The sequence below is a fragment of the Triticum aestivum genome, chromosome 2B (assembly GCF_018294505.1).
Source record: "Triticum aestivum cultivar Chinese Spring chromosome 2B, IWGSC CS RefSeq v2.1, whole genome shotgun sequence".
Taxonomy (NCBI): Eukaryota; Viridiplantae; Streptophyta; class Magnoliopsida; order Poales; family Poaceae; genus Triticum; species Triticum aestivum.
In genome coordinates, this window is record NC_057798.1 from 788,098,485 (window position 1) to 788,170,573 (window position 72,089).

The window sequence follows — 72,089 nt, forward strand, 5'->3', positions numbered from 1 at the left end:
CTTGGGGTCTTGCCCAATGTCTATCCAACACTCGCAAAGAAGCTTGTCCTGGGCCGCCTTGTATGCCTTGGTCTGCTTGCTCTTGCGCTTCGGCGTCGCCCCGGCGGCTTGGTTGGCGAGCTCGTCCTCGAACAAAGGCTCCCCTTCGATGTCGCACTCGTCCTCTTCCTCTAGCCCGTAGTCCTCCGGAAACTCATAGTCGAGAGGAAAGCCGTCCAGGTCCAGGCCGACCTGATCACGCATGAAGGCCGCCTGATCTTCATTGTAGCTAGCGGACGGCGTGAACGCCCCTCGGTCATCCTGGCTTTGTGTCTCGTCGGGATCGAAGCCAGCGGCCTGCGCACCAGCCCCGAAGATCATGTTCTGCATGTAGTCACCGTCGCCGGCGGCCGGCATTCCGTCGAACAGGTTGCGTGCGCCCGCCAGCACGTCGGCTGGCGTCTGCAGCGCGCGTTTCCTTGCGCTCCTCCGGTTGACGAGCCACCGGCCACCAGTGTGGCATTGAGGTCGATGGGCGCAGGCGCGGGCGTGGAAGGCGCGACCACGCTCACCTCGGGCGAGCACTCTCTGGAGAGGTGGGAGGCCTGCGGGTAGACGTGGAATCCGGACACTGGGGTGCAAGCCGACGCGCGGGGCGAGTCGGGCAGCACCGTCCAAGGGAAGGCGGATGAGCCAGTGCTAGCCGCGGCCACGGTGGCGTTGACGAGGCCGTGCTGGCCAGGGTTTAACCCTAGCATATAGAGCGCCTCCCTCGTTGCCGCCGCGACGCGGGCGTTGGTGACCTCCTGCTGCGCGGCGGCGGCGACGGCCTCGCGTCCGCCGCATTCCTCTAGTCTTTCCTCTTGGCCGACTCCTTTGCCCGATGTTCGGGCATCAGCACCTTCTTCGGCTTGGGCGCGGCGGTCTTGCGGGGGGCGCGAGGCTTGCCTTTGCCGAAGGGGGTGGCCGGCATGCCGGACGAGGCGAGGAGGCGAGGCCGGCGGAGGCGTCGAGGTCATCGTCCATGGCAGGGTGGGACGGGAGCGCGCACGGACGGGAGGGTTTTGGGGGGAATGAAGGGAAATGGTGGCGGCTGCCACCGACTAGCGGGCCCGAGGAAGGAGAAGGCGCGCGCGCGTCGACCTCGTGTCCGCACCGATGCAAATCCGCTCAAAAATGGGACGGGAATGGGTCGTCAAGCGGACGCCAAACGGACACGCGTCCGTTTAGGTCGGCGCGTTGGGCCGACTTTTGTGTCCGCGTTGATCCAAACGGACGCCAGCGGACGAAATGGGGCGCCCCATTGGAGTTGCTCTAATGCTCTGTTAGCCAAGGACTCGTCTTTTCTTTCTTTTCTATCTTCTCAGTCTTGATAAAGCATCTGCAAATCGCGAAGAGTAGCACAAAACTCTGCATCTCCGATCCAGCCATCCACCCTCCCCACAGAGTCGATAATCAAGAGAGCGGGAGAATGGAAGGCGTTGATCGGAACTTAAAAACACCTTGAATCATAGAGAAATACACACAAAAGCAAACAAATTTAATGAGTTGTTAACATGGCTATAAGATAATATCATTATGTTAACAGCTTAGCATAGTATTGTAGTAGTAATGGACAATTGCGTATAGGGTCAAGCTGATTACATGTGTTGTAGTAGAAGTTGGACCTAAGATCCATTCTACTAATTGTGTCATTGTGTTTTCTTTGCTGGTTGGGTTACAAAGCAGTTATAAGTTTATAGTAAAAACAGAAATTTCATATTCACAGAAATGGAAAGTTCCGTTTCCATGCATGTTACACCGGCCGTTTTCGCAATAAAAATTTCATTTCCACTTCCGTTTTGCAAAATTCCATTTCCATTTTGATATTTCCTCTTCATTTCTATTTTTCCTCCGGAAAAACGAAAAGTTTCCCCTTCATTTTCATCCCTAATCCCTCGCGCCCGCCGCGTGCCCCCGGTCCTTCCTCTTGGCCGACTCCTTTCCCGATGTTCGGGCGTCAGCACCTTCTTCGGCTTCGGCGTGGTGGTCTTGCGGGGGGCGCGAGGCTTGCCTTTGCCGAAGGGGGCGGCCGGTATGCCGGGACGAGGCGAGGGAGGCGAGGCCGGCGGCGTCGAGGTCGTCGTCCATGGCGTGGGTGGGCCGGGAGCGGGCGCGGGCGGGAGGATTTTTGGGGGGATTGAAGGGAAATGGTGAAGGCTGCCACCGACCAGCGGGCCCGGGGAGGAGAAGGCGCGCGCGTCCGCCTCGGGTCCATGCCAACGCAAATCCGGCTCAAAAATGGGCTGGGAATGGGTCCGCAAGCCGCCAAGCGGACGCGCGTCTATTTGAGTCGGCGCATTGGGCCGACTTTTGTGTCCGCGCTGATCCAAACGGACGCCAGCGAACGAAATGGGTCTCCCCATTGAAGTTGCTCTAATGCTCTGTCAGCCAAGGACTCGTCTTTTCTTTCTTTTCTACCTTCTCAGTCATGATAAAGCATCTGGAGATCGCGAAGAGCAGCACAAAACTCTGCATCTCCTATCCAGCCATCCACCCTCCCCACAGAGTCGATAATCAAGAGAGCGGGAGAATGGAAGGAACGACCGCCCAGCTTGTGTCCATCGTCGGGCAGCTGGTGGGTAAGGAGTACCGGCAGCTCCGCGGCGTGAGTGCCCAGGTGGCTGAGCTCAGCGACGAGCTGGAAACCATGAAAGCCATCCTCCGCATGCTCTCCGAAGCAGAAGAGGGCGCCGTGGACCACTTCATCCGGGTGTGGATGAAGCAGGTGCGCGAGCTCGCCTATGACGCCGAGGACTGCGTGCACCTCTACATCTTCCGCATCCGGTGCCGGTCCAGAGACCGCTTCCTCGTATGGTCGAAACACATGCTGGGTACGCTTTCTTCTCGCCGCCAGCTTGCTTTGGAGATCAAGGCACTCCGCGCCCGTGCTGTCGTGATCAGCGAGCGCCAGGAACGTTACGGGCTCAGCCGTGAGGTGCTGAGCCGCTCTACTTCTCCTTCCGCTTCCACGCCTGTGCTCGGCCATGCGCTCAGGCAGGTGCCAAACGACCCTGACCATCTGCTGGAATTTTTGTCTATTTGGGCCTAGCCCAATAGCAGTTTCAGAAATTCCTAATAAATCCTAGAGGCCCACGCAGCCCATTCGTGCAAGGCAAGAGGTGGAATTAAAGTTTAGTCCCACCTTGCTAGTTTAGAGGGAGTTGGACCTTTTTATAAGGGAGGCTCCTTCCCCACTTGTATGAGTATGAGAACAAGAGGGATATCCACACGCGCTCCTCCTCCGCCGCCCGCCTCGCCATGACGCGGGTTGCGGGAATGAGCCGATGTAAATTTTTGCCACGCATTACGGGTATACGAAAGGGCACGCGAAAGCTGAAACGTTTTGCTGTAGTGGAGATTGAATACGAACGGCGCACCTCTTCGCCTGCTGCCTGTTCGTTTCGTCTCCCTCGTTCTCTTCAGCTCCCAGCGCAGCCTCTCGCCTTCTTCTCTTGCGCCTATAAAAGGGAGGTCGCTCCTCCCAGAGAGACGCACCAGAATTTCTTCCTCCTCTCGCCACAAGTTCCTGAGCACTGCGCTGCTGCTACATTCTTCCTCATCCCGGCTTGCAGCGTGCACCGCAGGTCGGGACAGTAGGCCTCCGAGACCGCACCTTTTGAGTCATGTACGGAAGAAGGGTGATAAGGTTTTTGGGGAGCGCTCAGCGCGACTACTGGTTGCTTCATCACGAACGATCCGGTCGCCGACGACTACTTCCCCGACGATGACTTCTTCCCCGACGTCCACGACCTCCTCGACGACATGGCAGGCAAGGACACCAATCCCAAGTCCAGCGCTTCTGCTGCTGCTGTGCCGTACATGTTCATCTCCTTTCTGTTAGAAGTCCTGCTACAGTTCTTGGCTCTAGTTTCTGCCCTACGTATGTTAGGTTCTATTTCGTATAAGCAACTTCATCTAGTGTCTGTTCTAGATGTGTTTAGCTCAAGTTCATATATGCAGACGCTGTTTACTTTATCTCTGTCAAACTGCATGACTTGCTTTATATTTTTGCTATTTTAGTCATGCTTTATCTAGTATTTCTGTTAATAAAATCATTCGGTAAATTGCTCATATTTCCAACACCATCTAGTCGGCATCACAGAGAAGTCTACCAGACTGGCCGCCAAGGTGAAGGCGGTGACTGACAATGACATGACGCTCAAGGTTTTCTCCGTCGTGGGATTCGGCGGGCTCGGGAAGACTACGCTGGCGATGGAGGTGTGCCGGCAGTTGGAGGCCGACTTCCAAGGCCAAGCTCAAGTGTCTGTGTCCCAGGCGTTCCGCGACACGAAAGATTTGGAGGGATTACTGAAGCGCATACTTCTTCAAATCGAAGCCACGAAAGATAGGCATCGACGACGACGACGATGAACAAGATCCACCGGACGATGACATCGACAGCATGCGTGTAGACAAGCTTACCGACAAGCTCAAGGAGGTTCTCGAGGACATGAGGTAAGTATAAAACACTACGCACAAACTATCTCATATATAGGACGTACAGTATATCTCTATATATTTATTAGTTTCTATGTATTCTTTTTCATTTGAATCTATCAGTCTGAGTCTGTTAAGATTGGTCTCGAAAAGTTTTCAGATGGAACGAAATGTTAGCCACTCTCATTTGGTGGGGTCTAGATATAACGGCATATAGAATAAAGCACCCTAATCTGACTATAAATGATACTCCATTCATTTACTTGTACAAGGCCATAAATGTAAATTACAGGTATCGAGAGAAAAATTAAGAGCAATTTTAACATGATCCCTCTTACCTCCTCCTTTCACATGAGAGGTAAGAGTATAAAATAGATCTGAGCGAGGACGGGGCATCGACCCATTGGCTAGGCAGCTGGGGTTGCTGCCAGCCCACCCGAGTTCGAGTTACCTTCTTACCTCATATATAAAAGAGTCAATTACACCGGTGGTGCTAAAACTTGGCGTAAACGGTCACTTTAGTACTAGAACTTGCGGCATACATTGAAGTGGTGCAAAAACTTGACTTGACGTGTAAATACGGTGCTAATCGCGTTTGTATACACCGATGATGCTGACGGGGCATGACAACATATGATGTCAGTGACTGTATGGTGAAGATGGGCCTGTGGCCTTTTTTTTTCTTTCAAGAAACGCCTGTTTTTCCCCTTTTTTCAAGAAACAACTGTATTTTTATTTTATTTTGTTTTTTGTCCTAAAAGGCCCCTGTCACGTATAGACCTCTGTCAACCACGCACGCATGGCTAGCACCCAGCCTAGAGTTGAGTTGATTACACACAAGCATATGTGAGGTTTATATCTTCACACTAAATAACATAAATTAAGAATTTCAATCCAGTTACGGGTTTATAACCAGCGACCCGTGTAAAAGAAGGAAGGCGTGGCACTCCAACTTATGGAATCTCATGCCTATGTAGAATTGTTGTAGTTTTTTTGTCTATAGCAGAACCTGCCCGTGGGCTGCAATTTCTGTTAGTTTCTTTCATTTTTGATTTTCTTAAATATAAATTACAATATAAATAATATACAATAAAATATACTAAAATTATTCACGTATTAATTTAGAAAATCCATCAAATTAAATTATGAATTATTTGTATAATTTTAATAAGTGTGTGCATTTAAATTAATTTTAGAAGATATATTTAGAAAAATTGATCATATAAGTTCGAAAATAAAAAGGTTTTAATAATTATTTTATATAATAGTGTTCATGCTTTAACTTTTTATGGTGTTTTCAAACTGTTCATGCATTTTAATAAAGTCTATGTGTTTTATAAAAAAATGTATTTAAAACAAATATAACTATATGTATGGAAAAAATATGAGCCTAGTGTGCTAGCAGCCTATGGATTCTCAAATAAAAACATATTTACAACTATAATTGTAATCATAGTTTACATATTCTTTACAAATTTGGAAAAATGAAAATAAAAAATAATACGTTTAAAATCCGTCGCTCGAACTGTAGTCTGGTTTTGTCCAGCGGGCGATCTGTCGTAGACATAGATGCTAAAAATCCATTCTAGCTAAGCCGAGACAGTGGTTGTATTGGTAGTTCTTCGTGCTGGTATGGTATCTATCAGGTCGCTAGGTTGAAACCCCTCTGCCCTATCTTTTTTTTGAATAAAATTCTGGAGTTCATATCATTTAGCTAAAAGATATAAATGGTCACTATCCTAATAGGACATGAATTGTTATGTGAGTTTGTTGGCTAGCTAGGCACGTGGGTTATCCTGATGTCTCCAGTTAGAATGCTGGGCGACCTGTTTTTAAAATTCTGATAAATTTTGTGATGTTGGCTCACAGATGAAACCCACCCGAAGCCACACATACAATTAGTTTACACCTACAGGGGCCTTTCCGTAAAAAATTGAAAAATAAAAATCAAAGGGGTTTATCGCAAAAGGAGCATGCCACACACGACAACTCCACCATGGGGTCACTGACAGTGGGCCTGATACCATGTTGGCATGACCCGTCAGTGTCATCGGTGTATAGAAATATGATTAGCACTGTATTTGCACGTCCGAGCCAAGTTTTTGCACCAGTTCAATGTATGCCGCAAGTTCTAACACTAAAGTAACCGTTTACGCCAACTTCTAGCACCATCCGTGTAATTGACTCTATCGAAAAAGAGGGGGGGGGGGGGGGCGGGGGCGTAAGAGAGACCATGTTAAAATTTGCCAAAAATTAATGTCTGTTGAAAGTCAGCTTGTCTTCGCGTTTACCGGGTTAATTAGTGTCTGGAGGGCACATGCAAATTAGAGAAATTTGAGTGAGTCCTGAGGGAGAAAATAGTTAAGAGTGTGATTATCTTTCACTGCATGCATGTGAATATTTAAACCATGGGAGGGAGTGATGGGTTCCTAAATTTACTGAGAATTTGTTGTCTTACCTCCTGACATGACACTATGAATATATGAAGGATACCTAAGATAGTCCTCTTGACTTTTTTCTCCAAGCGTTTTCTCCCCTTCCCCTCGGCGGCTAGGACAAACCCTCCCCTCCAGACTTTACCGGCGAGCTTGTGGATTCGTCTCCCCTCTGTTTGCTGCTTCGGCGGCCGGTTGCAGGGAGCGGAAGTCCGATGCCTTCACTCCAGCTAGTAGTTTAGGTTAGAGATTTTAGTCCTTGCAGGTGATGACACTTCTTCTTTGAGTTTGTCTTCCGGGTTCTGATCCTCTGATCCTTGAGCTCATCCATGAATGTAGTCAACAGAGCTCCTGTGAAATCATGTTGCCTCCCTGGGACGGCAAAAGGTTACCGTTTCTCTTTTATGTGTGCGACCGGCTAGATTTGGTGTCAGTTGCTTCGGATCTTGAATCTATCCAAGGGTTCAACGGCGACGACTACGGCACCAGGAAATTGGTTCTTAGGGGCATGTGCACAAATACTTCCCGGCTGTCATCGATAAGGCCCAGCCGGCTTCGTTAGGGGAGCGGTGACAATAGCACGTCGGCGAGAGAGGACCATCCCGGACGGTAAACTGCTAAAGATGGGAGGTAGCAGTATACAATCATCCGCAGTTGATTTCGCAAGGGTAGTTCTAGTCATTTTCCCATTTTCCAAGATTACGCCAGCCAATCAGAAATCGGCCGTTCTGTTCGCCCTGGTTGAGCCGTCGGCCATTGCTCTACCCGCGCGCCGCCGCCAACTTGACGTGGCCGACCGGCTCCGCCGTCGTTGGACTCACCGCCGCATCCCTGTTTCCCAACGCGCTCCCGCCACAACCCTCCGCGAGTGCTTGACCTGGACCGTTGAACGCCCGTCGACCTAGCCGCCGCTTCCTCGCACTTCTGGCCGCGCCTCCCAGAAGGGCACACGCATCGCCCTCACTTGTCCATGTCCTAGTCGGTACAGTACATGCCACTTCCCAAAAGAAAAATATAGTACAGATTGCAACGTCTCCCACCTTCTCGGGCTTTGGTATGGTGATTAATCACTCAACCCCCTGGTCGATGGTGATGCTGTATTTTGGTTGATCGGTGGAGTCCGTCGATTGGTAGCTTCTGAAACACTACGTCTCATTTTCCTAGTCGGCGCCCAACGGGGTAGCGAGGTTGCTCGGTCCACGAGCTCGTTCAACTGTGCCGTACCACTGAGCGCTCGGTCCACCAGCATGGCGGGAGGGAGAGGAAGCCTCGTCAAGGAAGACGATGTGGGCCGTGAGTGCGTGCTGCGGTCGACGAACACGTTCGACAGTGTAAAGGCGACGAGGCGGCCGCCGGAATCCTAGCCAGCAGGTGCATGCATGCGGCGGAGCGGAAAAGGGGAAGAGAACGAACGGGTTCTCTTGGTCGGGAGGCCGGCTAATTTTTCTGTCTCCCGAAATTACCCTCACAGCAAGTATAGTGCTGCACACGGAACATCCAATGTCACCGGTACTGCTTGCGATGGTAGTGGCCCAGTTGAGCAGTAGAGATCGATCACCTCCCTTCCATTCCAAGAATAGACGGCTCATATTCATTGCAGGGTACCATAAAAGAGCTCAAAAATAAGTAGTCGTTTCTTTTCCTATAAGGCAAAACTCTTTGTTAACCGGTCCCCCCTCCGCCCTCACCGTGTCTCTTCACCAATTTTTCATCATCTAGTCGGTTTTTTCACCACACCATACAGACTGCACCTTCCAAGCATGCTGCTTTAATGCCATATTTTACGGCACCTTCCCATACATCGCTTAATCATATTAATTTATTTACCTTGCATGACCCGGTGAAGCAAATTTATTGAGATAAAAAGTATTTGGCCCCGTGGCAACGCACGGGCACGTACCTAGTACTAAGCAAAAATAACACCCCGCACTTGTGCGAGCAGACCCCATAGTGCACCCTAGACAGGGTGTGCCAGGCAAGTGCATAGGCACCATATGTGTGAAAGATACCTTTAGCAGGCCTTCTTACTTCTTGGACAATATTATATTGTTTTATTAAAATTATTTTTTTATTTATTAAAATTATTTCCTTTGAGGAAGTAACAGCTTTTGTGGTTTGTAACAAAAATGACGTTTGTAACGACAACTTTATTCATTGGAGGAGCAACTCTAGCATGGTCCCCATATCGATCGATCAACATAATGACATTTAGTATGATAATTTTGGTCAGAAAGGCACTATGTCGTCGCTAGGTGGTCTGCTATTTTTATTATTTCTTCTGTTCGTTAACTGCCATGGTTAAAAATGAATAGATTGGAAGTTTTTCCCCAAAAAAGGCTGCTCTAGCGAAGTCATCATCCGTCCCTCGGCCTGCCTAAGTTATGAAACACGCTCCATATCCAGCCCGCTAGCCTCCATACTTGAGGCTAGACTCCATATCTAAGGCTAGGGGCATTTATATGTAGCAGCCATCATACGCAATCGGCCATCGGCCCCTTCGCCGGTGCCACCACCCAGACCCTATCCAACCCCATTCCCATCTTCGCCACACACACCCTAATCGCCTGCCGCAACCCCGTCCCATGTGTCCCCTCATCCCTGTCACCGCCACCCATGTCGACCATGTCACAGTCGCGCCCTCCTTGTGGAACTTTCCCTGATGAGATCAAAGAGGGACATGCTGAGAGAGAGAGTTCTGGGAGAGGGGTGGGAGTACTCGGAGTGGGTCAAGGATGAGGCACACCTTAAGGCTAAATCAGTCGTCGGCCCTCCGCTCCTCTCTTGAGTACTTGGACTGCATGTCGATTGCCACCACCACAAAAATGGTCGCCACACTCACGTCATCCTTCAAGAATGTGGCCTTACCTCGCATCGAGGACACTGAAACATTCGCCGACCACATGGCCGCAGAAGTCATGACAGCCGATGTTTAATATGGAAGAGCTCGTAGTTTACCAAGAGGATCATGAGCTCGTAATTTACCAAAGAATCATTGTATTCCTTCTTGAAATCCATTTTATAAATTCATGTTGAAATTGATGTTTACTGTGGTACTAATAAACTTCAATTATTGAGGTGGTGAATGAAATTGAATTAAACTCTGAATCAAATGCATTCTGAATTTTGGATTTATGGGAAGAACCATTGTAATCAATGAAAAGTCGAACTCAGAATGGCCCACATAAACCTAAATGTTACCGATCTTTTCAATTGTTCCACACCATCGAGAATCCTTATTGAGAATTATCAAATATTTATGGTCTAAAACTACAAAGGAAACAACTTAATCCTAGCATCACTTCACGTCATAATTTAAGGATCATTGCTCACCATGGAAGAAATCATATGCAACAACATATATTGTGGAAATAGTTCTCGCAACACCCCTATCTTAACATTAGCATATTGACATCAGATTTTTAACATGAAAAGCCCCCAAATTGGGACAACAACTATGGACGAAGCCACCCAAATCTTCTTCCGCCATTATCAAATGGTGGGTATAAAATTTCTTCTGTAGGTACCACTAGATGCAATCATACATCAAGATCTCTACATCATGGTTAGCAAGAACAAGATTTTGGGTTACAGCTAGGGATTAGAACAATTTCACCAAAGGATAACGGAACCGCAACCTGAAGGAGACAAGGTGGTGGATCTGAACTTCATGACCATGGGGGTTAGATCCCTTTGCTTGATGGAAAAATCCTACCTTCAATCTTTCTCTCCTTCCCATTCTCTCTCGCTTTTCTCTTCTCTTATAGACTGGAGGCTAAAACTCAGAATCCTACCTCTGCTTGGTGGCTGTTGGAGGGGAGGCTAGACACCCCCCTTCCCATCCATATAAAATTCAAAATGACGCTAGGTAATAACCTTAATGGGTAGTTGGCTCTTGCATAGTTTTGAGTTGCCTAAAATCGTCAAATGGCCATAACCCCCACAACCCTCATCAGTAGGATATCCCAAGAATTCTACCCCTCTGACTCATGAGAGGGGCACAGCCATGCCCACTACCTTGCAATATATTGTTCATCATATCAAAATCATTCTTGTCGGTATGGATCTTCTCAAGTTATAGCAACTTCGAGTTCACAACATCTCGCGTCCAATAGTACCTCACATCAATGCACTTGGATCGAGAGTGATTACTTGAATTTTTTGCAAGGTGAATAGCACTTTGACCATCGCAAAATAGAACATACTTATCTTGCTTCACATCAAGCTCTTGCAAGAAGTTCTTCATCAATACAAACCATCAACTGCAACTATATACTTAGATTTTTCTAGTTGACATAGAAACATATTTCCGCAATCTTGATTGCCATGACAAGTCTCCTCTACATAAGTCATCGGGTATCCAAAGGTGGACTTCCTACAATCAATGTCACTAGCATAATCTGCATTTGTAAAGCCTTGCAATGTGGGATCACTACTTCCAAAGCATAAACATGACATAGAAGTTCCTTTGAGATACCCAAGAATTCACTTCATTGCTTTGCTATAAGTTTTACATGGCTTTGTCACGAACCGGCTAACAACTCCAACTAGCAATATCAAACCAAGTTCACATTATGGCCTACATTAAAGTGCCCACTGCAAATTGGTCTGGTATTTTATTCATTTATTATTTCCCCTTCTTGCTTGTAGGACATTTTGTAGCAGTTAATCTGTGATACATTGCAAGCAGAGAGTTCATAAGTTTTGCATCCTTCGTATTGAACCTTTCAAGTACTTTCTCATTGTATCTTCCATGTGAGAGCGGGAACAACTCCCTTGATCTTCATGCCAAATATTTGCTTAGCTAGTCCCGAATCATTCACGTCAAATGATTTACTCGCTGCTCGGCCTTCTTAAGGAGAGCAATCATCTTTGTGTCATTTCCAACAATCAACATGTCATGAACATATAGCAAGAGAGTAATAAAACCACCCTCGACGTACCCCTCCATAAATACACAATGATTAGGTTGTGCTTTATGGGAATCAAGCTCGGTCATAAAAGACCCCAACTTCTTGTACCACTGTCGAGGAGCTTACTTCAAGTCATGCAAACACTTCTTCAATTTGCAAGCTAAGTGCTCCTCGACCACAACCATGGAAACACACACACACACACACACATGATGTTTGTGTGTGTGTGTGTGTGTGTGTGTGTGTGTGCGTGCGTGTGTGTGTGTGTGTGTGTAACCATGTAAGAATGTTGACATCACATGAACTTGCTCAATTTCCATGTCCATGGTAGCAGCCATGCCAAGCACAATTCAGATTGAAGACATCTTGAACACTGGAGAAGATATTTCATCAAAGTCAATACCCTTTGTTGAGTGAAACATTTCACACCCAATCTAGATTTATACCTTGGATATGAGCTGATTTATTCAGTCTTCACTCTATAATCTGTCACATCAATTTTCCTTGGACTATGCGATGTATGAGTTGTCACATGATCTACCACTTCATTATTTGCACCCGGAATCTTACTCACATATGCACCTCTGTTAAGTATCCGGATTTCCATGGCTCGCCGAGTAGGAACCGCCATCAGTTCTAGCTTTGTTTGGAGGTTCAACCTATAACCAGTCACCATACTTGAGACCCTTGTCCTCGTGAACACGTGCACCCATCTTTGTAGTCTTGGCCGACCAGAACACACACTTTACTGAATCGAGCCAACTTCTTGCATCTAGCAAAGAACACTTGTCACCCTTTACCACGGACTATGCTAACCCACTTTGTTAGGTTGCCACCCATCACGAAGGACGCGAACGTAATCTCCACATGAATTTTCATTCAACCTCATCTCTAGAATTTTCCTTGCATTTCTTAGAAGTTTTTTTGGCAAGATCCTTTTTGAAAAACCATCAGGGAGCCGCTGGAATTATAGCTGAGCTGGCATATGCACTATGCTCACATCTTCCATAGTACTAAAGTCATCATATGGACTTAACAACACCGACCAACTCCTAAATAACCACGACCCCTGCATCAGCATCCTTTCCAATCGTCAAGGGCGGGCAACCTGGAAAATGAATAGGTTAGGCCCGACGGGGCGGAAGAAGTTTCCTCCGCCAGATTCCAAGCGCTTTCACTGATTTTTTTATCTATATGAACCCTAGCGAGGGCAAGCCTCCTCGCACTCTCCTTCAAGTCTAGATCATTTTCATCACAACATCGTCGAAGGCTTCATCGTTCAGCTGCTTGGAAAACTCAACCTTGGTGGCGCAACCGCCGCCTCCACACGTCGTGGAATGTGTGTTCGACGGCGTTGCTTACTTAGCAACTGCGTCAAGTTCTTCTTGCCACTCTCCCCCCTTTTTTCTAGCTTTGACCATTTTTGGTACAAAGGCCTTGCCGGAGAAAGGTTCATTTGGGTCATAGAAGAGCTCAATAGGGGATACAAGGTTAATACTCTTCCCCAAATCAAGGATGGCAAGGCCCTCGGGGAGCTGTTGCATGTCATTTTCTGCAGCAGGGTTCAAGTCGAATTAGAAGCCCTGCTCTAGGCAAACGATGGAGGGAAGCGTCGGGGAAGTCATAGTCATTGTCATCGATGCTATAAGCTCAGGCACCACGGTGATCGTGAAACATTGGTGATTAATACACCAACAATCCCATGATTAACCCCGAACCATGGAAGATAGCAGAGGGATGTGTGGTGCTCGAAGGAATCTCAATGATGATAAAAGTGATGTGGTGGGTTTACCCAAATTCAGGCCACTGGGTGGTTTCTAGACCTACGTCCTCCCTACTGGGGTTTATAGATCAATGAGTACATTACAATGGTGTAGATGTAATTTATGAAGAGCTAGCTTAAACGTAGGTTGCCTCTGAAGTTGATGATCCTACGGCGGAGGTCCATATGTCTCTCATATAGGTAGATGGATGCCAGTTGTGGTAGCTATCTTCGGGGGATACGGTATGATCACTGATTCCGGTATTAATATGGAGAACACATATCCTATAATAGCCAGATCCCGACATAGCATACCCTTCCTTATCCTCTGAGTGCCTACTTGGGTACAGAAGGTGCGTGACTCAAGAGTTCTCTTTCGGATGATTCGGTCTACGGACTCCCATAGGGTACCCTCCTTGGACTAGGTATCCTTACTCACCGACATCCCCCTTGTGTACAATAGAAATATGTTCTGTTTGGTGGACTTGGTGCACGACCAAAAGACACACATCGATTAGTAGTGACTTGAGATTATTTCTCCTAACAAACTATAGAAAAGTGAAAAATGTACAAAGAATTTGCGATTTAGTATAGCACTGTATTTGTTTGATTTATAAAAGATTTTAGGTAATGCTTTTGGAGTGTAGAAAGCAAATTTTTAATTTTATATTTCTAAATAGTTTTCCTTCCTATGTTTTAAAACGAGTTTTGGGTTTCAGCTTGGCAATCACATGAAAAAAATACATTCTCAATGGAAAGAAGAATCATTATTCACTTCCAAAGATCATCCGATGACTAAAGTTTTATCTTTGACCTATCCAGAAATATATGCAGCATTTGTTCTCCATCTCAATTCATCTAAAATATAGAAGAGACAACAAGGTATTGGTGCTGGATGAAGTATCATTGTAATATGGTGCAATTTTGTATTATGAAACTATGTAGTCTAATTAATATGTGCTAAATACAAGTGGTTGTACTCGCTGTACTAGTTGAGAAAAAGGAGCATCTTAATAATGTTATGCAGCTGTGTAATTACTACGGTAGAAAACAAAAATGTTTTAACACCCATTATCTTATTTCTTGAAAACAAAATCGATATCACATCTTTGTAGATGCCCTTAAGCTACCATGTTTCTGTCATTAAGCAAGATATAGTCATAATGAAGGTAGATATTGCTTTTCATGCGTCCTAATTAATAAGGAATTCTGTTTGCAAAACTAGGTACCTCATTGTGATCGATGATGTATGGACAATTCCAACATGGGATGCAATCAAATCCAAGTTGCCAGAGAACAACAAGGGAAGCAGAATCATTGTGACCACTCGGTTAGAGACCGTGGCCACATCATGTAGTGAAGCTAGAAGTGTTGATGAAGACTGCATTTATTTGATGGAGCCCCTCAATTTGGAAGACTCTAAGAAGTTGTTCCTCAGCAGAGTATTTGGTCCAATGGATGCCTCTTGCCCCGAGGGCCTGAAACCTGAAATGGACAAAATTTTGAAAAAATGCGGTGGGCTGCCAATGGCCATTATTAGCATTGCCGGCCTCTTGGCAAGCCATAAACAGTCCGAGGGCCAAGATATGTGGGAAAGAATTCGCAAATCGATTGGGTCTCACATGGAAAGCCACCATACCCTTGAAGGGATGAGAGACATAGTTACTCTCAGCTATAACCACCTACATCATTACCTCAAGGTCTGCATGATGTACCTCAGTATTTTCCCAGAGGATTATGCCATTGCTAAGGATCGTCTCCTGAAAAGATGGGTCGCTGAAGGATTAGTTGCTGAGGTCCGGGGTTTGACCTTGATGGAGGTTGCAGAAGCATACTACAAGGAGTTGGTGAGCAGAAGCATGATTGATCGGTCCGGTGAAGTAGTCACCTTCTACGATGGGAGGGTGGACATGTGTCGGGTACACGACATGATGCTCGAGGTCCTCGTGTCAAAATCCTTGGAGTGTAACTTTGTTAGCCTGGTAGGTGGTCCGCATGAAGGGATGTCGTATGATAGGATTCGCCGCCTATCCATCCACGGCGGAGAAGAGGCAGAGGATTCTCCATGGAACACAACTGCAGCGTGGGATAGTAGGATGAATAGCATCGAGGAGATGAAGATGGATCATGTCCGATCACTGAGCATGTTTCGGCACGAAGATCACACAAAGTTGCTTGATCGGCTGGGCGAGTTCACCCTGCTTAGGGTACTTGACCTGGAAGACTGCACGGGCATAGAAACAAAGCATTTGAAACAAGTTTGCCGGATGTACTTACTAAGGTTTTTGAGCTTGAAAGGTACAAGTATCAATAGGATGCCTCCAGAAGTCGGTGAGCTAGCGAATCTGGAGACACTTGATGTACGTCAGACGTACCTTGAAGATCTACCAGAGACTGTGTCAATGCTACAAAAACTGGAACACCTGCTAATCAACAACAAGGTTAACATTTTCACGAAGTGTTGGACTGCCCGCAGGGGCCTGCGTAGGATGAAGGCACTACGGACGGTGAATGAAATAGTGTTTGGTTGTGATTCTAATGCTGCCAAAGAGCTCGGTCAACTACAACAGTTGAGAGAGTTACGTATGGCCGTCCTCAGCGATCCTCCTAATGAGGATGCTAACCAAATGCTGGCAGAGTCCCTGAGCAAGTTATATTCCCTCAGGTGGCTCAACATCTCTGACATCAGTAACCGTGGTCATCAAGAGAAATCATTGAACTTTTTACATGATGTCAAGTCACCGCCGCGGTTCCTCCAGTATCTTAGGATCGGCTCCCACATTGACAAATTGCCTGATTGGGTTGGGTCACTGAATGATCTCGTTGAGCTTTCCATTGCTTGGACATACTTTGGTGATGACAAACTTTTCAACCCAATATGTAAGCTGCCCAAGCTGAAGTACTTGAACTTGGAGGCGTACGTCTACACAGAAAGAGCACTGGTTGTAAAAGCTTCCCACAGCTTTCCGGCGCTCAAGGACATGTACTTGAACTTCGATCTGGAAGGTATGGGAGTTCTCATATTTCAAAGAAGTTCAATGACAAAGCTCGAGAAACTCCACGTGAGATTTCTGCGAAGACAAACCAAGAGAGTCAAAGGCATGAAGCATTTGGCAAGTCTTAAAGAGGTGGTAATTGAAGGTAAGAAAGGTAACTGTGCATTGGTCCGTGCAGCGGAGCAACTAAAGAAAGTGAACAGGAGCCGCTCAGAAACAGATCAGATCAAGATTGCAGTGTTATACGAGTGATCACTCTGTTCTGCCATTCTGCTTGCTGGAAGCTGGTCTGGCTTGGTTCATTACCTCTTTCATATGTGTTGTTTGTGCAGTTTTTTCTTCTGAACTATTCGCAATTTGGCTTCGCCAACTGGTTATCCCTACCCACACCGTTATGGTGTTATTTGCTTCTTGTGCTGTAGACCTAGCTGGGCGTCCTCGGCAGTTTAAGACTTGTGGTTGTTAAGCAAGCATTATTACTGTGTAATAAAGCTGTAATTCGCGGCAATTTAGACTTGTTCTTCTCTTGGACGTTGCTTTCTGTTCATCTGTATAATTCACAGGCAAAGTTGGCTGCTTTTGTTCTTGTTATTGTTCATACAGGTATTGCATTAGCCTGTGTGGCTGCATGCATCTATCCGATGCAGAGGCCGGGGTTGACCTCCTTTTCAAAAAAAAAATTGCATTAGCCTGTGGACCAAGTATAGGATCCTTGCTAACTTAGCTATCCGGTGTGTTCTGGATACACAGCGACACATCTATTGATTGTACCAGGTGCGCTAGTTTAGCACTTGGATGGAATAAACAGACTGGTTAATTTATGTATATATCTTTTACACATTTATCAATGTTGTCTCAATTTCGAAATTGTTAAAATAACTGAATTCTCTTGGTTGTCAATGTTGCTTTGGTTACCAGACTAGCTCAACTTAACCAGACTCGTACTGTGAATAAGCTGAAACCAAGGAACCAAACAATCATGATTCCCGCCTTGTACATTTTAAGCTTGTCCGAGCACATGACAAGGAAAGCAGTTATGAGAAGAAGAAAAATGCAAGAATCTAATACTCCCTACGTTCCAAAATATAGTCTTTGTAGAGATTTCACTGTGGACCACATAACGGAGGGCCAAAGGAAAGCTCGATCCAAGAACAGGGAGATAAGTGGTGCGTACCAGGCCTACAACAACACCTTTTAGAGCAACTCTAGTAGACCCTACATCCATCCGACCGGCAAAACGTGTTTGCAGTTCGCGGGAAAACGCCTTTGCGGGCCGGCGCGCACGGCCGCGGATGCAGAACCCGCATAACGGACCCATAAAAAAGCATCGGCTTTGCGGGGTCTGATATGGTGCAGCTCCTCCCGGCCCGGAAAATCTAAATTTGCACCTTGATTTGATTCAACATAATGCATTTCTTTACTTTTTCAACAACATTGGATACATAAAACAACACCAAATCTTTGTAGAATAGCAAAACCAAAGAAAACAAGAACCACAAGTATGCATTTTAGAAGATTACCAACTTCCATATGCTCCCACTAGTTGAAGCAATATCTTCTCCGTGCACTCATTGTTGATCTGCGGATTCTTGATCTTACATTCTTCATTCTTCATCTTTGGTTCGGAAAAAGTAGATGTTGCTTCCACTCTAGTTGCACATGCAGCCGCATCATTATTTTCCATTCTACTAAGGAGTGCATCAACATCTATTAACTTTCTTTCTATCAATAAATCAATGTATTGGCCTTCCCAAAACCAAAATGAGCATCCATCTTCTTACACAAAAGAATGATCATGTTCGGAATGAGGATCCGCAATTGAACCAAAGAATGAGCTATCAAAATGAGCTACGCAAGTGCACGTACCCGTCGTTTTCGCATTTGAAGAACACCCATCCAGGGTGCTTCGGCATGGCCGAAGTAAGCCGCAACACTGTCTATGTGCAGTCGTCGCATTATATGCTGGGCACCGCAGCGGCGAGGGGGAAACCCGCGAATACGCGGGTTGGGGCCGAGATTTTGCCGCGCCCCCCAAATTTTTTTGCTGCCGGGACGGGATGCGGGGTCTGATCGGGCAGGTTTTTCCACCCCGACCCGCATTTTGGCGGTTATTTTTTGGGTCGGGGCGAGATGCGGGGTCTGCTAGATTTGCTCTTAGCACACTGTAGCTTCTGCAACCAGAAGGCTAAACGGGCCATTAGCCTGCCTGGAACACGAATGATACTTCGGGTGAAATAACTGTTCCAATATGAACGAATGGTCATTAGATGTCGTAGTTAATGTTCAAGGCCATTCACTGAACTGAATACACCCCAGGAGTACCTTAGATTAAAACCACACACATCAAGCAAATACTGCCAGCCTCACCTGATTTCAAGTTTAAAAATACGGAAAAAGGTCCCACTTGTTACTCCTCATATCGGTAAAAAACTTCTGTCCCGAATAGAGTGAAACAGGGGAAATGTTTGCCGTCCCTTGTACAGTCCTCCACTTTTTCTGAACCCCGTAAATAATCGCGGAACCTGATTCTTCCTACATACTACTTTCTTGTTCAGTTGGACAATCAAGATTACAACCATGCTTCGATGAGAAGTTTACCGGCCCTTTCCGGTTAGCCAGCATGTGCAAGACGACTGGCAATGGGCTTATGAGCATGTGTCTTTTGTTCTCCGACTGAGGCAGCTAATTCGAGGAATTTCAGGTACTGGTTGCCTCATTGGCACGCCTGAGAGTTGGGAGTCCCTTTTTCTGCGTTACCTACAGAGTAAGAAGAAATGCTAAGAGAATGGGGTTTGGAGGAAAATTAACCTGCTGGGTTGCTGGATAATTTCGTTATCTACAGAGTGCAGAATTCGGCGATGCAGAGCAGAGGAACCCCTTGGCGGCTGACACAACGGTCGAGCTGGGAGGATCGCTAGCTCGTACAGCAACCCCGTCTCCGTCGCTTCTGTCTGTGGGGCGACGGAGAGACGCCTGGGGAAGGGAGTTCTGGCCGGCGCCGGCGGCGGACCCTAGGGCTCGCTCCGTCGTCCCTCGTGGCATATCCTATTTAGCGCTGCAGGCGCCGGTTTCTTCGGTTTCTGCAAACCGGCACCTGCAGGCGAGGTAGCTGGGCTTGGCCCATTTATGTTTTTTCTCTACCGTTCATAAAATGATGCATCTGCCGGATATCGAACCCGCACCCAGCTCCTTCGAGGCATCAAGCATAACCGCACCCAGCTCCGTCGCTTCTGTCTGTGGGGCGACGAAGAGACGCCTGGGGAAGGGAGTTCTGGCCGGCGCCGGCGGCGGACCCTAGGGCTCGCTCGGTCGTCCCTCGCGGCATATCCTATTTAGCGCTGCAGGCGCCTGTTTCTTCGGTTTCTGCAAACCGGCGCCTGCAGGCGAGGTAGCTGGGCTCGGCCCATTTATGTTTTTTCTCTACCGTTCATAAAATGATGCATATGCTGGATATGGAACCCGCACCCAGCTCCTTCGAGGCATCAAGCATTACCGCACCCAGCTCCGTCGCTTCTGTCTGTGGGGCGACGGAGAGACGCCTGGGGAAGGGAGTTCTGGCCGGCGCCGGCGGCGGACCCTAGGGCTCGCTCGGTCGTCCCTCGCGGCATATCCTATTTAGCGCTGCAGGCGCCTGTTTCTTCGGTTTCTGCAAACCGGCGCCTGCAGGCGAGGTAGCTGGGCTCGGCCCATTTATGTTTTTTCTCTACCATTCATAAAATGGTTAAAAAAATGATGCATCTGCCGGAGATCGAACCCGCACCCAGCTCCTTCGAGGCATCAAGCATAACCACTAGGCCAACAAAGGACTTGTGCTTTCTAAGCGTATTTTTTCCTTTCACTCTTCAGTCAGGGACCCCCTGGTTTTGGGAAGCTTCTAGAAGCTTCCTAAAATCGGGTTTTCACTGTTTCGCTGCACATTTTCGAGGACGATTTTATTCGAGTTTTCTTTTCTTTCCTTTCATAAATTTTTTGTTTAAAAAATGATGAACTTTTTCTCAAATTCCATGAACTTTTTTCGAAAACAATAAACTTTTTTCAAAAATGATGAACTTTTATTCAAAAACGATGAACTTTTTTCAAATTTGGTGAACTTTTTTTCAAATTCAATGAACTTTTTCTCAAGTTCTATGAACATTTTTAAAAAATAATGAACTTTTTCCAAATTCGATGAACTTTTTTCAAAAATGATGAACTTTTTTCAAAGTGGCTAAACCTTTTTGAAATTTGATGATTTTTTTAAATTTGATGAACTCTTTTCAAATTTGAATGAACTTTTTCAAACTCCATGAACCTTTTGGAATTATCGAAATTTCCGTTTTTTATGATTTTTTAAAAATCAATGGTCGACCAGTCAACTAGTCAAGCGCTAGAGCGAGCGGGCGACTGTGCAGCGTGAGTCGAGCGGCTAGGAGCAGGCGAGCGCCCAGCTCTTTTAAATGGGCCGGCCCAAAATTAAGCTGCTGCGGGCGCCAGTTCTGGATCTGGTGAAAACAGCGCCGATTAGGAGCTCCCGTCCCTCTCGACCTCGCCCGTCCACTGCTTCCAATTCCTTCTGACGGAGAAGTCTCGGCCCAAACTAAACAACTGTTTCATCTCTATTTTTTCCCGTCAACTGAAAACCCAGCTTCAGCCCAAACTATCCTCGGGCTTCCATTTGGGCCCATCTTGCTCGTGTCCCCTCTCTCTGAAATCTTTTTACTATTGGAGACCCTCGGAAGAAAAAAAAGGCGATTCTCATTTACAAAGTAAGCGAAATACATGAATTTATAAAGGATCCTTTGTTGCGATACCTTTGGAAGGCACAACTATTTGGAATCATATTCCACTAACAAAAACCATGTATGATCTAAGATGCATGCACGGTCATTGGGTTTTATGCTCTTGTGACTTACACACCATATGCTTGCTAAAACTACACATCCTAGGTGGTCAATATCACTTTCTTCATAGGACCCATTGGCGGATAGTTGAAATCTCCGCACAGTGTATAGTTGCAGCCGTCGGGAACACAATATAACACTGAGTCACACTTGGCACCTTCTTTGCATTTCGCCCGTCCCCTCTGGTTATACCAGTAAGTGCATGAGCTGCTACAAACGTTGGGACTACATGATGTTATCAGTGGTGGGATAACACTAGTAGAAGAAGGGCCATTCGAACCGGTTCGTGATGGCCATTTGTCCCGTCCGAACCGGAACTAAAGGATCATAACTAAAGCCCTCTACCTTTAGTCTCGGTTCGATCGGGAACTGGGACAGATAGGACTCCACGTGCCGGAGCGGCTTGCCCAGGCAGGGGGACCTTTTGTCCCGGTTGGTGCCACCAACCGGGACCAAAAGGCTTCCACGCGTCAGCAGTTCAGGGGCTGGGTTTTTTTCCTGAAAGGGGAGGGGGGGTTGGAGGGTTTTAGGGGTTTTGTAGGGTTAATTTAGGGGTTTCATATATTGTGTTAGCTAGCTAATAGAGAGGAGTATTCTCCGTGTTTTGTAGGGTTAATTTAGGGGTTTCATATATATACAATATAAGATCGTGTATGTCCCCTAACATCTGAACTGAACTTCCACATGGTATTCTCCGTGCTTGTCGATGACATGGTCAAGAAAGAATCCCGTCAATTCTCTTGAATTGCTCGTATGCGATCTTGTGGTAGGAGTTCATCCCGCGTCTACCACATCTAATTTCAAGAAGGGGGTCAAATACATATATATGAATGAAGCTGAACACAAATGACGGTGATAAAATAAAATTATGAATATCATTGCTTACGCACTTCATATTGTTGTTTAGAGTAGCCCCGCTCACAGGTGGTGTGGTGGATGAACTCGCAAATGTAGTATCCACGCAAATCATTCCTGGGTTCCTACCACAACCACTTTACAAGAAATAGAGGTCAATCAAACTGATAAGCAAGCATGCTAAATGGTATTGATGAAACTAGCTAGAATCGATGGGAGATGCGCGGAACTAGCTAGTAGCTAGTACTTACTTTCGGGTGGTCAAATCGCAGTTGCGCCGGCAGTCCCGGAGCTTGTGCGGTGAACTTTTTCCAAACCCTGCCAGACAAAAAAAACAATTACATGATATCAGGAAATGAATAAAGTTGCCGATATTGTGCGATAATGATCGATTGAACTTACTTTTCGAGCATTTTAGTCATGGTCGCATACTCCTCCGGATTTTTTCGTTTGTAGTCTATGACGGTTACTAGTCCTTGCTCAAGCTTAATCTCTAGCAGAATAAAGGGGAACCTACGCATGCATGCATAACTCATCAATTACATTACTATAACCTCGAGTAATAAGGGAAATCGAATATGCACAAGACAATAACACTCACTTGTATTTGTAAGGAAAGAGTATTGTAGCTTTGTTTTGATTTCGAAGTAACGATGCGAGCAACTTGGCCTCGGTTTGTCTGGCATCATGTTTAACACTCCATTCATCCATGAGATTTGTGTTAATGAACCCAATATCACCTACTTGTCTTTTCTTCAATTCAGCAATCTTCAATCTGCATAATATAGTGAGGATAATTATATATACATGCAATGAAAGAGCTGAGCTATATATAGAGACTTAACTAATTACAGAAAAGTAGTACTTATAGACAGTAGCAAGTGATGACTGTTTTATCGAGGGCCTTTTGATTGTAAAACTGGAAGAACTCTCATATGGGACTAACAACAGATCAATTCCAACGAGGTCGTGCTCCTTTTTTACCGATAGCGACAAAGTATTTTTCCCAGACTTCCTGCAGATGTCCATGTACCAATCATGGAATCTTTGCATCATCATTGTTAGGGAAGTACCAGGTCTGACGAGAGGCTTCCCATGCTCGAATCTTAATGTGTCCACCTCCATTATTCCAAAAATTATTGCATCATCGTCAGTCATGTAATCTCCAGGATTGGTACCGGGCAGCACCCCGGAAGATTAGCGACGATATCACTAGACACATTGAGCGAGGGGCACGATTGATTCGCTTGTTCGCCGAGCTGGGGAATTTGTTTCCCTTTTCTTCGTTCTACTTCTGGCTGTATTGCCTAGCTTGAGAGATGATGGACCGTATCTGTATTGCATCCCGCCTCTGGTTGTACTACCAGACGCCGGAGCAGCCGGAGCGGCTGCGGCTGTCTTCTTTCGTTGGTTAAGAGGCGGAGCAGCCGAAGGCGGACTGCTACGACGCGCCGGAGCAGCCAGAGCGGCGGCGTCTGTGTTCCGCCGTCGCTTACGAGGCGACGAAGGAGGAGGCGGGCTGCTCGGACGGGCCGGGGCAGGTGGAGAAGGAGGCAGAGTACTGCCGCCCTCACGCGCCGGAGCAGGAGGTGGAGTGCCCTGATCACTCACCGGAGGAGGCGGAGTGCCCAGCTGACTAGCAGGAGCCGTGGAGTTCAGAAGCTTGATGTGCTCCTTACGCCATAGACACGGAGTATGCATAACAAGACCCAGCTGAGTCTCCCCATCACCTGTAGGGTGGTCAAACTGGAGCTCCTCAAATCCCTCCATTATTTCGTCCACTATCACAACAGCATAGCCTTGTGGAATCGAACGGCAGTGAAAAGTTGCTCCGGGTGAAGGAGGGAACACAGAGCCGACAACCGCCTTGACTTTGAGCTGATCCCATTGCGTCATATGGTGGCACTGGTGTGAATCCGTGATAAAATCCACGGGGTAGCTAGGACCCGTCAAGTCAGGCTACTCAGTGAGCTCAGTGGAAGCCACGCTGATTCTCTGCTGAGATGGCGGGGTAGCATCTGGGGTAGCATCTTGGGCAGGATCTCGCAGCTGCTGGTTCTCAGCATCTCGTTCCTCTAGCTTTCTTACCCTTGCCTTAAGCTCCTGTAGTTCGCTCTGCTCCACTTTCCTCCTCCTATCATGGGTTTTGTAACCGCCTGCGTCGAGAAATCCAACCTTCCACGCAACGGAGCCTGGCGTGCCTCGTGTTCGTCCAGGGTGCTCAAGATTCCCGAGGGCCCTTGTGAGCTCGTCGTTCTCTCTGTCGGGAACGAACTTCCCTTCCCGCACTTCATTGATTGCTTTCCGAAGCTTCGTGACGGGTGTTGCACGTTGCTCGTCCATCCAGCAGCACTTCCCTGTTTCAGGGTCCGATGTTCCACCAGCCCCGAAGAACCAAGTCCTACAACGGTCTGGCCAGTGCAATATCTCTGGTTCGACCCCTTTAGCAATCAGGTCCTGCTCAGCCTTGTCCGACAACGGCCGGGCTTTGAGGTAGCCACCTGACCCCATGCGATGGTAATGCTCCTTCTTTGCGGCATTTATCTTGTTAGTCACTGACATCTTCTTACTCGTCTCCGATGTCTTGTTGGCCGCAAATGCGGGCCAGTGATCTCTTATCTTCTCAAATCGGTCGGTGAATTCTAGAGTCTTGTCTTTGTCGACAAAAATTGTTTTCAACTCATTCTTCCACCTCCTGAATAGATCTGCCATCTTCTTGAGAGCATAGGACTTGATCAATGGCTCTATAACTGGATTCTTCGGATCCTCCTCTTCCGGTAGGGTGAAATTTACCTTCAGCGCTTTCCAAAGATCTTCTTTATGTCTATCTTCGACAAAAGAAACTTGAAGAAACTCTTCCTTCTTAGGCTCATTCCATAGCTCGATGCTGATCGGGATCATGTCACTAACAAGAACCCCGAACTGAGCAGAAAATGCTTCCTTGGTCCGGAGGGGTTTAATCGGTTGGCCATCGCGCGCGATTTCTATGATCGTGAACCTTTCATCCGGGCACAACTTTTTCTTCGGGCCTCGTTTCTTTACTGAAGTATTGCTTGAACTGGAGGGCTATATAAAAGAAGAAAGAAGAGTTAATATATGTACATACCAAAATAATTAATGCACAATTAGCTAGTCAGCACATGCTTAATTATATATATATATATACCTCGCCAGACTTTGCAATAGGTGATCCCAACTCTGTTCGGTCAACAGAGCCGTCATCACGGCCGCCGGAGCCACCATCACGATCATGACCCTCCTCCATTGTTTGATCAACGCAGCCTGCTTCCTCTCCTTGCAGACCTTCTTCGATGTCATTGAGAAACGACAAGACTACATCACCTCCGTCGCGGATTATGTCCCCCAATATCTCTTCTTGACCGAAGTCTCTTTGATGATCCATAGTTTCTGCAAATATTACAACATGGCAATTAATATACAAACGTGAGAGGTGGATATATCGAAGTTATCAGGGAGAGGGTATATCGACAACGACGACATATACATAGAAAAAATCTTATCACGGAGGGAGTATATATATTGACCCCCCCCTTCATGTCGAAGTTATCCGAGAGGGGGTATATCGACAACGATGACATATACATAGAAAAAATGTTATCGGGGAGGGGGTATATATATCGACCCCTCCTTTTGTCGAAGTTATCGGAGAGGGGGTATATCGACCGCCTCTCTCTCATGATTGTCTGGCATTTGTGTAGTGTCAAAGGATTCAAACAAAACCATGTCTCCATCATTAGGCGAAAGTAGCAGGCGCATGATGGTACGAAGCTCTCCAAAGTTGTTTTGGAACGGAGTCCCAGATAGGATAATTCGCTTTTTGGTACAAAATACAGCAAGAGCCTTCCGAATATCGCTATTTGGAAGGCATTTGCTGAAATTCTTACTAAAAGGCGGATCATCCCATCTGGGACTCCATTCCAAAACAGATTTGGAGAAATTCGTACCATCATGCCCCGGTTACTTCCGGCTAATGACGAAGCCATGGATTTCTTCAATACTTTGACACTAGGCCACCTCTCGACCCCTCAACGATCCTCGACTCCTCGACCCTAGAAAGTTGACGACCCTCGACCGCTCGGTGATCCACAACCCTCTACCCTAGTTCCCGACCCTCGACCCCCTCATGTCACGTTTGTCTAGTGTCAAAGGATTCAACAAAACCATGTCTTCATCATTAGGCGAAAGTAACAGGCGCATGATGGTATGAAGCTCTCCAAAGTTGTTTTGGAACGGAGTCCCAGATAGGATAATTCGCTTTTTGTTACAAACTACAGCAAGAGGCTTCCGAATATCGCTATTTGGAAGGCATTTGCTGAAATTTGTACCAAAAGGCGGATCATCCTATCCGGGACTCCATTCCAAAACAACTTTGGAGAAATTCGTACCATCATGCCCCGGTTACTTCCGGCTAATGAAGAAGCCATGGATTTCTTCAAAACTTTGACACTAGGCCACCTCTCGACCCCTCGGCGATCCTCGACCCCTCGACCCTAGCAAGTTGACGACCCTCGACCGCTCGACAATCCACAACCCTCTACCCTAGTTCCCGACCCTCGACCCCCTCATGTCACATTTGTCTAGTTTCAAAGGATTCAACAAAACCATGTCTTCATCATTAGGTGAAAGTAACAGGCGCATGATGGTACGAAGCTCTCCAAAGTTGTTTTGAAATGGAGTCCCAGATAGAATAATTCTCTTTTTGTTACAAAGTACAACAAGAGCCTTCCGAATATTGCTATTTGGAAGGCATTTGCTGAAATTCGTACCAAACGGCGGATCATCCTATCCGGGACTCCATTCCAAAACAACTTTGGAGAAATTTGTACCATATACCCCGGTTACTTCCGGCTAATGATGAAGCCATGGATTTCTTCAATACTTTGACACTAGGCCACCCTCTCGACCCCTTGGCGATCCTCGACCCCTTGACCCCTCGATGTCCCTCGACTCTCGACCCTCTACCCTCGACCCCTCGGCGACCCTCGACCCTCTACCCTAGTTTACGACCCTCCACCGCTCGGCAATCCATAACCCTCTACCCTAGTTCACGACCCTCGCCCCCTCGGCGATCCTCGACACCCTCGTTCTCGATAAAAAGAAGAAGAAAAAGAAGAAAACAAGAGTAGAAGAAGAGAAAAAGAGAAGAAGAAGAAGAAAAAATAGAGGGAAAAAAAGAGGAGAAGAAGAAAAAAAATTCTACTTCTCCTCTTTTCCTTCTTCTTCTCCTTTTTTTTCTTCTACTTCCTCTTCTTATTTATTTTTCTCCTCTTCTTCTCCTTCTTCTTCTCCTTCTTCTTCTCCTTCTTCTTCTCCTTCTTCCTCTTATTATTTTACTTTTTCCTCTCATTCTTTTTATTCTTAAATCGATATCTACTAACAACCTAAAATACACTAACCTAAAATCGATATCTACTAACAACCTAAATAAAAAAAATATGAAAAAAACATATATGAACAAAAAAATGCTATGAACATTATATCCATACATACATAGCCACATCCATACATACCTATATCCACATACATATGTACATTTTATGTATGAAAAAAATCATCGCATAAAAAATTGCAACGGGCGGCTCACAACGGGGGTGGCCGGCAAGGGCGATGGTGGGGGCGGCGACGGCAACGGCGGTGGTGGCGATGCCGGCGACGATGAGGCACAGGGCCGCGGCCGTATGACGCGCTCGGGGGCGGGGCAGGGGTGGGGGCAAGGGCGACGGCAGGGGCGCGGCCGGCCGGCGCGCTCGAGGGCGTGGCAGGAGCAGGGGCGACGGCGACGGCGACGATGAGGCACATGCGACGGCAGGGGCATCTTGGCGACGGCGTCAGAGGCAGGGCGACGGCGGTGACGGGCGCGTGCAACGGGGCAGGGGGCGGCGTCGGCGGCCGGAGATTGAGAGGAACTGAATCAAAATTTCACAAGTGTTGACTATATAGACAGAGTATTGGTCCCGGTTCGTGGCACCAACCGGGACCAATGCCCCCCTTTAGTCCCGGTTGGTGCCACCAACCGGGACCAAAGGCCTCTTTTCAGCAACCCAAAGGGAGGGAAGCAGAGGCCTTTGGTCCCGGTTGGAGGAAGCAACCGAGACCAAAGAGGGGCATTGGTCCCGGTTGGTTCCACCAACCGGTACGAATGCCCCCCTTTGGTACCGGTTGGTGCATCCAACCGGGACCAAAGGCCTCGTGCTGCCCGAACCCAAAACTTTAGTCCCACCTCGCTAGTTGAGAGTGGTGCGCAGTGGTTTATAAGCCCCACTGTCGCACCCCTCTCGAGCTCCTCTCGATTGCAGGCTTATGGGCCTAATTGTCACTACCATGCCTAATGGGCCTACTGGGCCTTCTACGGGGCTGTATCCTGGCCCATGTTAGGGTTTCTAGTCGTATTCGGGCCGTAGTGGCCCAGTAGGTGGCATTTTTTATTTTTCCCAATTTTTTTCCTGCTTTTTGCATTATTTATTTTCTTTTGTTTTTTGCTTTATTTTTTAGTTCCTTTTGCTTTTACGTAATAAAAAATATAAACTTTCTGTTAGTGCCATTTGTTTTCCAATTTCAATAGTTTAAATTTGAATTTTTTGATATTTGTGTGAATCACTAGTTTTTGAATAACTTTACTATAAACATAGATTTTTGAGTGATTCTTTTTCCTGCTATTTAATATTACTGTGTTTTATCATTATATTCAAAAACAGATTTTGTTATTTTTGTTTCTAACACAAAAATTGTTTATGATAATTCGTTTTGCTATTAAAGTTTCTAACAAAAAAATTCTTTATGAAAATTCTTTTTGCTTTTAATGTTTTGAACAGAAAATACTTTGATAATTTTGGTTCCGTAAATTTTATATAATTTTAGTTTCGATAATACTAGAGGTTTATAAAAGTTTTTGAGTTGATTCCTTTTGCTATTGGAGTTTTATAAAAGCTTTTTAGTTGATTCTTTTTGCAATTGAAGGATATTATAGTTTTGTTTTAGTTGATCATAACAGAATATTTCAATTGATTATTTTTAGTTCATTCTTTTTGCTTTTAGTTCATTCTTTTTGCTATTAGTTCATTATTTGAGATAAATGACCCTTAAATTGAAAAGCACTACAAATGAACTCTGAGAGGGTTATGAAAAAAACTAGATTCATTTCGTGTACAAAACAGACAATCTCTTTTGAAGTATCAAGGTTTCGGACGAAAACTCATCTGTTACAAAGAGATTTCATTTGTTCAAATGTAACTCCAGTGATATTCTACATCAAAGGCATCATCATAATAGTTGTTGATAGAAAGACTTCACTTTTTCTTCGCTTGTTGTCGGGGGGATGAACCCCGGGCAGGCAACGGAACCCGGATCCTCTTCAAAAATAGTGGGGCCCGCATCGCCCCTCAAACCGGCACGCGCCCGGCCAGGTCGCTCGACCTAGCAAGGCCCACAACCCGGCCAAAATCTCCGACCCAGCAAGGTACGTCGACCCGTCCTCAGCAACTGGCGCAAGGAGGCCGAACCCGGCACGACCAAGGCTTCCCCAACAAACCGACCCCACCCGTGGCATGCGCCGCAATCCAACCACAGGTCAAGCTCTCGTCCCATACAGGCTGTACGATGGGACGAGACCTCAATCAATGATGAGCAAGACAACAGTTCTTCCACCCATGCCTATGGTCAGCCGGAGAGTGGCAATAGTGCCCCTTACCTACCCGCTGACCGGGGCTGGCGTGGCAACAGTGCTCCCGCCCTCACCGCTGACGGCAGCAAGCGGCAGCCTGATGGAGAGCACTGTACGTGACTCGACTCGGCAACGCCATGATGATCAATAAGACGGCGCACAGTCCCCCTAGGCACGAGGGGCCCGCACCTAGGGGAACCCGGCGAACCACAAGCCATCAGCGGGACCCAGCCCGGTATCCCGGACATCGACAATACGGACCCACCGACTCGGCGTATTACCATTGTAACCCTAGGTTTCTTGATCTATAAAACCCCCCAGGAACCCACGCCCACAGGGGCATATGGCATGTACAAGGTAGCATGTGAGAAATAGATACAAGGGAAAAACAAGCAAGCATAGGACTAGCCACCAAACTGCAACACCGGGGAGAAGGAGCAGCCCAAGCCTTGGCCAGCTTCCTTCCTCCTCCATACAGCTCCAGGAGCAACATTGTACTATCAATCATCCAACCACACTCGGCAGGACTAGGGGTATTATCTCCCCGGAGAGCCCCGAACCTGGGTATGTCCGGCGTCCCGCGCTGGCTCATGCCAACCTCCCCTCTGGAGCCCACCAGCGCCCTCGAGCCTCCTCCTCTCTTTAGCCATCCCTTGGCATCTGCCGTGCGCCCACCAGGACAGTTGGTGCCCACCGTGGGGCAGCTCGAGGAGATTGCAGGGAGCATGCTTCAGACGAGGCCCTTCTCCTACACCGACGAGTCCATCGCGCTGGCGGACGATGTCGGTGTCAAAACCGGCGGATCTCGGGTAGGGGGTCCCGAACTGTGCGTCTAGGCGGATGGTAACAGGAGACAAGGGACACGATGTTTTTACCCAGGTCTGAGCCCTCTCGATGGAGGTAAAACCCTACTCCTGCTTGATTAATATTGATGATATGGTTAGTACAAGAGTAGATCTACCACGAGATCAGAGAGGCTAAACCCTAGAAGCTAGCCTATGGTATGATTTTTGTTCGTCCTACGGACTAAAACTCTTCGGTTTATATAGACACCGGAGAGGGCTAGGGTTACACAGAGTCGGTTACAATGGGAGGAGATCTACATATCCGTATTGCCAAGCTTGCCTTCCACGCCAAGGAAAGTCCCATCCGGACACGGGACAAAGTCTTCAATCTTGTATCTTCATAGTCCAAGAGTCCGGCCAAAGGTCATAGTCCGGTCATATGGACACCCCCTAATCCAGGACTCCCTCAGTAGCCCCTGAACCAGGCTTCAATGACGACGAGTCCGGCGCGCAAATTGTCTTCGGCATTGCAAGGCGGGTTCCTCCTCCGAATACTTCATAGAAGATGTTGAACACAAGATAGTGTCCGGCTCTGCAAAATAAGTTCCACATACCACCATAGAGAGAATAATATTTGTACAAATCTAATCTGCTGACGTATTCCGCAGCATGACATCATGCCACGGCCAAGCCTTTATTCGAATCATTTTACGTCCCACCTCAGCGCATTTAGCGAGGCGGTTTCCTTGGCACGTCTTGTCAAAGCAGAGATCGTGTCCCCTTATTCCGAGATTCTCATCAATACGGGCGTGGGTAACCCAACCGCGCCATTAATCACAGCGCTTGGGAGATAAGCGAGTTTTACTAGGCTGGTGGGGGTACATAGTTTCGTCTGCCCATATAAGGGGATAAGGATCCACTCTTTCCATTTACGCCTTCTTCCTCCTTTGCTTATCCATCTCCGCGCACTCGAGCTCCAACACCGAAGTCTGCACTTCCCACCTCAACCTTCTCCAGCCATGTCCGGAGCGGGAGGCAGGTGGATGGCCTCCTCCGTCACGGAGAGGCACGTCAAAAAGTTGAGGAAGGCCGGATACTTGTCAAACGACATTGCGCACAGGCTCCCAGATGAGGGGCAGATCATCCCCACCCCCAGGCCCCATGAGAGGGTGGTGTTCCTCCCCCATTTCCTCCATGGACTAGGCTTCCCACTCCACCCATTTGTCCGGGGGCTCATGTTCTACTATGGCATGGATTTCCACGATTTGGCCCCAAACTTCATCCTCAACATCTCGGCGTTTATCGTCGTGTGCGAGGTCTTCCTCCGCATCAAGCCCCACTTCGGCTTATGGCTGAAGATCTTCAATGTCAAGCCGAAGGTAGTGGGTGGCCAGCAGGCGGAGTGCGGAGGCGCCATGGTGGGCAAGATGGCCAACGTCACATGGCTCGAGGGTTCCTTTGTGGAAACCATCAAAGGGTGGCAATCGGGGTGGTTCTACATCACCGAGCCGCGCGACTCTGAATGGGCAGCGGCCCCCGAATTCTGATCTGGCATCCCCACACGGCTCACCTCATGGAAAGAGACGGGCCTATCGTGGGGTAATTCGGCAGAGCTGACCGTACTCCAAACCTGCGTCAAAGACCTGATTGACAGGAAGGTTAAACTTGTCACCGTAGTCCAGGTCATGCTCTTCCGCCGGATCCTCCCGTGTCAACGACGGGCTTTTAATTTGTGGGAATTCGACCTGGCCCAGCACCAAACCTTGTCTAGGCTCTTCGACACAATGCACGAAGATGCCTGGAAGGTGCTTTTCAAGAGCTCCGAGGTTCACCCTCCCATTACCGAGGATCGCGGATTCTGCGCGAAGCGCCAAGCCAGCGCGGTAAGCTTAGTTTACCCATTACAGGGTACTTGTTTTTCATAGTTTGACTCTATGCGGGATCTAAGCTCCCATTCCTTTAACAGGACTGGCAGAACAAGTTCGGACAGATCGACTATCCGGCTCCTTTGCCCGAAGGCCCAGCAGATGCCCGCTTGGCGAAGCTGCTGGTCCCGGCACCTCACATGGTGCCGGAGAAGAAGGCCAAGAAGAAGGCCACGGGAACTCGAAGCAGCTCCCGGCGCCTGTTGGTGTCGGACTCATCGCCCGACGACCCTGAAGCGCACTCCTCCGCCGAAGACGAGGAGGAGGAAGAAGAAGCCTCTCCTCCTCCAATGGGGGGAGGAAAGAAAAGGAAGGTCACCCTAACTGGGGAGGTCGGAGGGTCCAAGAAGGGGAAAACCCTTCTTTCGGACTAAGCCACCGATGCCGAAGACGACGGAGAGGAGTGGCCATCCAGGGCCAAGCCCCTAGCAACATCGTAAGTATCCAGATACCAGAATAACTCATGGCGTTCCTTTAGTGCACAACATCTTCTAACGCCGAACATAATCATGTAGTCCGCCCAAGGCCCAGCTTGAGGCTTCGTTGACCGGATCCCTGGATTCGTCGGATGTGAATAGTCTTTCACTTCCAACTGCTACCTCCCCTCACCCCACGGATAATGCCGAGGTGGAGTCCCAGAAGGGGCCAGGCTAGGAGGAGGTATCCCCGGAGGCACCGCAAGGCGACCTTCCGGACTCCAGGCGCAAATGGGATAAAACCCTAGAGGGATCTAAGTCCGGCCCTGGGCCGGACTCCGCACCGGAACCTTCAGTGGTTCCAGAGTCCGGCAGGCAGCCCCTTCATAAGAAGGGCAAGCCTACGACGCCGGTGACCTCCGTCCAACCGGAGGCACCGGATGATTGCGGTGATCCAGAAGGTTTGGTCCGCCAAGAGCGGGCTGACAGAAGCCTGTGCCAGCCTTCTAACAGGCTTTGAGGTATGTATTTAAGACATGTAAAAATATTACCGCATAGACAGTAGCCCCTGATTCTCAGTTCGGTGTTCGGAAACAAAAGCCGGACTGAGGATCTACAAAGATATACGCAGGAGTCTAACATAAATATGTCAATATGGGAATGCAGGCTGCGCTGCTGACCTCTGCCGCACTGACTGCAGAGGTCAATGCATTGAAGCAGAGCCTCGAGCGGTCCGAGAACGAGCTCGGCCTCGCCAAGAAGCAGCTTGAGGACAAGGAAGGTAAGTAGTACCTTATTGAAGTATATAAAATATACCTGGTTGCAAATAATGATAGGACCAACGTGAATGTTACAGGGGCCAAAACCAAGGTGGCGACCCTGAAGGAAGCGTTGTCCAAGGCCGAAGACAATGCGGCCGCGGAGCGCACTGAGCGAGAAAAGCAGGAGGCGCGGGCGGAGGAAGTGTGGCAAGAGCTCCATGCTCTTGTGAAGAAACATGAGAGATTGGAGCTTGACTCAAAGACTCAAGAGTCCGAGCTTGCCTCGGCCCTTGAGAGCGCCAAACCCGCCAAGGCCAAAGCCCAAAAAGCCCTCCAGGAAATTGAGGCGATGAAGAAGATAGCAGCGGGTAAGGCATTCTTTATGCAAAGCAAGCACGTGAAAGTGAATTACTTGTTACTTAGCCGAGTCCGGAGCTCTCCAGGAGCATTCACAGCTCGACGGAGAAAGTGTTCTGGTCCCAGTATGCTGAGGCCGGACACCCGGTGCCCTTGAGCGACCAGCTGAAGCAGCTGGTCGAGCTCCATAAGGTAGCCGAACAGGCCATGAAGGGCCTTATAGGCCGGCTATGGCCTGGGGAGGTCCTGCCTGGGAGCTACTTTGGGCTGGTGAGGCGGCTGGTGGATGCATGTCCACGGCTTGAAGTCATCAAGCGCTTCGTATGCATCGAAGGCGCCCGTAGGGCCCTTGCCCGCGCTAAAGTGCACTGGGACAAGCTGGATGCTGAGAAGCTGGTGACAGATGGGCCATCGGAGGGGAAGGAGCATCGCAGGCCCGAAATGTATTATGAGGGCGTCCTGAAGGGTGCCCGCCTTGTGGCGATTGAATGTACCAGGGATGTAATTTTTGAGTAAACTCGCTCGTGTTTATCCTGTGCGCTGAAAACTTGTTCATATGCACTAAGCAACGCTTGTTGAATTTAAAATATTACCTTTTGTACGGCCGTTTATTGAATCTGAGGGATGCAAGTCGTCGGCTTCTACCCGCATGCCACGAGTGCTGGGGTGTTCAGGATAAACTTGAACGCTCTTGTTCCCGTTCTTGGGTCTTTCGAGGGAGGCGCTCAGCACAACGAACAAGGCAATCGGACTATAATGCTTTATCACTCTCACTTAGCCATAGAATTCTATAATTTTAAATTTCGGCGAAGCCCCTAGTATTCGGAAGACCGAGTTCGGGGCGCTATCCACGCCTAGGCCGGACAAAGCCAGCTCCTCGCTCTAAGCGGCATAAGTATTAAGGGACTTGAAAACCCCTCGAACAGCGTCTGGCTCTCTCCCTATCATGACGGTCAGTTTTAGCTTTCTCTACTGAGGTGCTCAACCCAGCTCAACTAGGGCACAATCGTAGTACTTCTCCCAGTGCTACCTTAGCCGATATAACGGAACGTAAGGTACCAAAACATGGGAGCCGGGCAAACCCAACTATTGACCCAAGACATGATTCGGAGCTGATGCATATAATGTTATAAGTTTGGGGTGCCGCACTCGTGAGAGTGTTCGGTCTTCTCACACCATATTCTGGGGTACTTAAGCCCCTGGTGTACTGGCCGTACCAAAGTGTACGGTTGCATAGTGTTATAACTGAACATACTTATATAAAAAAAATGAATGCAAGAATAGACAAGACCTATGTATTGTTTATTAAAGGGCTACTGTGAAAGCAGAACGATACAAATAGTGCGATGAGCAAGAGATTGGATTATTTGACATGTCCCCCTCCAGGGGCAAGCTGCGGGACTTTATGTAAGACAGGTATTTAGCTCGTTAAAGAGACCACCTGGACATTCGATGTAGCTTGCTGCCTTGCTGGCTGTTGCATCGTGTGTTTAGCGATTGTACTGCCGGACAGGCCTTCCGGAGAATGGAGTCCTGAAAGTAAGAAAAAAGAAATGACAAAAACGGGAGCCCCTAGTGCGGTTGAGCCGCATTTTGGGCGTGCCGTGGTTGTGCCCCTCCCCTTATGCTCATGGTATTTCCAGAGCGTAATTATGTATGCGTAGCACTGGTTTCGCAATTTGGCGAGGGCTGGGGTTGGGGCCATACTGCTACGCTTGCACGGAACGTGCCAGGCGGTGTTGTTGTAGGTTACTCCGGGCACGCTTGACGGTGTCCGGGCGTGTAATAGTCAGACTAGAGAATTGCCTTGAGAGGCTACTTTGTACTTCCGCCTCGAGGGCCACCGTATGCTCCTCTGTTCGGAGAGAGCGTTCGGTGTTTTCATTGACCGTAATGACTCCTTGAGGGCCTGGCATCTTGAGCTTGAGGTATGCGTAGTGAGGCACCGCATTGAACTTTGCAAATGCGGTTCGTCCAAGCAGGGCGTGATAGCCACTGCCGAACGGGACTATGTCGAAGATTAACTCCTCGCTTCAGAAATTATCCGGGGATCCGAAGACCACTTCTAGTGTAACTGAGCCTGTACAATTGGCCTCCACACCTGGTATGACGCCTTTAAAGGTCGTCTTTGTGGGTTTAATCCTTGAGGGATCTATGCCCATTTTTCGCACTGTATCCTGATAAAGCAGGTTCAGGCTACTGTCGCCGTCCATAAGGACTTTAGTGAGGTGAAATCCGTCAATGGTTGGGTCTAGAACCAATGCGGCGAATCCGGCGTGGCGGATGCTAGTGGGGTGTTCCCTTCGATCGAAGGTGATCGGGCGGGAGGACCATGGGTTGAACTTTGGGGCAACTGGCTCCAACGCATATATGTCCCTGAGTGCACGCTTCCGTCCCGTTTTAGGGATGTGGGTTGCGTATATCATGTTCACCGTCCACACTTGTGGGGGAAATCCCTTATGTCCCCTATTGTTCGGCGGCCGGGGCTCCTCCTCGTCATCGCTATGCAACCCCTTGTCTCTGTTTTCGGCGCTTAACTTGCCTGCCTGCTTGAACACCCAACAGTCCCTGTTGGTGTGATTGGCTGGTTTTTCGGGGGTGCCGTGTATCTGGCACAAGCGGTTGAGTATTCGGTCCAAATTGGATGGGCCCAGAGTACTTCTTTTGAATAGCTTTTTCTGCTGACCGGGTTTAGAGCCTCGGAATCCGGCGTTAATTGCCGTATCCTCCGCATTGTCGCCGTTAATGTGGCTCTTGTGTTTGTTGCAACGCGACCTGCCATTGTTGTCCGTGCTATCCGAATTACCAGGGCTCTTGGTCATGTTATTACTACGAGCTAGCCGACTGTCTTCTCCCGCGCAAAAGCGGGTCATGAGTGTTCTGAGGGATGCCATGGATTTCGGCTTTTCCTGTCCTAGGTGCCGGGCAAGCCATTCGTCACGGATGTTGCATTTGAAGGCTGCGAGGGCCTCTGCGTTCGGACAGTCGACTATTTGATTTTTCTTGGTTAAGAACCGTGTCCAGAATTGTCTGGCCGATTCCTCTGGCTGCTGAATGATGTGGCTTAGGTCATCGGCGTCTGGTGGTCGCACATAGGTGCCCTAGAAGTTGTCGAGGAATGCGGCTTCCAGGTCCTCCCAGCAACCAATTGACTCTGTTGGCAAGCTGTTAAGCCAATGCCGAGCTGGTCCTTTAAGCTTGAGTGGGAGGTATTTGATAGCGTGTAGATCATCACCGTGGGCCATGTGGATATGAAGGAGATAATCCTCGATCCATACCGCAGGATCTGTTGTGCAATCGTATGATTCGATGTTTACGGGTTTAAAACCCTCGGGGATTTGATGATCCATTACTTCGTCTGTGAAGCATAGTGGGTGTGCGACGCCTCTGTACTGGGCTATATCACGACGTAGCTCAAATGAGCTTTGTCTGCTGTGTTCGGCCCGACTGTATTTGCCATGTCCGGCATGACGGTTATTGCCACATGCCGTGGGGCAGCCACGCGATCCGTAGATCGATCTTGTTTGCCTTGCCTTGTCCTCCAATATGTCTCGCAGGTCCCGCGCGTTTCCCCGTGCCTTGGTATAGCGGCGCCGGGATGCGGCTTGAATCGATGGCCGAGAGGCCTCTCTATCATGGCCACGAGGTGGCCGGTCGGCCGCGTCGTGCGCTGGTGATGTAGGTTTAGGTGCTTCCTCCTCTAATCGGAGTAGCAGCCTGCGCTTTGGGTAGCTCTTGGAGGGGCGTTTGAGTTCATACTCTTCGGCCACAAGGACTTCAGTCCATCGGTCGGCTAGCAAGTCTTGGTCAGCTCTAAGCTGCTGCTGTTTTTTCTTGAGGCTGCTTGCCGTGGCCATAAGCCTGCGTTTGAAACGCTCTTGTTCGACGAGATCCTCAGGCACGACAAATTTGTCGTCTTCGAGGCTTGCCTCGTCTTTGGAGGGAGGCATGTAATTATCATCCTCGACCTCCCTCTTTGTCGCTCTCTCATGAGGGGTGGCTTCTCCATCCTCCTGTGCTGAATCCTGCTGGAGGGGGTTGTCTTTGGCACTGTCCGGGGTGTTATTATCTCCCGTGCCGGAATCACCGTTTTTGCTTTGGCGGGATTTAGAGCGGCGCCGCTGACGCTAGCGCTTAGGCTGTTTCTTGGAGGGGTCGTCATCCGTTGTTCCATCGCCATTCCCTTCTTTTGGGGTGTCCACCATGTATATGTCATATGATGAGGTGGCCTTCCAGTACTCGAGAGGCGTTGGGTCTTGGTCGTCTCCTACATCGTCGTCCATGTCTTCAGAGTCGAAATCGAGCATGTCGGTTAAATCATCGACAGTGGCTATTAAGTGGGCGGTGGGTGGGCTTTGAATTTCTTCATCGTCTGCATCCCATCCTTGCTGACCATACTCCGGTCAGGGCTCTCCTGATAAGGAGAGAGACTTTAGTGAATTCAGAATGTCGCCGAAGGGCGAATGCTGAAAGATGTCCTCGGCGGCGAACTCCATGATCGGCGCCCAATCGGATTCAATCGGCAGGGGCGCGGAAGGTTCGGAGTCCGGAGAGGAGTCCGGCACCTTGGAGTCGCGAGCTTCGCAAAGGACAAGACTGGTGTTCGGCTCAATCACCGTAGAGGTTGCAGCCCCCGAGGCGGTGTCTAGCCATCCGTCCTCGATTGGCGCAGTCGGCTCCGAGCTAAGGGTTGGAGCGGACACCGGGGCGGCCTCCTGGGCACCGTTCGGCGGCAGAGCTAGAACATGCCCATCACGATAGTGCGGCGCGCCCGGCCATGGCTTGAGTCCGTCGAAGACCAAGTCTCCGCGGATGTCGGCCGTGTAGTTCAAGCTTCCAAATCTGACCTAATGTCTAGGGGCGTAGCTTTCGATCTGCTCCAGATGGCCAAGCGAATTGGCCCGCAGTGCAAAGCCGCCGAGTATGAAGATCTGTCCGGGGAGAAAATTCTCACCCTGGACCGCGTCATTGTTGATGATCGGAGGAGCCATCGGGCCTAAAGATGACAACATAGAGGAACTCTCAATGAAAGCACCAATGTCGGTGTCAAAACCGGCGGATCTCGGGTAGGGGGTCCCGAACTGTGCGTCTAGGCGGATGGTAACAGGAGACAAGGGACACGATGTTTTACCCAGGTTCGGGCCCTCTCGATGGAGGTAAAACCCTACTCCTGCTTGATTAATATTGATAATATGGGTAGTACAAGAGTAGATCTACCATGAGATCAGAGAGGCTAAACCCTAGAAGCTATCCTATGGTATGATTGTTGTTCATCCTACGGACTAAAACCCTCCGGTTTATATAGACACTTGAGAGGGCTAGGGTTACACAGAGTCGGTTACAATGGGACGAGATCTACATATCCGTATCACCAAGCTCGCCTTCCACGCCAAGGAAAGTCCCATCCGGACACGCGACGGAGTCTTCAATCTTGTATCTTCATAGTCCAGGAGTCCGGCCAAAGGTCATAGTCCGGTCATCCGGACACCCCCTAATCGAGGACTCCCTCAGACGATGTTGACGGCGCGCTTGCCGCCTCCTTAGCCGCGCTGCGCATCTCCAATGCATTCGCGGCCAACGAGTACCCCAGAGAGGTGCTCAGCTACTCCGACTCTCCACTCCCCCTTGGTGGTGGCATTGCCGCCGGAGCGATGGACGTCCATGTGGAGGTTTACATCACCGGCAATGGCGCCTCCTCCTCGTCGAGCAAGAAGAGGAAGGCCGTGGATGCCAGGGCCGCTGTGGAACGGACCAAGCCATCCGATCTGTTGCGTGCCGCGATGCAGAGTCTCCGCATCCCCATCGGCACCGACATCGATGCCACCAACGTCGCCGAGGCCCGATCCCAGCTCGAGGAAAGGCGCCAGCAGATGCTGGACCTGTCCGAGACGCTCGCCGCTACCAAGCGTCGCATGGAGGCCGCTCAGATGAAGCACGACGCCGCCCACGGATTCGCGCCCGTCGCGGCCGAGCCAGCCGGGTCGCCGATGTGCGTACCCTGTGAGGAGCGATCGGCCGGGCCCTCGCCACCGTCCGAACCGTCTACGAGACCCCAGTGAAGAACATGCGCGCTGCGGAGGCAGCCGCGATCGGCCTAGACCAACTCATGGGTGAGGATCTGAAAGAGCGCATTGGGCGGATGCGTGAGCTCCTCCATGCTGCCAACACCCAACAAGATCGCCTCAACCAGCTCGCCAACCCGGCGAGATCCGGCTCCGCCCGCCTTGGCGGACCCGGTGAACTTCTGCACACGGCTTCCTCGCTGCCCGGTGAGGCGCACTCCGGCCAAGCCTGGACTCGGCGCAACCCGGCCGCCACAGCAGCCGACGTCCTGGGCAACGAGCCCGCAGCGGAGACATGGAACAGACCCGGCCAGCATGGCCGGCGTCCGGCTCCAACCGACCCGCACCTCGGGGCCTGGCTGCCAGTCGACTCGGCCCGCGCGCCATCGATGACGCCGACGCTCGCCACCGCCTCGATCAGCTCGCTCGCTCCCTAGAGGTGGAGGAGAGCGGCGCTATTGGGTCGACATGCTTCGGCCCACGCATCCGGGAGGAGCCCTTCCCCAAAGGGTTCATGCTCCCCCGCGACACCCCCAAGTACAACGGGAAAGTGAAGCCAGAAGACTGGCTCACCGACTACACCACGACCATTGGCATCACCGGTGCCAATCGTCATCTCGCCGTGCGCTACGCACCGCTCATGCTCCAGGGGCCGGCCCGCACGTGGTTGAACAGTCTACCAATGGGCAGCATCAACGCGTGGGTCGACTTTGAGGAGGCCTTTGTCCGCAACTTCACGGGGACCTACAAGCAACCCGGTCGCCCCAGCCAGCTCGCCATGTGCATGCAGGGGCCGACGGAGACCGGTCGCGAGTACCTCGCACGCTGGACTGAGCTCCGAAATAGCTGTGAGGGCGTCCATGAAGTCCAGGCGATCCAGTACTTCGTCAGCGGGTGCCGAGACGGCACCCTCCTCAAGCACAAGCTCTTGCGCTCCAAGCCGACCACCATCGCCGTGCTCATGGTGACGGCGGACAAGTACGCCAACGCCGACTCCGCCATGAAGATCCAAGTGGCGCTGGATGAAGCCGGTAAGGCAAAGCCGGTTCCTCCTCCAACACCGGCCGGCGAAGGCAGCCGGCAACAGCATCACCAGAACAACAAGCGCAAGGCCGACCAGTCGGCGCAGCGTCATGACAACCGGCTCGTCGCGGCCGCCAAGCCTGCGGCGGGCCCGACGGTGAAGCGTCGGTCAGTCCCATGGATGTTCGGTCCATACGATTTGTCACGACCTTTGGACTGTCCTACTTGTGGGAGTAGGCGGGGCCCCTGCATGCCACCCGTCGTTGGACGATCAATCTTCTGTTTAATACTTCAACATAGTGATTTCCTTGTAAGGATTCACTCGTGTCACATCAAGTAATCTTATTTATTTACTCTCTAAATCTTATTGATTTTATGTCATGTTTTCTTTCTTTTCCTGCAATTTTACAATGCAGGTTTTCCCATGTGACATTCATCACAGAATAAACCGTTTGGTTTGCTCTACGATGGCTATTTTTGCAGGTTTCACTTCTTATGTCGTGTCAGTAACGAAGGCACTGTCCATCACTTATATTACTGGAAAAAATTGGATCAGTCTGTTGTATGAGTACAAGCTGAATCCCTATGATGAACTGCAGTTTGGTTTAACAAAAACACCACAATTAGTCCTTCACGCGTTTAAAAGAAATGAAAAAAAAACTGAATCAGGGTCACGGATCCTAGTCAAGTTAGAAAGCTGATCATAGCATACCAGACACGATCGCCGCTGTCTCGCACATCGATACCACCTTCAACAACGGATCGAGTACCAGCAGTTTCTCTAGCACTGACAGCGGCAACAACTTAGTCTGATCCAGCTGAGGATTGGGCACCGACCGCGTTAGTGGATCAGTCTGATCTACCGGAGGATCGGGCAATGCCTCAACATGCAAGTTCATGATGCAACAAAGAGTCACTCCAAAGCCACTAATAGCGGAGAACGAATGTAGAGATTATGGTAGGGTACGAAACCACCTCAAAGTTATTCTTTCGGATCGATCTATTAAAGAGTTCGTACTAGAATAACACCTTAGGACACAAATCAACCAAAACCCTAATGTCACCTAGATACTCCGTTGTCACCTCAAGTATCCGTGGACATGATTATACGATATGCATCACACAACTCAGATTCATCCAACCAACACAAAGTACTTCAAAGAGTGCCCCAAAGTTTCTAGCGGAGAGTCAAGAAAACGTGTGCCAACCCCTATGCATAGGTTCATGGGCGGAACCCGCAAGTTGGTCACCAAAACATACATCAAGTGGCACGTGATGTCCCATTGTCACCACAGATAAACACGGCAAGACATACATCAAGTGTTCTCAAAGTAAAGACTCAATCCGATAAGATAACTTCAAAGGGAAACTCAATTCATCACAAGAGAGTAGAGGGGGAGAAACATCATAAGATCGAACTATAATAGCAAAGCTTGCGATACATCAAGATCGTGCCATAGAGGGAACACGAGAGAGAACACGAGAGAGAGAGAGAGAGAGAGAGAGAGAGAGATCAAACACATAGCTACTGGTACATACCCTTAGCCCCGAGGGTGAACTACTCCCTCCTCGTCATGGAGAGCGCCGGGATGATGAAGATGGCCACCGGTGATGGATTCCCCCTCTGGCAGGGTGCCGGAACGGGCTCCCGAGAGGTTTTTGGTGGCTACAGAGGCTTGCGGCGGCGGAACTCCTGATCTATCTTGTCCGTGGATGTTTTTACGGTACGTGGGACTATATAGGCGAAAGAAGTCGGTCGGGGGGTGCTCGAGGGGTCCACGAGACAGGGGGCCGTGCCCTGTAGGGGGGGGGCGCCCTCCTATCTCGTGGAGTCCTCGGGGATCTTCTAGCTTGATCTCCAAGCCTCCAGGATGATATTCTTCCAAAAAATCACAATGCCGAAGGTTTCATTCCGTTTGGACTCCGTTTGATATTCCTTCTCTTCGAAATACTGAAACAGGCAATAAAACAGCAATATGGGCTGGGCCTCCGGTTAATAGGTTAGTCCCAAAAGTAATATAAAAGTGTATAATAAAGCCTGTAATCATTCAAAACACATAGTAATATAGCATGAATGCTTCATAAATTATAGATATGTTGGAGACGTATCACTGGTCGAGCTGCATAAGGCGGCCGAAATAGCCATGAAGGACTTAATAATCCGGCTATGTCCTATCGAGCCCATGCCTAGCTGCAACTTCGGACTCGTGAAGCGGCTTGTCGGTGCCTGCCCGCGGCTTGAAGCCATCTGTTGGAAATATGCCCTAGAGGCAATAATAAAAGGATTATTATTATATTTCCTTGTTCATGATAATTGTCTTTTATTCATGCTATAATTGTATTATCCGGAAATTGTAATACACATGTGAATACATAGACCACAACATGTCCCTAGTAAGCCTCTAGTGGACTAGCTCGTTGATCAACAGATAGTCATGGTTTCCTGACTATGGACATTGGATGTCATTGATAACGGGATCACATCATTAGGAGAATGATGTGATGGACAAGACCCAATCCTAAGCATAGCACAAGATCGTGTAGTTTGTTTGCTAGAGCTTTTCCAATGTCAAGTATCTTTTCCTTAGACCATGAGATCGTGTAACTCCCGGACACCGTAGGAGTGCTTTGGGTGTACCAAACGTCGCAACATAACTGGGTGACTACAAAGGTACACTACGGGTATCTCCAAAAGTGTCTGTTGGGTTGACACGGATCGAGACTGGGATTTGTCACTCCGTATGACGGAGAGGTATCTCTGGGCCCACTCGGTAATGCATCATCATAATGAGCTCAAAGTGACCAAGTGTTTGGTCACTGGATCATGCATTACGATACGAGTAAAGTGACTTGCCGGTAACGAGATTGAGCGAGGTATTGGGATACCGACGATCGAATCTCGGGAAAGTAACGTACCGATTGACAAAGGGAATTGTATACGGGGTTGCTTGAATCCTCGACATCGTGGTTCATCCGATGAGATCATCGAGGAGCATGTGGGAGCCAACATGGGTATCCAGATCCCGCTGTTGGTTATTGGTCGGAGAGCCGTCTCGGTCATGTCTACGTGTCTCCTGAACCCGTAGGGTCTAGACACTTAAGGTTCGGTGACGCTAGGGTTGTAGAGATATTAGTATGGAGCAAACCGAAAGTTGTTCGGAGTCCCGGATGAGATCCCGGACGTCACGAGGACTTCCGGAATGGTCCGGAGGTAAAGAATTATATATGGGAAGTCGAGTTTCGGCCATCGAGAAAGTTTCGAGGGTCACCGGGACCACCGGAAGGGTCCCGGGGGTCCACCGGGTGGGCCACCTATCCCGGAGGGACCCATGGGCTGAAGTTGGAGGGGAACCAGCCCCTGGTGGGCTGGTGCGCCCCCCCTTGGCCCCCCCCTGTGCCTAGGGTTGGGAACCCTAGGGGAGGGGGCGCCTCCACTTGCCTTGGGGGGCACTCCACCCCCTTGGCCGCCTCCCCCTAGGAGATCCCATCTCCTAGGGTCGGTGCCCCCTGGGGACCCTATATATAGAGGGGGGAGGGAGGGCAGCCGCACCCATGCCCCTCGTGCCTCCCTCTCCCACTCCAACACCTCCTCCTCCTCCGTAGAGCTTGGCGAAGCCCTGCCGGGATCCCTGCTGCATCCACCACCACGCCGTCGTGCTGCTGGATCTCCATCAACCTCTCCTTCCCCCTTACTGGATCAAGAAGGAGGAGACGTCATCCCCAACCGTACGTGTGTTGAACGCGGAGGTGCCGTCCGTTCGGCACTCGGTCATCGGTGATTTGGATCACGACGAGTACAACTCCCTCAACCCCGTTCTCTTGAACGCTTCCGCTCGCGATCTACAAAGGTATGTAGATGCACTCCTATCACTCGTTGCTAGATGAACTCGTATATGCACTCCTATCACTCCTAAATTTTTATTTTCTGCAATGTTCCCCAACACCATCAAGCTGTCGGTCTGTATCGATGGCACGCGGATGGCCTTTGCCCATGCTAAGATGCATTGGGCGAAGATGGACGCCACGAAGCTGATGACCGAGGGGCCGCCTGAGGGCAAGGAGCACTGCCGGCCCAAACAATATTTTGACAGTGTCCTGGAGGGATCCCGCCTTGTGGCGGAGCAATGTGAAAAGGATATCATATTCCCATGGAAACATTCATGTTACCCTGTCCTGTAATATGAAACAAGATAGTTATGTAATATAATGCTTGTTTATTTAAAATTTTACCTCCTGTGCGGCCATTTATGAAATCTGAGAGTTGGCCAGCCGTCGGCTTCTGCCCCCACGTAGATAGTACATGGGTGTTCGGGATAAATCTAAACACTCTTTACTCCAAATTTTGGTTCTTAAAGGAGATGTTTAGCGCAATGAACAAGGCAATCAGACTATACGGCTTTATCACCCTCACTTAGCCATAGGAGTTTGACAATTAGAAATTTTGGCGCAGCCCCTGGTGTTCGGAAGTCCAAAATTGGGGCGCTACATGCCTAATCGGATAAAAACCGTTTCCTCGCATAATGCGGAAAAAATCTCTATGGATTCGAAACCTCTCGAACAGTTGACCAGCTCTCGCCGCATCATGACAGTCAGTTTTCTGCTTTCTCTACTGAGGTGCTCGTCCGGAAGAATCGGGACACAATCGCAGTAGTTCTCCCTTTATTACCCTAGCCGATATAGCGGAACGTAAGGTAGTAAGCACAGGAGCCGGGCAACCCAACTATTGACCAAAGACATGATTCGGAGCCGATGCATATAATGCTATAAGTTTGGGGTGCCGAACTATACTATAAAAGTGTTCGGACTTTATTGCCGTGTTATGGGTATGATGAAGCCCCTGGCAAATTAAAACGTACCAGAGTGTGTGGGTGCAATTGATAAAAAAATACAAAGATAAGGAAAAAATCAAGTAATAAGCTGACGCCGCAAATATTGAGCCGCAAGTTATTTTCCATTGTAATTTGATTAATACATCAAAGCATATTTGTACAAGTAATGTGATAAGCAGATAAGGCTATTTGACATGCCACGACCAAGGGCGAGCTGTGTGCGGGTATTTAAAACAGGTATAACGATCATTAGCAGAGACCACCTGGGGATTCCCTTGTACGTCAAAGCTCCTTGCCTTCTTGGTGTATCCGTCCCATGATAGGTCCGATGATCAGGTTATCAGAAAAGCCTCGAGAAGAGAAAAACATGAAAGAAAAAGGAAAGGTGAAGGTATGCGGGTCTGGGAGCTGTTGAGCCGCATTATGCACCACGGTCTAGCTGTGCCTCCGTCCATGCCAATGGTATTTTGAGTGCGTGGTTATGTACGCGTGGCACAAATGTCACCGCTTGATTGGGACTGGGACGGAGGCCGAATTACTAGTCAAGCTCTAGACGAGATGGACAGTCCTGTTGCAGAGTAGTTCGGACTCGCTTGACGGTGTCCGGGAGCTTTACTGCCGAATTGAGGTTCTGCCTAAAAAGGCTAATCTGTACTTCTGCTGCAAGGGCCGCGGTGTGCTCCTCAGTATGGGGGAAGCGTTCCGTATTTCCGTTGACCGTTATGACACCGCGTGGTCCGGGCATCTTGAGCTTGAGGTAGGCGTAATGCGGCACCGCATTGAATCGAGCGAATGCGGTTTGTCCGAGCAGTGCATGATAGCCACTGCGGAAGGGGACGATATCGAAGCTTAACTCTTTGCTTCAGAAATTATCCGAGGATCGGAAGACCACTTCTAGTATGATTGAGCCCGTACAGCAGGCCTCTACACCTGGTATGACACCTTTAAAGGTGGTTTTTGTGGGCTTGATCCTTGAGGGATCGATACCCATTTTGCGCACTTATCCTGATAGAGCAGGTTCAGGCTGCTGCCACCATCCATGATGACTCGCGTAAGGTGGAATCCATCAATAATTGGGTCAAGGACCAGTGCGGCTGAGCCGCCATGACAGATACTGGTCGGATGGTCCCTGTGATCGAAGGTGATCGGACAGGAGGACCATCGGTTGAACTTTGGGGCGACTGGCTCCATCACGTGGACGGCCCTGAGTGCACGCTTGCGCTCCCTCTTGGGGATATGGGTGGCGTATATCATGTTCACCGTTTTAACTTGGGGGGGGGGAATTTCTTCTGTCCCCCTGTGTTCGGTGCTCGGGGTTCCTCGTCATGATCATCGCTTTGCGACCTTTTCTCCTTATTCTCGGAATTTAACTTGCCGGCCTATTTGAAAACCCAACATTCCCTGTTGGTATGATTGGCTGGTTTATCAGGAGTGCCATGGATTTGGCATGGTTAATCTAGTATGCGGTCCAGACTGGACGGGCCCAGATTATTTCTCTTAAATGGCTTCTTCTGCTGACCAAACTTAGAGCCACCAAATTCGGCGTTGACCGCCGTGTCTTCGGTGTTATCACCGTTGTTTTGACGCTTATGTCCATTGCGTCGGGGCTTGCCGTTGCTGTTTCTGGCTTCAGAAGTGCCAGGTTCGCTTGTATTGTTGTTGCTACGGGCTAGCTAGCTATCTTAACCCGCACAGAAGCGGGTCATGAGTGTTGTAAGGGCTGACATGGACTTCGGTTTTTCCTAGCCGAGGTTTCTGGCCAGTCATTCGTCACAGATGCTGTGCTTAAAGGCCGCTAGGGCTTCGGCGTCCGGACAGTCGATGATCTGGTTCTTTTTAGTTAAGAACTTAGTCTAGAATTTCCTCGCTGACTCTCCGGGCTATTGGATTATGTGACTTAAGTCATCGGCATCCGAGGTCGGACATATGTGCCTTGGAAGTTGTCGAGGAAGGCGTCCTCCAAGTCCTCCCAGCTGCCAATGGAGTTTTTAGGCAGACTGTTCAACGAATACCTAGCTGGTCCCTTGAGTTTGAGCGGGAGGTATTTGATGGCGTGAAGATCATCGCCGCGGGCCATATGAATATGGAGAAGAAAATCCTCAATCCATACCGCGGGGTCTGTTGTGCCATCATATGATTCAACGTTCACGGGTTTAAACCCTTCTGGGAAATCGTGTGCCATTACTTCGTCAGTGAAGCAAAGGGGGTGTGCAGTGCCTCTATATTGGGCCAGGTCGTGGCGTAGCTCGGATGGAGTTCGTCTGCGGTTTTCGGTTCGGATGTGATTATGTTTGTCACGCTCAGCCGGATGGCCATCGTCGCGCAACGGGGCACGCCCCCGTGATCTATAGATTGATCTTGTATGACCTGCTCTATTTTCCAAGTCGCGCCGTAGGTCATGTGTATATCCCCGAGCTGTTGTATTTCTGTTTGTTCGGTGAGGCAGTGCGGGATAGTGTTCGGCTAGAGGTCCCACTTTGTCCGGCCGCATGGTGGTCGTTCAGCCGCATTGTACCTTGGTAGGACTGGCTCTAGTGCCTCATCATCAAACTATGGTAATAGTTTGCACTTCGGGTAGCTTTTAGTTGGGCACTCGGGGCCATATCCCTCGGCTGCTAGGACATCTGTCCATCTTTCGTTGAGCAGATCTTGGTCAGCTTGAAGCTGGTGCTTCTTCTGTTTCAGGGTCCTTGCAGTGGCTATTAGCCGACGCTTAAAGCGCTCCTGCTCGGCGGGCTCCTCAGGCCTGATAAAGTCTTTGTCGCCGAGGCTCACCTCATCCTCGGAGTGCAGAAGATAATTATTGTACTTCAAGTCTTCGTTCATGGACTGTTCGTCAGGGCTGACTCGCCCATCCTCCTGTTCCTCCTGTTCGGAGGTTGGCTCAACGGGGTCTTCATTGTTTTCGGCATCGTCCAGAGTGTTATTTTCTCCTCTGACGGTATTGCTATTTTTACTACGGCGTGGCTTAGAGCAGCGTCGCTGATGTCGGCGCTTTGGCTGTGTCTCAAGAGGTTTATCCTCGACTGGATTTTCATTGCCGCCGTTGTTTTCTTTGGGTGTATCCACCATGTATATGTCGTATGAGGAGGTGGCTGTCCAACGCCCTGTATGCGGTGGTTCCTGCTCCTCTCCGGCATCGTCGTCCATACCGTCGATGTCTTCAGAGTCGTAATCGAGCATGTCGGTTAAGTCGTCGACGGTGGCTATGAAGTGGGTGTTGGGTGGGAAACAAAGTTCTTCATCGTCCGCTTCCCACTCGAGCGGGACATAGTTCGGCCGAGAGTCACCCGGCAAGGAGAGGATTTTAATGAGTTTAACACGTCGCCAAAAGGCGAGTGCTGGAAGATGTCCGTGGAGCTGAACTCCAAGACCGGCGCCAATTAGGTTCGATGGACGCGGATGCACGCGGTCCGGAACCCATGGTCGGAGACGAGTCCGAGGTTCCGGTGACACAAGCCCAGCTCGATGTTGGGTCTGTGTGAGGCTCGAGCACCGCTGAGTCTGCGGCCTTCGTGGCGGCGCTAAGATTCCCGTCTTCGGACGACACAGTCCGCTCCGGCTCTAAGGCCAAGGTGGTCACAGGCGCTATCTCCTGCGCATGGCCAGACGACAGATCTAGGTCATGTTCATCATGGTGGCCAGGGACATCCATCATGGGCTCGAACCCATCGAAGATCAAGTCTCCACGGATATAGGACACAAAATTCAGGCTTCCAAATTTGACCTGATGGCCAGGGGCATAGCTATCGATCTGCTCTAGATGGCCAAGCGACTTGGCCCGCAGTGCGAATCCGCCGAGTACAAAGATCTGTCCGGGGAGGAAGATCCCCCCTGGACTGCATTGTTGTAGATGATTGATGGAGCCATCAAGCCTTCTGATGACGACGCTGCGAAACTCCCAATGAAATCACCAATGTTGGTGTCAAAACCGGCGGATCTCGGGTAGGGGGTCCAGAACTACGCGTCTAAGGCTAATGGTAATAGGAGGTGGGGGACACAATGTTTACCCAGGTTCGGGCCCTCTCTATGGAGGTAATACCCTACTTCCTGCTTGATTGATCTTGATGAATATGAGTATTACAAGAGTTGATCTACCACGAGATCGTAATGGCTAAACCCAAGAAGTCTAGCCTATGAGGTTATGATTGTTGTGGCTAAACCCTAGAAGTTTAAACCCTCCGGTTTATATAGACACCGGGGGGGATAGGGTTGTACAAAGTTGGTTACAGAGAAAGGAATCTAAATACCGAATCCCCAAGCTTGCCTTCCACACAAAGGAGAGTCCCATCCAGACGCGGGACAATGTCTTCTATCTTGTATCTTGCTACCTCTTGAGCATGCGTTGGTTTTTACCTTGAAGAGGAAAGGGTGATGCAGCAAAGTAGCGTAAGTATTTCCTTCAGTTTTGTGAACAAAGGTATCAATCCAGTAGGAGGCTCCTAAAAAGTCCCACGCACCTACACAAACAAACAAGAACATCGCAACCAACGCGATAAAGGGGTTGTCAATCCTTTCACGGTAACTTGCGAAAGTGAGATCTAATAGAAATAATAAGATAAGATAAATATTTTTGGTATTTTTATGATATAGATTGGAAAATAAAAGATGCAAATAAAAGTAGATGGAAAACTTATATGATAAAAGATAGACCCCGGGGCCATAGGTATCACTAGTGGCTTCTCTCAAGATAGCATAAGTATTACGGTGGGTGAACAAATTACTGTCGAGCAATTGATAGAAAAGCTCATAGTTATAAGATTATCTAGGCATGATCATGTATATAGGCATCACATCCGTGACAAGTAGACCGAAACGATTCTGCATCTACTACCATTACTCCACACATCGACCAACTCCTGCCTGCATCTAGAGTATTAAATTCATGAAGAACAGAGTAATGCATTAAGAAAGATGACATGATGTAGAGGGATAAACTCATGCAATATGATATAAACCCCATATTTTTATCATCGATGGCAACAATACAATATGTGCCTTGCTGCCCCTGCTGTCACTGGGAACGGACACCGCAAGATTGAACCCAAAGCTAAGCACTTCTCCCATTGCAAGAAAGATCAATCTAGTAGGCCATACAAAACTAATAATTCTAAGAGACTTGCAAAGATAACAAATCATACATAAAAGAATTCAGAGAAGATTCAATTATTTCTCATAGATAAACTTGATCATAAACCCACAATTCATGGGATCTCGACAAACAAACCGCAAAAAGAGTTACATCAAACGGATCTCCAAGAAGATCGAGGAGAACTTGGTATTGAGATTCAAAGAGAGAGAAGAAGCCATCTAGCTAATAACTATGGACCCGAAGGTCTATGGTAAACTACTCACAACTCATCGGAGAGGCATTGGTGTTGATGTAGAGGCCCTCCATGGTTGATTCCCCCTCCGGCGGAGCGCCGAAGAAAGCTCCAAGATGGGATCTCACGGATACAGAAGGTTGTGGCGGCGGAAATAATTTTTCATGGTGCTCCCCGATGGTTTCAGGGTACGGGAGTATATGTAGGAGGAAGAAGTAGGTCGGTTGACGCTCGAGGGGCCCACGAGGGTGGGGGTCACGCCGGGAACCCTCGTGGCCGCCTCGTTTGTTGCTTGACGTCCACTCCAAGTCTCTTGGTTTGCATTTTTTCCAAAAAGATCGCTCCCGAAGGTTTCATCCCATTGGACTCCGTTTGATATTCCTTTTATTTGAAACACTGAAATAGGCAAAAAAAACAGCAATTCGGGTTGGGCCTCCGTTTAGTAGGTTAGTCCCAAAAATGATATAAAAGTGTAAAGTAAAAACCATAAACATCCAAAACCGGTAATATAATAGCATGGAACAATCAAAAATTATAGATACGTTGGAGACGTATCAAGCATCCCCAAGCTTAATTCCTGCTCGTCCTCGAGTAGGTAAATGATAAAAACAGAATTTTTGATGTGGAATACTACCTAGCATATTTCTCAATGTAATTTTCTTTATTGTGGCATGAATGTTCAGATCCAAATGATTCAAAACAAAAATTCATATTGACATGATAAACAATAATACTTCAAGCATACTAACAAAGCAATCATGTATTCTCAAAATAGCATGGCTAAAGAAATTTACCCCTACAAAATCATATAGTATGGCTATGCTCTATCTTCATCACACAAGTATTTAATCATGCACAACCCCGGTGACAAGCCAAGCTACTATTTCATACTTTAGTATTCTCAAACTATTTCAACTTTCACGCAATACATGAGCGTGAGCCATGGACATATCACTATATGTGGAATAGAATGGTGGTTGTGGAGAAGACAAAAAAGGAGAAGATAGTCTCGCATCAACTAGGCGTATCAACGGGCTATGGAGAATCCCATTAATAGATATCTATGTGAGTGAGTAAGGATTGCCATGCAACGGATGCACTAGAGCTATAAATGTATGAAAGATCAATAAAAGAAACTAAGTGGGTGTGCATCCAACTTGCTTGCTCACGAAGACCTAGGGCATTATGAGGAAGCCCATCATTGGAATATACAAGCCAAGTTCTATAATGAAAAATTCCCACTAGTATATGAAAGTGACAACATAGGAGACTCTCTATCAGGAAGATCATGGTGCTACTTTGAAGCACAAGTGTGGTTAAAGGATAGTAGCATTGTCCCTTCTCTCTTTTTCTCTCATTTTTTTATTTGGCCTTGCCTTTTTTTATTTGGCCTTTCTCTTTTTTTTGTAAAGTCTGAAGTCTCATCCCGACTTGTGGGGGAATCATAGTCTCCAACATCCTTTCCTCACTTGGGACAATGCTCTAATAATGAAGATCATCACACTTTTATTTACTTACAACTCAAGATTACAACTCGATACTTAGAACAAGATATGACTCTATATGAATGCCTCTGGCGGTGTACTGGGATATGCAATGAATCAAGAGCGACATGTATGGAATTATGAAGGTGGCTTTGCCACGAATACGATGTCAACTACATGATCATGCAAAGTGCAATATGACAATGATGATGTGTGTCATAATAAACGGAACGGTGGAAAGATGCATGGCAATATAACTCGGAATGGCTATGGAAATGCCATAATAGGTAGGTATGGTGGCTGTTTTGAGGAAGGTATATGGTGGGTGTATGGTACCGGCGTAAGTTGCACGGCACAAGACAGGCTAGCAACGGTGGAAGGGTGAGATTGCAAATAATCCATGGACTCAACATTAGTCATAACAAACTCATATACTTATTACAAAAATCTACAAGTCTTTGAAAACAAGTACTATGCGCATGCTCCTAGGGGGATAGATTGGTAGGAAAAGACCATCGCTCGTCCCCGACCGCCTCTAATAAGGAAGACAATCAATAAATAAATTATGCTCCAACTTCATCACAAAGCGGTTCATCATACGTGCATGCTACGGGAATCACAAACTTCAACACAAGTATTCTTTAAATTCACAATTACTCTACTAGCATGACTCTAATATCACCATCCTCATATCTCAAAACAAATATCAAGCATCAAATTGATCATAGCATCCAATTCACTTCCTATGATAGTTTTTATTATACCCAACTTGGATGCCCATCATTCTAGGACCAATTTTATAACCATATCAAATACCATGCTGTTCTATAAGACTCTCAAAATAATATAAGTGAAGCATGAGAGATCAACAATTTCTTCAAAATTAAGCCACCGCCGTGCTCTAAAAGATATAAGTGAAGCACTAGAGCAAACATTATCTAGCTCAAAAGATATAAGTGAAGCACATAGAGTATTCTAATAAATTCCGAATCATGTGGGTCTATCCCAAAAGGTGTGTCCACCAAGTATGATTGTGGTAAATTAAAAAGCAAAGACTCATATCATACAAGACGCTCCAAGCAAACACATATCAAGTGGTGATTAAAAATATAGCTCCAAGTAAAGTTCCGATAAACGAAGATGAAAGACGGGATGCCTTCCGGGGCATCCCCAAACTTAGGCTTTTGGTTATCCTTGAATATCTTGGGGTGCCATGGGCATCCCCAAGCTTAGGCTCTTGCCACTCCTTATTCCATAGTCCATCAAATCTTTACCCAAAACTTGAAAACTTCACAACACAAAACTCAACAGGAAATCTCATAAGCTCCGTTAGTGCAAGAAAGAAAAACCACCACATAAGGTACTGTAATTAACTCATTCTTTATTTATATTGGTGTTAAACCTAATGTATTCCAACTTCTGTATGGTTCATACCCCCCGATACTAGCCATAGATGCATCAAAATAAGCAAACAACACAGAAAAAAACAGAATCTGTCAAAAACATAACAGTCTGTAGCAATCTGTAACTTCCGAATACTTATGGAACTCTACAAATCCTACTAAAATAGGTAGTCCTGGGCAATTTGTCGATTGATCTACAGCAAAAATAATCAACACAAAAGCACGTCTCTGTGATTTACTAAAATTATTTTCGTGCGTGCAAAGTTTCTGTTTTTCAGCAGAATCAATTTAACTATCACCGTAGGTTATCCTATAGGTTCTACTTGGCACAAGCACTAATTAAAACATGAAAACACATCTAAACAGAAGCTAGATGAAATATTTATAACTAAACAAAAGCAAAAATAAAAAAACAAAAATAAAGTTGGGTTGCCTCCCAACAAGCGCTATCGTTTAACGCCCCTAGCTAGGCAATGATAATTTTAATGATGCTCACATGAAAGACAAGAATTGAAGGGCAAAGAGAGCATCATTAAACACGTGACGAACACATCTATGTCTAACATAATTCCTATGCATAGGCATATTATAAGCAAACAAATTTGCAAGGCAAGCAAAAACTACCATATACAAGGAAGAAGAAAGAGATGATAGCAATCTCAACATGACGAGAGGTAATTTAGTAACATGAAAATTTATACAACCATATTTTCCTCTCTTATAATAATTACATGTAGGATCATAAGAAAATTCAACAAAATAGATATCACATAAAATATTTTCAACACGATCCACATGCATGCGAAGTTGACACTCTTCCAAAATAGTGGGATTAACATTAACTAAAGTCATGACCTCTCCAAGCCCACTTTTATCAAAAATTTCATAAGATTGATCAAAATCCAAATATGTGGGATCTAAAGTTTACACACTTACAAACCCACTTTCAATAATATTGCAAACACTATTATCAATCTCATATTCATCATGGGGGTTAAATAAATTTTCAAGATCAAAAGAAGAATCACCCCAATCATGATCATTGCAACAAGTAGTAGACATAGCAACACTAGCATCCCCAAGCTTAGGGTTTTGCATATTATTAGCACAATTGACATCAATAGAATTTGTAGTAAAATCATTGCAATCATGCTTTTTATTCAAGGAGTTATCGTGAATCTCTTCATAAATTTCTTCATCACAATTTTTAGATTCACGAATTTCAAGTAAAACCTCGTAAAGATAATCTAGTGCACTCAACTCACTAGCAATTGGTTCATCATAATTGGATCTCTTGAAAATATTAGCAAGTGGATGAGGATCCATAAACTTTTAGCAAGCGAAGATGCAAGCAAAAAGAAGGCACATAGACACTAGATCAAACGGAAGAGGGAAAATAAAACGGCAAGGGTGAAGTGGGGGAGAGGAAAATGAGAGGCAAATGGAAAATAATGTAATGCGAGGGAGATGAGTTTGTGATGGGTACTTGGTATGTCTTGACTTGAGCGAAGACCTCCCTGGCAACGGCGCCAGAAATCCTTCTTGTTACCTCTTGACCATGCTTTGGTTTTTCCCTTGAAGAGGACAGGGTGATGCAGCAAAGTAACATAAGTATTTCCCTTAGTTTTGAGAACCAAGGTATCAATCCAGTAGGAGGCTCCTCAGAAGTCCCACGCACCTACACAAACAAACAAGAACCTCGCAACCAACGTGATAAAGGTGTTGTCAATCCCTTCACGGTAACTTGCGAAAGTGAGATCTGATAGAGATAATAAGATAAGATAAATATTTTTGGTATCTTTATGATATAGATTGGAAAATAAAAGATGGAAATAAAAGTAGATGGGAAACTTATAAAATAAAAGATAGACCCGGGGGACATAGGTTTCACTAGTGGCTTCTCTCAAGAGAGCATAAGTATTACGGTGGGTGAACAAATTACTGTCGAGCAATTGATAGAAAAGCGCATAGTTATGAGATTATCTAGGCATGATCATGTATATAGGCATCACGTCCGTGACAAGTAGACCGAAACGATTCTGCATCTACTACCATTACTCCACACATCGACCGACTCCTGCCTGCATCTAGAGTATTAAGTTCATGAAGAACAGAGTAACGCATTAAGAAATATGACATGATATAGAGGGATAAACTCATGCAATATGATATAAACCCCATATTTTTATCCTCGATGGCAACAATACAATACGTGCCTTGCTGCCCCTGCTGTCACTGGGAAAGGACACCGCAAAATTGAACCCAAAGCCAAGCACTTCTCCCATTGCAAAAAAGATCAATCTAGTAGGCCAAACCAAACTAATAATTCGAAGAGACTTGCAAAGATAACAAATCATACATAAAAGAATTCAGAGAAGATTCAGTTATTTCTCATAGATAAACTTGATCGTAAACCCACAATTCATTGGATCTCGACAAACACACCGCAAAAAGAGTTACATCGAATAGATCTCCAAGAAGATCGAGGAGAACTTGGTATTGAGATTCAAAGAGAGAGAGAAGAAGCCATCTAGCTAATAACTATGGACCCGAAGGTCTATGGTAAACTACTCACAACTCATCGGAAAGGCCTTGGTGTTGATGTAGAGGCCCTCCGTTGTCGATTCCAGCTCCAGCGGAGCGCCGGATAAGGCTCCAAGATGGGATCTCGCGGATACAGAAGGTTGCGGCGGTGGAAATAGTTTTTCGTGGTGCTCCCCGATGGTTTCAAGGTACAAGCATATATATAGGAGGAAGAAGTAGGTCGGTTGACGCTCGAGGGGCCCACAAGGGTGGGGGCGCTGTCGGTGTCAAAACCGGCGGATCTCGTGTAGGGGGTCCCGAACTGTGCGTCTAAGGCTAATGGTAACAGGAGGTAGGGGACATGATTTTTTACCCAGGTTCAGGCCCTCTCGATGGAGGTAATACCCTACTTCCTGCTTGATTGATCTTGATGATATGAGTATTACAAGAGTTGATCTACCACGAGATCGTAGAGTCTAAACCCTAGGAGCTAGCCTATGATTCTGATAGTTCTTGTCCTACGGACTAAACCCTCCGGTTTATATAGACACTGGAGGGGGGCATGGGTTATACAGAGTCGGTTACAAAGAAGGAGATCTAACATCTGGGTCGCCAAGATTGTCTTCCACGCAAAGTAGAGTCCCATCTGGACACGGGACGAAGTCTTGAGTCTTGTATCTTCACGGTCTAGCAGTCCAGCCAAAGTATATAGTCCAGCTGTCCGGATACCCCCTTATCCAGGACTCCCTCAGTAGCCCCTGAACCAGGCTTCAATGAAGATGAGTCTGGCGCGTAGATTGTCTTCGGCATTGCAAGGCGGGTTCCATCTCCGAATACTCCAAAGTAGATTAAGGATCGTGTCCGGCTCTGCAAGATAATCTGCGCACACCACCGTAGAGAGCATAACACTTTACAAATCTAATATGTTGACAAATTTTCATGGTGTGCCCTTACGCCGTGGCCTGGCTCAATATGAACCAGTTTTTCTCGGCCTGCCATGACACGCACTGCAAGACAGTTTTATTGGCACGCCTCGTCGAAGCAGAGATCGTGTTCCCCTTATTCCGGGATTCCCATCAATACGGGCGCGGGCAACCCCACTACGCCTGTTGGTATGACTCCGTGTTTTTAGGCAAGTCCCAAGCGGTTACGCTGAGGACGCTTGATATTCACCCCCTTTATAGAGGGACCGAGGCCTATCCCTCTTTCCTACCACACTTGCGTCTTTCCGCATCTCGAGTTCCAACACCTGAAGCCCAAGCTTAGGCACTTCTGATCTTCAATCATGTCCGGATCCAACCTTCAAGGCCAGTGGATGGCCTCCTCTGTTACAGAGGAGGACATTGAGAAGCTTAGGGAGGTCAGATATCTGACCGTCGACATCAAGCACAGGCTTCCTGCTCCAGGGCAGGTCATCCCTACTCCCGAGCCCAACGAGAGCATCGTATTTGTTCCTCACTTCCTCCGTGGCTTAGGCTTCACCCTCGATACCTTTGTGAGAGGGCTCATGTTCTATTACGGGCTACATTTTCATGATCTAGCTCCGGACTCCATCCTTCACATCTCGTCGTTTATCGTCATGTGTGAAGCCTTCCTCCACATCACACCGCACTTCGGCTTATGGCTCAAGACCTTCAATGTGAAGCCGAGAGTGATCGAGGGGCGACACGCGGAGTGCAGAGGCGCTGCAATAAGCAGAAACGCCGATGCCCCATGGCCACAGGGCTTCTTCCCGGAGCTGTCTGATCCATGGCAGCGGAGGTGGTTCTACGTCACGGCTCCCAGAGGCACAAGGTGGGTGGATGACCCCGACTTCCGCTCGAGCCCTCCGCCTCAACTGGCGTCGTGGGCCAACGTGGGGCTAGATTGGGGGCCTGCTAATGACGTACCGACATTGTAGAGCCGCATTCAGGAGCTTCTTGAGAGGGGCATCAGTCTTGTCAGCGTAATTCAGGTAATGCTAGCCCGACGGATCTTGCCATGCAAACGTCGGCCTCTCCGGATATGGGAGTTCAACCCGGAAGGTCCGTGAACTATTCAACACTTCTTCGGCATGAAGCTCGAAGGGATGTGTAGGCTATTCTTCGGACCACATGTAAAGTGTCCGGACACCACCGAGGATGCGGGCCTGAGCTGCAACCGCCCAGATACCCAAGTATGTAGCCTAGAAACCGAACACCTCGTTTAAACATCATTATTCTGAAAACCATCTGCGGCCAGGATTGGCTCAGCAAGGAGGAGAGAATCAGGTGTCCGGCACCACTTCCCGAAGGCTCACCTAGTCCTGCAATAGCTAGGATGCTTAGTCGTGCGCTAAGTCAAGTGCCCTCGGGGAAAGATGAAGGGAAGAACAGAGAAGCAGAGCTTCACACATTGCACACCCAAACCGGGGAAATAACTATTTCCATGAAGGAGGATAGTTGGGGAGGGGGATCTAAGGTCTCCTCCCCCCGCGGGAAGAAGAGGGCCACTTCCGAAGACTTGGAGACGGAGGTCCTAGACAAGGGAAGAAAGCTTCACCAGGAGGCCCTGCCCGGAGGGCATCCTCACCGCGTCCTTCCCGCGAACGGGCCAGCCCTTCGCCGAGCTGTAAGTTAATCGTAAATACAAAGCTACTGCTTCCTCCACTGAGAACAATAACCAGGATCCATTTTTTGTAGTCTGGCTAGTAGCTCTTCTCGACAGAGTTCGTCTTCGGGGGATCTTCTTCCGGAGATGATGGAGAGTGAAACCCCACCTACCTCTCCACCTCATGGGGCAGGCGACCCCGAGGTGTCGTCACGGAGGAGTCCAGATCCGCCAGGGCCAGAAGCTAATACTTCGGCCGCCCTAAGCCCGGAGCGTTCGGCTCCCACGAGGGGCAATAAGAAGGGTCCGGCACAGTCCGGCGACCGGCCGGACACGCTGACGGGCCTTCTGGAGCAAGCTGCTCTCTCAGAGGATCACCGTTCGTTAATGGGCACAGTGCTTGAGAAGATTTCATCCGCCACAAGCGGGTTGAATGAAGCTTTTACGAGCCTGCTCAAAGGCTTTGAGGTACATAATGAAATACATAATTTTTTGGTTGTACTGCACGCGCTAGGTGTGCTCCGTATAGATAGTAGCCCCTGAGACTCTGGTTGCCAGCCCTAGGCGGCTAACAGAGGATCACACTCATAAGTATTGATCGCACTGCATTCATGCGCAGGTGGCTAAGGGTCCGGCGGTAGACCGAACCGCTGAATTCGCCGAACTGAGGCGACAGATTGAAGTTGTGGACGCCGACATCACGCTTGTGAATGAGTGGCTTAACGAGTCACAGAGTATGTGCTCTGTTTTCCTTATTTGTTACAGGAAATATTAAGAGGAGCATAATGTTAATGTGATATTCTTCGGCTGTAGGCGGAGCTGCTGTCGTGGAGGCCCTGACGGCGGAGCTTGCCCTAGCCAAGGAACAAGCCCGGGCTAGCAATGCGGCTGCCCTAAAGGCGGCCGAAGATTTGAGAGCCGAACAGGCTGCTCATCGCCGAAGCGAAGATAAAATAGCCAAGATGGCTGTGGAGCTGAGAGACGCCGCCGGCCGGTATGAGCTCCTTGAAAAGGAGAATCAGGTGAAGTCGGCTGACCTAAAGAAGGCCCTTGATGCAGCCAAGGAGACGCGTTCCGAGATTAGGGATGTGCGGGAGGAGCTTCGACAGGCCGGAGAGATCGCGGCTGGAAGCCCCTATTTGTTGCGAATGAAGTTCTTAGATCCAAAGTACGCTCCTCTGGATTGGCGCTGGAGCGCTGCGGATGCGTATGCGGATCTGGCAAAAAGTACGGCTGATACGACCAAGTTTTTCAAGGATCAAAAAGATAGTGAAGTAGAAAGGCTGTTCTGGTCGCAATTCAGTGCTCCAACGTGCCCGTTTCCGTTGAGTGAAAGGATGGCCGCTGTGGCCGAGCTCCATAGGTTGTCCAGTCTTGCAATGAGGTCTGTAATAGACCATCTATGGCCAAAGGGACCGAAGCCGGACAGTTATTTTGGTTTAGTGCAACAATTCCTTGGCGCCGTATCACGAATCAATGCCATGAAGAGGTCAGCATGCATAGAGGGTGTGCGGATGGCTTTTGCCCGTGTTAAAACATATTGGGCAGATACGGAGGCCACCTTCATTGCAACCCAGAATCCGGCGGGAAGCCAGGATCCAGCCGAGCACTATTTCGAGCAGGTAACAGAAGGTGCTCGCTTAATAGAGGCTCAGTGCTCGAAGATTGTCATGTTCGAGTGACAATCGTTCCGTTTTAAAAACAATTGTATTTTTAATTATAGAGGCTATGTTTATACTTTCGCCCGAAAGTGTTATTGTGCCTCCTATGCGGCCGTCTGATGTATATATAATCTGAAAGTTAGCAGTCGTTGGCTTCAGCCCCCACGCATACACTACAGGGGTGTTCGAAAAAATGTGCGTAATCACACTTGATACAACGTCTTGGTCCATTAAGGAGGTGATCGCATGTCGAACTAGGCAACCGGACTATAAAGCTTTAACACTTTCACTTAGCCATAGGAGTTTGACGGTGGGGCTACTATGTAGCCCTTGGTACCTTCGCGTGCATCGGGATACGAGCGCGTGTGTACATGACCGGGAAACGGCCCTTCATTAATGCGGATGAATCCTAAAGAATCCAATGAGTCCTCGAGTGGTTGACCAGTCTCTCGCAATATCATGACAGTCAGTTTTCGGCTTTCTCTACTGAGGTGCTCATCCTGAATAACCAGGGCACAATCGCAGTAGTTCTCCTTTTGCCGCCTTAGACGATAGAAGTGGAACGTAAGGCAGCAAACCCAAGAGCCGGGCAAACCCAACATTTGACCAAAGACATGATTCGGAGCTCATGCATATAAGGCCAAACTCGCGACGCCGAACACTCCCGAAGGTATTCGAACTTTATAACATATACTGGGCTGGGTAGCGCCATTGATTATGAACCCTGTATTTCCAGGTACGTGCTTTAGCCTGTCGTGGTGAAATGCCCATAACGTCAATATCCCCTGTGGGTGTATTGAGCACCCATGGGATTTCAAACAACAAGAGACAATAAAAACGTTTACACAGGGGCTTAATCTAAACAGAAACCTTTGAGCGGGGCCCTGCTGCACGTATGCACCTTTGTTTACATTGTGCCGTGTCCTGGTAGGGTGTCGCACAAATGGTGTCTGTAAAAAGGAAAGCTCATGTAAAAGAGTAAGCGTGCGAAGAGTTGGTTATTATCAATGGGTAGTAGAAGTGTAAGACATTGGCCTGTTAATAAGGTGAAGCCAAAAGGTGGGCTTTATTGCGTGGTTGCAGCCCCTAATGCCCTCTATGGGATTTCGCGTATAGCACCCAGCTCAGGTTTATCTGGGCTGTAACTGACGGTGGTGCGCCGGACTCGTCTAACCGTGTCCGTGCTCTTAACGACCGATCATGCATTCTGATAGGAGAGGCCGCTTAGTGTCCGGCTGCTAGAGCCGCCGCATACTCTTCTGCATGTAAGGAACGCTCTTTATTTCCACTAACGATGATGACGCCACGTGGACTGGGTATCTTGAGTTTAAGGTAGGCGTAGTGCGGTACTGCGTTGAAGCAAGCGAAGGCCGTTCTTCCAAGCAATGCATGGTAACCACTTCGGAGGGGAGCGATGGTGAAGAGTAATTCTTCGCTCCTGAAGTTGTCTGGAGAACCAAATGTCACCTCTAATACGAGGGAGCCCCTGCAGCGGGCCTTAACGCCTGGTATCACCCCTTTAAAGGTGGTGTTACTTTGGCTGATTCTGGATCGGTCTATCCCCATCTTGCGGACAGTGTCCTGATATATTAGATTGAGACCGCTGCCGCCGTCCATGAGGACACGAGTGAGATGGTATCCATCGATTATTGGGTCGAGCACCAAGGCAGCCGATCCTCCATGCCGGATACTAGTCGGGTGGTCCCTGTGATCAAAGGTGATCGGGCAGGCCGACTAGGAGTTGAGTTTGGGGGCGACGGGCTCTACGGCGTATGCGTCTCTGGGCACGCGTTGGCGCCTTCTCTTTGGTATGTGAGTCGCGTAGATCATGTTTACTGTTTTTACCTCTGGTGGGAATTTTTTCTGTCCCCCAGTGTTCGGCTGGCGAGGCTCTTCCTCATCTTCACTTGGTGTTTCCCTTCCCTTGTGTTCGGCATTTAACTTGCCGGCCTGCTTAAAGACCCAGCATTCTCTGTGAGTGTGGTTCGCAGGTTTTTCGGGGGTACCATGAATTTGGCACAATCTGTCCAGGACTTTGTTCAGGCCGGACGGTCCCTCTTTGCTGCCTTTAAATGGCTTCTTTTGTTGACCGAGTCGAGAGCCCCTGAATCCGGCGTTGACCTCCGTGTTGTCCGGACTTTCTTCCTTGTTTCGATGTTTGTTTTTATTGCGCCGTGGCTTCCCGTTGCCATCCCTAATTTCGGATGTGCCTGGGTCGCTGGTGCCTGATAATCCCCAAGTGCAGGGAATCATCGTAGCAATTTCCAAAGGTGGAAGTGATAAGTATGGAATGTCAAACCCACAAGGAGCTAAAGGTAAGTTCAATATTCTCTCAAGCCCTATCTGCCACTGATACGACTTTACATGAACCGAATGTTTGCTTCCAACTAGAAACGAGAAATAAAACTACATTGTGGGTATGAAGAGTATAACTTTGCATGATATCGGGAGAGCTAAAATATAAAAGTAGGTGTTGTTATCATAAAGTTAGAATATATTACTAAATAATATAAATAGCGAGTGTGGAATAATGGTGGATCGGTGTGCGGAATTGTCCTAGGCAATCGTTAACAAGATCGGTAATCACTATTGCAGTTTCATATGAGGGAGAGGCATAAGCTAACATACCTCCTCTACACGGATCATATGCACTTATGATTGGAACTCTAGCAAGCATCCGCAACTACTAAACAACATTAAGGTAAAACACAACCATAGCATTAAAGCATCAAGTCCTCTTTATTCCCATACGCAACAATCCCTCTTACTCGGGTTTGTGTTTCAGTCACTCACCAACCCACTATAAGAGAATCATGAACGTATTGCAACACCCTACAGTGGGAACCCCTCACGCTTGCGCGACACGGAGGGAACCAAAGTAAAACATACAACTCATACCAATCTAGATCATCAATCAACCCAAAGACAAAAGATATCTACTCAAAACATCATAAGATGGCATCACATCATTGGATCATAATATGTGGCATAAAGCACCATGTTCAAGTAGGGATTACAGCGGGGTGCGGGAGAGTGGACCGCGTAAAAGAGATGAGGATGGTGATGATGATGGTGATGTTGATAAAGGCGATCACCGCGGCGTTGATTCCCCTCCCGATGGCACTCCGGTGCCACCAAGAGAGACAAGGAGAGGTTCTCCCCCTTGTGCTTCCTCCTCCATGGCCTCCACCCTCTGGTCCTTGGCCTTCATGATGATGATGGCCCCTCCGGGACACTCCTCCATCGCCACCGGTGATGATGGCCCCCTCCGGCAGGGTGCCGGAGAGGGCCTAGATTGACTTCTCGTGGCTACAGAGGCTTGCGGCGGCGGAACTTCTGATCTAGGTTTCTTTTTGGAAGTTTGGGTATATATAGAAGAGTTTTGCGTTGATTTCACGTCAGTGGGGTCTCCGGGCTGTCCACGAGGTAGGGGGGCGCGCCCCCCACCCTCGTGGGCAGCCCGGGACTCTTCTGGCAAGCTTCTGATACTCCGTGGGCTTCTTCTGGTCCAAAAATGATCTCCGTCAAGTGGCACGTCAATTGGACTCCGTTTAGTTTTCGTTTTCTACGAAACTCTAAAACAAGGAGAAAACAGAAACTGGCACTGGGCTCTAGGTTAATAGGTTAGTCCCAAAAATCATATAAAATATCATATAAATGCATATAAAACATCCTAGAGGGATGGTATAATAGCATGAATACTTCATAAATTATAGATACGTTGGAGACGTATCAGTGCCTCTACGGGCTAACCAGCTGTCTTCACCCGCGCAGAAGCCGGCCATAAGGCTTGTTAAGGCTACCATTGTCCTCGGCTTTTCTTGGCCGAGGTGTCTGGCGAGCCACTCGTCTCGGATACTATGCTTGAAGGCCGCTAGGGCTTCGGCATCCGGACAATCGACAATTTGATTCTTCTTAATTATGAATCTATTCCAAAGCTTACCGGCTGACTCTCCGGGCTGTTGTATTATGTGACTTAGATCATCAGCGTCCGGAGGTCGAACATAGGTCCCTTGAAAATTGGCCCTGAAAGCGTCCTCAAGTTCTTCCCAACTTCCGATTGAATTTTCTTGGAGGCTTTTCAACCAGTGCCGAGGTGGCCCCTTCAACTTGAGGGGAAGGTATTTGATGGCATGGAGGTCGTCCCCATGAGCCATGTGGATATGAAGGATAAAATCCTCAATCCAGACCCCGGGGTCTGTCGTTCCGTCGTATCCCTCTATGTTCACGGGTTTGAATCCCTGTGGAATTCGTGATCCAGTACCTCTTCGGTGAAGCACAGAGGGTGCGCAGCCCCTCTGTATTTGGACATGTTGTGGCATGCTGTCAACTGTTGTTGTGTCCGGTGTTGATTCCGAACTGGTATTCGATCAGTTTGATCGTTTTGGTGACCATAATCCTGCGCCGGAGCACACTACTAGGGAAAAGCCTATACACAGAGGTATAGCAGTAGCGCTAGTTAAAATAGGGCGCTGCTGCTAATTTGTAGTAGCGCGTTCATGCAAAGTGCGCTATAGCTCAAACGTTAGCAGTAGCGCATGTTCGGAAACAAGCACTACCACTATAATTCCCACGACTTAGCCGATAGGCTACACATAGTAGTAGCGATCCATATAGAACCGCGCTACCGCTACTTCCTTTGTAGCAGCGCGTTTTCTTCTAAACTCGCTACTGTTAAAGGATAAAAAATTAAATGGAAAGCAAATAGAAGGGTAATTGAAAATGAAAGAAATAAAATAAGGTGAAAGGAAAAAATAAAATGTGAAGAAAAATAAATGAAAAAGGAAAAAAAGAGAAAGGAGTAGCAGTAGCGTGTATACCAGAACGCGTTGTAGCTAACGTAGCAGTAGCGCTCTTTCTAGAACGCGCTACTGCTACTTCTGAATTAACCACCCGCCGGCTCAAAATTTGGCTAAGTCCTCCATTCCCCCCCCCCTTTCCCCTACTCCTCTGTCGCCGCCGCCCGAGCCTGCCCTCACCGCCGCCGCCCGCCCTCAACCTCAGCGCCGCTGCCCGCCGTTGCTCTCGACCTCACCGTCGCCGCCCTCGACCTCACCGCCACCGCCCTCGACCTCACCGCTGCCGCCCGAGCCCGCCCAGCACCGCCGCCTCTCGATCCCGAGCGCGCCCTCGCCGCCCCTACCTCTCCGTCGCCGAGCACCTCCCCACCACCGTATCTCCCCTCTCTGTAAGCCCCCCACCCTGATGACCCACAAGTATAGGGGATCTATCGTAGTCCTTTCGATAAGTAAGAGTGTCGAACCCAACGAGGAGCAGAAGGAAATGATAAGCGGTTTTCAGCAAGGTATTCTCTGCAAGTACTGAAATAAGTGGTAACAGATAGTTTTGTGATAGGATAATTTGTAACGAGCAACAAGTAACAAAAGTAAATAAAGTGCAGCAAGGTGGCCCAATCCTTTTTGTAGCCAAGGACAAGCCTGGACAAGCTCTTGTAATAGGAAATCGCTCCCGAGGACACATGGGAATATCGTCAAGCTAGTTTTCATCACGTTCATATGATTCGCGTTCGATACTTTGATAATTTGATATGTGGGTGGACCGGTGCTTGGGTGATGTTCTTACTTGAACAAGCATCCCACTTATGATTAACCTCTATTGCAAGCATCCGCAACTACAACAAAAGTATTAAGGTAAACTTAACCATAGCATGAAACATATGGATCCAAATTAGCCCCTTACGAAGCAACGCATAAACTAGGGTTTAAGCTTCTGTCACTCTAGCAACCCATCATCTGCTTATTTCTTCCCAATGCCTTCCTCTAGGCCCAAATAATGGTGAAGTATTATGTAGTCGACGTTCACATAACACCACTAGAGGCTAGACAACATACATCTCATCAAAATATCAAACGAATACCAAATTCACATGACTACTAATAGCAAGACTTCTCCCATGTCCTCAGGAACAAACGTAACTACTCACAAAGCATATTCATGTTCATAATCAGAGGGGTATTAATATGCATAAAGGATCTGAACATATGATATTCCACCAAATAAACCAACTAGCATCAACTACAAGGAGTAATCAACACTACTAGCAACCTACTAGTACCAATCCCGGACTTAGATACAAGAATTGGATACAGGAGATGAACTAGGGTTTTGAGAGGAGATGGTGCTGGTGAAGATGTTGATAGAGATTGCCCTCTCCGATGAGAGGAGCGTTGGTGATGACAATGACGATGATTTCCCCCTCCCGGAGGGAAGTGTCCCCGGCAGAACAGCTCTGCCGGAGCCCTAGATTGTTTCCGCCAAGGTTCCGCCTCGTGGCGGCGGAGTTTCGTCCCGAAAGGTTGCTTATCATTTTTTTCTCGACGAAAGACCTCATATAGCAGAAGATGGGCATCGGAGGGCCACCAGGGGGCCCACGAGGTAGGGGCGCGCCCAGGGGGTAGGGCGCGCCCCCCACCCTCGTGGCCAGGTGGGGCCCCCTCTGGTGAACTTCTTCCGCTGGATATTTTTTATTATTTCCCAAAATGACTTTCGTGGAGTTTCAGGACTTTTGGAGTTGTGCAGAATAGGTCTCTAATATTTGCTCCTTTTCCAGCCCAGAATTCCAGCTGCCGGCATTCTCCCTCCTTATGTAAACCTTGTAAAATAGGAGAGAATAGGCATAAGTATTGTGACATAACGTGTAATAACAACTCATAATGCAATAAATATCGATATAAAAGCATGATGCAAAATGGACGTATCACACCCCTCCCCACCCCCTTTCTCTCTGCTTAATTAGTTAGTACTAGATGTTTTTAGTAGTAGTAGATGTTAATTTAGGGTTCATAGATAATGATTTTTAGTAGTTGAAGTAGTTTAGTTTTAGTTAAACTAGTTTAGTTTTAGTTGAACTAGTTTAGTTTTAGTTGAACAAGTTTAGTTTTAGTTGAACTAGTTTAGTAAGTACATTAATAAACTAGTTGAACTAGTTGAATTAATAGAAATAATGTATTTTTAGTAAGTAAATTAATAAACTAGTTGAACTAGTTTAGTTTTAGTTGAACTAGTTTAGTAAGTAAATTAATATAACTAGTTGAACTACTTTATTTTTAGAAAGAACTAGTTTTTTTCTACTTATAGTAAGTTTATATTTAGTAAGAACTAGTTGAACATGTCATATTTGTTGTTTTTTTTAGTTTAAGCAATTATTCGGGATGTATTAGTGATAACTTATAGGGTTTTTGCTTTTGCAGAAATCAAGGAGCCCCTCCATCATCCCCGCCGTCGTCCCCGTCACCGACCCCCTCCGACCTCGAGGTGAGACCTGCCAAATCTCCATGTATATCTTGTGTTGCTCATATAGGATATGTGGTTGCCCAAGTGGCCGGTCATGTTCAGGTTACACCTCCGAGTGGCCTATGTTTTGCCGGAGTGTTGATTAATTTCCGTTTCGGCAAATTTCAGGTGCTCGATATGTCCTTTTTTAGCAAAGGTCATGCCAGAATTTTTCGTGAATTCTGGCATGACTTGTGCTAGAATATGTACAAGTTTAATCTTTGAATTATGAACGTAGGAAATGTCGTACTCGGGCGACGACAGTCTCCCAGGGGAGTGCAGCTGGTGCCACGATGATCGAGGTATGTGCGACAGGTTCGTTGAGCTGGACGAAGATCGGCGCTTCTGCATTAAGCTCGAGGAGACATTCGATGTTGAAATGGTACGCAACAACGACAAGTGTTTTTTTCGTAATTAAGCATGACTTCAACTATTTCAACGTCTAATTTTCATCTTTTACAATTCGACTAGCTTATCCCATGCCATGCAAGATGCTATGTCTTGGTGAGGATGGGTTTTGAAGACCATGAAAATTTTGAAACAAAGAAAATACACCTAAGGACCCATCATGATATGGATTTTGAAGTAAATCTGTGCAATGCTCAGAGCATAACCCATTTTGGTTGCCAAAATTGGGAAGCACTTTGCAAAATGTATGGTTTTTATGAGGGTATGATTGTCACCATGGATCTTGGTGATCCTGACATTGAGCAAGACAATATGGACATTTGGGTCCTTGTTGATACGCTTCCGATTCTACCGCAATGTGAGTTTCTCAAACATAGTTATTAACTAATTTATATTGTCTATTTCAAAATAGTTGACAGCTTGTTTCCATTGACAGCTTATTTGGATTCTTCAAAGAATGTGCGGAAGATGCTAGACAAAACGCACTACACTGATGGCTTCGAATTAACTTATAATGAGAAAAATCATCTGATCGCTTATTGTACATATCTTGAGGATTACAATACCTATTATCGAACTCCTCCAAATTATGGTGAATACGTGCCACTAGTGCACGTGTTGAACCACGGTAACTTCTATGGAGATACCCTGGTAAGATTTTTTACTATTACGACATCCGTGCATCTTTTCCATACTTCTACTACTAGTACATCATTGCTAACTACGAAGTTATTACTATGGTTTTCAACAGAAAATCCCGATGGATTGTGTGCCTCATCTAATGTATCTGAATGGTCGCCTTAGAGTTCTGAACATACTACCAGGTCATCTACGGAGCTCACCTATGCATATCGGATTTCTAAAACCGGTGATCACATGCTCATCAAAGAATGGAAAAAATGTTTGGACATTCGCAAGGAGGTTCTTGGAAGTAACATTAAGCGAAAGGCAGGAATTGGAGATAGGATAATCTCCATTCTCCATAATGGAGAGTCAGGGGCTATCTTGTTTTTTGCTATTTTACCTTAGAGAATGTAGTAGGTCCTAAGAGAATGTAGTAGGTCCTATGAGGTACAATATGTTTATTATGTGGTACAATGTGTTAGAATTGATGATGAGGAGTACTTGTGATTACGACTAGTGACCAATTTGCTATGTGATGTCATTGATGAAAACGATGATCTTGAGGAGGTGTTATATGACAATGATGTATTATGATGATAAGTTGTAATGATAATATGATGATGATGATATTTATTATAACATTGGGTGAAAGAACCGCGGATTAGTTTCAAGTGGATGGACATCCACTTGAAACTAGTCCACGGTTCTTTCACCCGTGATGTAATAACTCATTATGATGTAAAAACAATCTCTAAATTCTTGCTGTATGAAAACTTGTGTAAAGGTGTATGAATACAACATGAAATAAAAAAGAAATAAAATACGAAATAATAGTAGTAGCGCAGGAAGGGACAAGCGCTACTACTAATTACCAGTAGCGCTCCTCTGGGAAATCGCTACTACTAAGTCGATTTAGCAGTAGCGTGGGTTGAGGCATGCTACTGCTAAGCTTTAGCTGTAGCGCCGTACCAGTAGCGCTCCAGCCCGCGCTACTGATAGGCCAAAAACCCTCGCTGTTGCTAGGCTTTTCCCTAGTAGTGGCATGTCCTCTAGATCCATAGATGGACCTGGTCGTGCCGGCCTTTTTTTCCAGGAGCTCACGTAAATCGTGTGCGGCGTCAGTAGCTGCTCTATTGCGGTCATGAAGTGGTTGGTCCGGCCTACTGGCCGTATTGTTTCTTCGGCGGAATGGCCTCATCGTCGAATTCTGGCAGCAGCTTGCGCTTTCGGTAACTCTGTTGGGTTCTACGGTAGGGTGCGTCGACTGCAAATTAAAATTTCCTACGCACAGAACAACCAAGAACATGCTATGGGAGATGGATCATAGTTCGTTACCACTAGACACGCAGTGCCGTGTAGCGGAGGAAGAGTTGGGGCAGGCCGTCCGCGTGGATCATCTCCTCCTCGTTCGATCTCCCTCGAACAGCCAGTCGTCCGATCCCACGTACGAGTTCGCCGGAGCGGCGCAAGTGCACCGCCTCTAATGGTATCCACGCGTGCAGGAGGAACACCGTGCGGCGGACTGCTAGGTCCGATCACATAGTCGGCAGCGAGTGGAGGTGGCTATTCGCAACACATGCAAACCCTAGTCGCAGTGCCGAAGCGATCAATCTCGTGAGTGTGCCGCACCTCCACTTTATATAGGCGTCCGTCGCGGGCTCAACACTGGGCCTCGCACGGACCCTAAAGCCCAAAGTCTACTCGGTCGCGTTCCTAGTCCAGTTCGGATCACATCCAACCAGTGTCCTACAAACCGACCTTGTAGGTTCCTTCCCTCAAGCTCGCGACGCCCTTAGGTTCAAGTCGGCTTGGTCACAGTTCAGATCACCTCTGACCTGCACGGTTGGGTAGCGGCCTCTAAGCAAGGCATGCTGACACCAAGCAGACTATGAAGCTGGTTAGGCGAACCTGTACATCACACTTCCATTCCTTTTGCCACACGATATACATTGTCGAGCTCAAGGCAATTCTGTCATCCTTGTGCTAGTCCGACCTCTTTCTCGTTCCAGTGATACCGACCACTATCCGGATTATCTCATAATCCTTGTCGCATGGCCATGCTTATCCTGGTCGGGATCACACGAGGGGCCATGTATATCTATCCTGATCGGAGGGGCAAAATCCCATCTTGCTCGACCATGTCTCGCAGCATGGGACTGGACAAACCCGAAACCTACCTTTGTAACTACCAGTCACGAGTAGCGTTTGGTCGGCCCAAAGCAAGTCTGTCACCATCTTGAGTACATGCGTCAACTTAGGTCTAGACATAGAATGTATGTTGTACTAGAGACTCACAGATGACATATCGCTGCGTCTCTAGTTGGGTCTGTCCGACTCGAACCTTATCTCGACTCGGATCCGAATACGTAGAATCCGACCAGACCTTTCCAAGTCCATATTATCCGGTTAGCATCCAATGCTCCATGGCTAGTGAGACCAAGCCATCGACCGTATCATATGCCAGTCTAGTCGGTTGCGCGTCCACACAGCCCTTTCGACTAGGGACCTTTTAGGACAGTCCATCATACAATGCATAGCTCCCACAAACAAGTCACGTACTGCTGATACACATCAATTATAATGTCCAAGGACTATGTTTATTCATAAACACATAGGAAAAATCATCATACATGATTGCCTCTAGGGCATATCTCCAACAAGCACTT

The 72,089-nt window shown here is 48.0% G+C and overlaps 1 pseudogene; it reads left to right on the top strand.

Annotated features, from left to right (window-relative positions):
* Positions 1–2,551: 2,551 nt before the first annotated feature.
* On the top strand, positions 2,552–16,813 carry LOC123039674 (disease resistance protein Pik-2-like; annotated as a pseudogene).
* The last annotated feature ends 55,276 nt before the right edge of the window (positions 16,814–72,089 follow it).